Source organism: Ranitomeya imitator, chromosome 5 (assembly GCF_032444005.1).
Source record: "Ranitomeya imitator isolate aRanImi1 chromosome 5, aRanImi1.pri, whole genome shotgun sequence".
Taxonomy (NCBI): Eukaryota; Metazoa; Chordata; class Amphibia; order Anura; family Dendrobatidae; genus Ranitomeya; species Ranitomeya imitator.
This window is the reverse complement of record NC_091286.1, coordinates 250,829,394-250,901,482: the sequence shown is the minus strand read 5'-3', so window position 1 is coordinate 250,901,482 and position 72,089 is coordinate 250,829,394.

Sequence of the window (72,089 nt, the reverse complement as noted above, 5' to 3'; positions counted from 1 at the left end):
AAACGCACTTCAGCTCATAGTTTGGCCCTATGTAGTAAAAGTTCATTTCGTCCGCCTCACACCTCACATGCGGTCGAAACCTTCGTGACGTTTGGACAAAATTCCTTCCACACGTTGCGACATGACATTGAACGAGGGGCCCTGTTTTACCCATCCAATCTTACATTGGAGGAATGGCATGCTCTGACAGCCTTACAGGAGGACAACTGTATAATTAAAAAACCAGCGGACAAAGGGGGTGCTTTGGTAGTAATGGACAAATCTCTCTAACTGACGGAAATCGCACAACAACTAAGTGACTGGTTGGTTTACTGTCCTCTCAATAAGGACCCCTCTTGTAACATTAGACATGAAATTGAAGTAATACTCCACAGATACCTCGGCCTCTGGGTCTTAGATCAAAAAACCTGTGACTTCCTTACTAACAATAACCCCATCACTCCGGTGTTTTACACTCTCCCCAAAATCCACAAAACCTTACAAAATCCCCCGGGGAGACCGATTGTGGCATCGACCGACTCTATTATGTCACCTCTAGCAATTTACTTAGAGAAAATTCTCACCCCTCTGATTAAACAGACACCATCCTTTCTATTGGATACCAACGCTTTCCTGGATACCATCTACAAAATCGGCTCCATTCTTACCGATGCACTACTTGTCACTCTGGATGTAAAGGACCTCTACACCTCTATCCCCCACTTAGAGGGTGTAGCCTCTACACAGAGACTCTTGTCCTCGAACAACATGGACTCGGACCAGATCCAGATGTGCATTGACCTCCTAACAGTGGTACTCACCTCCAATTACTTCCGCTTCCAAGATGACTTTTTCTTCCAGATATGCGGGACCACAATGGGCTCTAATGTAGCGCCCCCTATGCTAATGCCTATATGGCGGATTTCGAAGCTACTTCTATATATGTCAATTATCTAGTTCGCAACCACGCAATTGTGTGGAAACGCTATATAGATGATGTATTCTGCATTTGAGGGGCCCATTAGAGTCCCTCTTGCTCTTTCTTGACTTTCTCAATCATTCCTGGCCTGGGATTTCCTTTACCATGGGGCATGACCAACAACAGGTCAACTTCCTGGACACCATGGTCATTAAGGATTCTGATGGTACTCTTACCACGGAACTCTACGTCAGACTGACCGTAACAGTCTCCTACACTTCCATAGTTTACATCCTCCCTCTACAAAAAAATCCATCCCCAAGTCACAATTTCATCGAGTACAGCGCATTGTATCTGACCCTGCCACCCGCGACCTACGCCTCACGGAAATGATGGACAAATTTCTTACAAGGGGCTATCACGCTACACTGTTCAATGAAGCTAAGGCCCCCTCAAATAGGACCCAATGCAATAACTCCAAGAGAATACCATTCGTACATACATTCCATCCATTTGTGTATGTCATCCACAAGGCCATCCGTAGAAATTGGTCCCTTTTATCCACCGCTTTCCCGGACGTCCCTGAGTTCAGACAACCTTTTCTCCCATGTTTCGAGTGAGCACGCAATATTAAAGACAACCTTGTAAAGGCTGACATTGGCCCTAAACTTCTCTATGAGAAACAGATTTTTATTCACAGACCTAAAGTAGGGACCTTCCGATGTTTAAACTGCGCACAGTGTAATAATGTCCTCAAAGGAGAAAAATGTATACATCCCCAATCGGGTAAAGAATTCAAAGTACAAGGTATTTTCACTTGCAACTCGTCCTTCGTGATCTATCTTATCAAGTGCCTATGTGGCCTACTATATGTGGGGGAGACATCCCAACCTATTAGGGACAGAATTTCTAAACATAAAAGTACCATCAGGTGTAAGAATCTCCTTCTCCCTATCCCGCACCACTTTATTACTAAGGGACATAATATCTCCCAGTTGAGATACCAAATCATTGAACACGTACCACTCCCACGCAGGGGAGGTAACAGGATTCTTTCCTTGCAAAAACGCGAGGCCTTATGGATTCACACACTTGACACCATGAATCCAAAGGGCCTAAACATGGAATACGAAATATCAGCATTTATTTAATGTGCTTTTTTCTGTATTGCTAATTTGGTTTCCATGTGATGCTGTTTACATATTTATGCTTGTTGCATCCACATACTAATATATTGTTCTGTTCCCTACTAGAACCGCTTATATTAATTTGATTGGAAGTCACCAACACGAGGCCTCTCCTGCACATCTACAACATGGGGCACATCTATTTCTACTGCATCCACATATTACTTTGCACCTTATTTCACCTTTTGCAGACGATGGGCACTTCCCCTGCTATATATGGTGCACATTTTTCCATAGAACAATATGTTCCGTTCATCAACACGCCCACTGCTGCTCCCTGCATTTCCCCTCTCACTTTACCTTCATTCAACATCCTGTGTCCCCTCTCTCCCTACCTTCTCCCATTACACCCACCGCCTTTCTATTCACGGGTACCAGTGTTTCACCAGGCTCTACTCTGGTTCGCTACCTAATTATAGCACTGCTACATCCAGCAGTGTAATAGCAATTTTTTTTTCTCTTCTGCAGTGATATGTCACTTCCGGCCGGGGCCTTCCATTCATTGGCTGCCGGCCTTTTTTAGTCCCGCCTCTTCCCTTTTTAGACTCCGCATGGAGTCGACATCCCCAGACCAGCGGTGGACTCCGCATCTGGCGATATACACGCCTTTACTCGTTTCCTCTAAAGGTAAATTAACCCATTCTTGCGCGGTTTAGTGCACCAACCTTTTTCTCACCAGCTTACTATGACTATTTTCATACTTTTTAAGTACCTCTCTCCGTATATCACGACTACATCGTAAGTAATATACCCACTTATGTGTCTCTCTCCCTGGTTTTCTGCCTTACCATCTGGTAACCACATTGTTCCCTACAGTCTTATTCATAGATTTCTTCTGGCCCGCTGAATTCCGGGCACGTTCATCATATGTATTCCATATACGGTATGTTCCCTAGATACCTCCGTCACACTGACACATATCCACCACTGGTCCTGCACTTTACCTCCTCCCTACACCCACATTTAACTGCTGCTCAGATTTTGGCCTGTATTCTCAGTCAGATTTATTTCTGCTACATATGATGTATGATTACATCGTATTTGACCGACCTCTTCTCCTTTTTGTATATACTTTTGTTTTTTTGATTCTTGCGTTTATTTGCACTTTTTGAATTTTGTAGTAACTGAAGAATGTTCATGTTGAACCGCAGCGTTTTGAGTATACTGCAAAATAAAATTCTTCTGTTCAAGCATCCCAAGTTGAGTGCTACGTTCTATGTTGATTTAATATACAGTACAGACCAAAAGTTTGGACACACCTTCTCATTTAAAGATTTTTCTGCATTTTCGTGACTATGAAAATTACACAATCACACTAAAGGCATCAAAACTATGAATTAACCCATGTGGAATTATATACTTAACAAAAAAGTGTGAAACAAGTGAAATTATGTCTTCTATTCTAGGTTCTTCAAAGTAGCCACCTTTTGCTTTGATGACTGCTTTGCACACTCTTGGCATTCTCTTGATGAGCTTCAAGAGGTAGTAACCGGGAATGGTCTTCCAACAATCTTAATGGAGTTCTCATAGATGCTTAGCACTTGTTGGACCTTTTGCCTTCACTCTGCGGTCCAGCTCACACCAAACCATCTCGATTGAGTTCATTTCTGGTGACTGTGGAGGCCAGGTCATCTGGCGTAACACCCCATCACTCTCCTTCTTGGTCAAATAGCCCTTACACAGCCTGGAGGTGTGTTTGGGGTCATTGTCCTGTTGAAAAAGAAATGATGGTCCAAATAAACGCAAACCGGATGGAATATCATGCTGCTGCAAGATGCTGTGGTAGCCATGCTGGTTCAGTATGCCTTCAATTTTGAATAAATCCCCAACAGTGTCACTAGCAAAGCACCCCACACCATCACACCTCCTCCTCCATGCTTCACGGTGGGAACCAGGCATGTAGAGTCCATCCGTTTACCTTTTCTGCATTGCACAAACACACGGTGGTTGGAACCAAAGATCTCAAATTTGGACTCATCAGACCAAAGCACAGATTTCCATTGGTCTAATGTCCATTCCTTGTGTTCTTTAGCCCAAACAAGTCTCTTCTGCTTGTTGCTTGTCCTTAGCAGTGGTTTCCCAGCAGCTAATTTACCATGAAGTCTGCTCTCAACAGTTGTTGTAGAGATGTGTCTGCTGCTAGAACTCTGTGTGGCATTGACCTGGTCTCTAATCTGAGCTGCTGTTAACCTGCGATTTCGGAGGCTGGTGACTCAGATAAACTTATCCTCAGAAGCAGTGGTGACTCTTGGTTTTCCTTTCCTGGGGTGGTCCTCATGTGAGCCAGTTTCTTTGTAGCGCTTGATGGTTTTTGCCACTGCACTTGGGGACACTTTCAAAGTTTTCCCAATTTTTCGGACTGACTGACCTTCATTTCTTAAAGTAATGATGGCCACTCATTTTTCTTTACTTAGAATTTGTATTATGGCAAGAAAAAAGCAGCTAACAGTTCATTCAGTAGGATTATCAGCTGTGTATCCACCAGACTTCTGCACAACACAACTGATGGTCCCAACCCCATTTATAAGGCAAGAAATTCCACTTATTAAACCTGACAGGGCACACCAGAGAAGTGAAAACCATTCCCTGTGACTGCCTCTTGAAGCTCATCAAGAGAATACCAAGAGTGTGCAAAGCAGTCATCAAAGCAAAGGTGGCTACTTTGAAGAACCTAGAATATAAGACATAATTTCAGTTGTTTCACACTTTTTTGTTAAGTATATAATTCCACATGTGTTAATTCATAATTTTGATGCCTTCAGTGTGAATGTACAGTTTTCATAGTCATGAAAATACAGAAAAATCTTTAAATGAGAAGATGTGTCCAAACTTTTGGTCTGTACTGTACAAAGGCAGAAAACACATAGTAGTAAATTCCCCTTAATTAAGTGACTATAATGTACAGATGACCATGCTGGTCGGTGCTTACTCTGCTGGTAGTGCACGTGTAGTCTTGGTATGCCGATGCCTCTGGGAGGTGTGTCCAGTCGGCATGGGTATGCGGGCAGGGAAAGAAAAAAACTGGAGTTCGCTACTTGCTGCTGTCAGTATGAAGGGGAGGAAGCTAGGAGGCATATGGCAGCTGACGTGACACCCAGTGAGCCCCAGCCGAAGACGTCCCTGGTTACCACTGAAGGGAGATGGCTGCCGGTGCCTACTCGCGTGTGCCTGAACTGTGACGTCACAAATGTACGGAGCGGCATTGGAGCCAAGAAAGAGAGAATGATATAACCAACACGTTTGGAAGGCGGACAGCCTTCTTCATCAGGGTTAATGCTTGTCATACCATCTTTTGACAGCGCCACTAACCCGCCCATACCCCACCCCTACAACTAAATAATAGGGATATGCCAAATGGACTATGCATTACCACAGCTGCTCTCATACTCCGGACTTAGCCCTTGTGTTTATCTTATCAGGAGCAGTACTAGATTGCATGTATCCTATTACCCTCAGCTGTCCAATATTGTATATGGGTGTGTTTGTGTACTTAAAATTACAATGTCTTTATTGAAGATAATAAAATAGAACTTATGTGTTTGTCACTGTATACCCCTCATATTGAGCGGATTCCTACGCTAATAAACACCCCAGTTAATTAAAACCGCAAGTGGCCAGCTTGCACATGCATAAAATCCCAAATAGTACCCTATCTATATCTATATCCGGAGCCCTAAGACTACCCTGATACCGCTTATATAACTGTAAAGGGTAAAAAATTTATTAATACATGAAAAAGAACTAAAAATAAACTAAAGGATATGTGTGTTAGGGCTAGCGGAACGCACCGAGTAAATAGAGATGTTTATTATAAATGGTGCGTTCGCAGCCCAAGGTCCATCGTGCAGGAGGAACCTGCTGCTAGCGAATGGCGGCACTATTTGGCGGTATAGACTAGCTCTGTTACTCTACAGAGTAGCCGTGAAAGGGAAGCACTGCGCCCTGTTAGCCTCACAGGAGCACAAGCTTACTGCCACCTCCTGTATATAAAAAAAACCCACTACATACTTACATTCCCGGTGTCTGGTCATGTCCCTCGCCGTCATCTTCCCGCACTGACTGAGCGCCGGCCGTAAAGTACAGCGGTGACGTTACCGCTGTGCTGTACTTTACAGCTGGCCGGCGCTCACCAGTCAGTGCGGGAAGCTGAAGGCGAGGGACATGACCAGACACCGGGAATGTATGTATGTAGTGTTTTTTTTTTACATTTACAATGGTAACCAGGGTAAACTTCGGGTTACTAAGCGCGGCCCTGCGCTTAGTAACCCAATATTTACCCTGGTTACCAGTGAAGACATCGCTGAATCGGCATCACACACGCCGATTCAGCGATGTCAGCGGGAGATCCAGCGACAAAATAAAGTGCTGGACTTTCCCCAGCGACCAACGATCTCCCAGCAGGGGCCTGATCGTTGGTCGCTGTCACACATAACGATTTTGTTAACGATATCGTTGCTACGTCACAAAAAGCAACGATATCGTTAACGATATCGTTATGTGTGACGGTACCTTAAGTCCGGAGTATGAGGGCAGCTGCGGTAATGCATAGCCCATTTGGCATATCCCAATTGTTTAGTTGTAGGGGTATGGGTGGGTTAGTGGCGTTGTCAAAACATTTATATGGAGGAAATGGTATGACAAGCATTAACCCTGATGAAGAAGGCCGTCTGCCTTCGAAACGCCTTGGTTAGGTCATTCTCTCTTTTTTGGCTCCAATGCCGCTCCGTACCTTTGTGACGTCACAGTTCAGGCACGTGCGAGCAGGCACCGGCAGCCATCTCCCTTCAGCGGTAACCAGGGATGCCTTCGGCCGGGGCTCCCTGGGTGTCGCATCAGCTGCCATACGTCTTCCTGCTTCCTCCCCCCTCATACCGACAGCAGCAAGTAGCGGACTCCAGTTTTTTTCTTTCCCCGCCTGCATACCCACGCCGACTGGACACACCTCCCAGAGGCATTGGGGTACCAAGGCGTGCACTACCAGCGGGGTAAGCACCGACCCGCATGGTCATCTGTACATTATAGTCACTTAATTAAGGGGAACTTACTACTGCGTGTTTTCTGCCTTTGTTTCTATATTTGCGGTGCTCAGTTGCTGGTCACACGCCATCCAGCACCACCTAGCACCTAACTTCTAAGAGCGGCATCACATTCCTTGTTGTATAGCATTACTTATTTCCAGGATAGGCACAGATCCTGTTAGTGATTCCAGCAGCTAGGGGTATATTTTTTGTCCCTTATCCTCCCCTGTATCAGGCACTTGCCCACATTGAGGTGAGCGCCAGTGTGTTTTATCTTTTTTACTACATTTCTGTTTTTTTCAGTCAAGATGAGGTACAGAGTGTACATAAATGTGAAAAAATGAACTTTTTTGAATTTACCAAATGGCTGCAATGAATCAAAGAGTAAAAAAGTTAATGGGGTCTAAATACTTTCTTTATCTACTGTAACTTCTTAAAAGAATGCTAAGAGTATGTAAAACTGTAACTAGAGAAAAAGTGGAATGCTTTTAGGAATCTTAGGTTTAACACATCTTCTGTTTGTTTCACATCCTACATCAGGGGTCCCCAACTCCAGGCCTCGAGGGCCGCCAACAGTGCAGGTTTTCAGGATTTCTTTAGTATTGCATCGGTGGTAATGTGATCATCTGCACAGGTGATGATTCCAACCCCTGTGCAATACTAAGGAAATCCTGAAAACCTCGAGGCCTGGAGTTGGGGACCACTGTCCTACATAGTGGATTTGACTGAAAAATTGCTACAACCAGATCTATAACTTTAATGCATGACAAAGGAAATCACATAAAAAAGACAAAATAACTTTTAGCCAACCAGTCTTCAAAACTAAGCATTAGTAGGTTTCTGCATCTATATAGCAAAACAAAACAATATTAATGTAATGTTTCAGATACCTTTCCAGCAAATCCTTAAGACTTTGTCTTTCACAAAAAAGAACAAAACAAATAGAAAAAAAGGAATCAAAATGTACTGAGAAAAGCTTTGTTTGATTATAGCTTAAAAAATAAAAAAGTATTTTTCTGCTCTGCTAGATTTCCATCTTTAGTTAGAAAACGAAACTTCATGATTTACCGACACAGGAGATCATATGATTTTATTGATAAATATTCTAACAGACCTATTGTGGTCAAAAACAATAATTAAAATACAGGGTTGGAAAAGAAAATTGTTATGAAATAATCCATTTTAACCCCTTTACGACCATTGACATACCTACAAGGAAGGGGTTGGCAATCGTACGTGGCACAGTAGCTGTGCCAGTGTGATTATCGCTGGGAGTTTATGTGATAGCCGAGCACCGTGGTGCCCGCAAGTCATAGCAGCAACATCATCGCAGGCTTAGACCATGCCCTATCACTTTTATAATGCATTCCAGTACTGTTGCATTGCAATGCATTATTCCAGTGATCAGGGTAATAAAAGTTAATGTTCCGAAGAGAGACTAAGTAATATAGTAAAAAAAAGAAGAAAAAAAGTTAAAATATTTAAAAAAATATTACAAAATAAAAAAATGTATAGTTGTGGATCAAAAGCATAAAGTCAGACCTGGCGTATTAGCAATAGTATCGCTATATTGTTCATGCAGGGTGGGAAGTGCATCTGAGGTGGGTAAATGTTCCTGCGATAGTATTCCTGCAAAGTTTTTTCATCAGGGAAATATTAGATACCATTTATAGTACACCAGTGGCGCATCAAAAGCATACAGCCAGACTTTCTGTGCATCAAAATTAAAAAGACTTTACTAGTTAGAAAGAGCATCTCTATATTGCTCCTGCACTGTACAAAGTCCATTAAAGGTGGGCACATTTTCCTGTGATACTAATCTTGCATAGTTTTTTCAACAGGGATATGTAATAATTTAAAAAGGGCAAGGTGCGTGATGAAGGATAGGGAAGTGGACATGATGCTGAAGGGGAGCACAAAGGCCAAGACTATGGGCAAGGTCAAAATGTGCCTTCTAAGGGAGCATAACAAACACACACATCATGTAGACCTAGCTTCCTGTCCCACTGTGTAGGGGGGTGCAGAACTCTACTCTTGAAGCTAAACCAGTGTGAAAAGGTTGTTAGATGGATAGCAGATAATGCTTCCAGTCACTTTACATAGTTACATAGTTATTAAGGTTGAAGGAAGACTATAAGACCATCTAGTTCAACCCATATCCTAACCTAACATGCCCTAACATGTTGATCCAGAGGAAGGCAAAAAAACCCATGTGGCAAAGAGTTAGCTCCACATTGGGGAAAAAATTCCTTCCCGACTCCACATACGGCAATCAGACTAGTTCCCTGGATCAACGCCCTATCAAGGAATCTAGTGTATATATCCTGTAACATTATACTTTTACAGAAAGGTATCCAGTCCCCTCTTAAATTTAAGTAATGAATCACTCATTACAACATCATACGGAAGAGAGTTCCATAGTCTCACTGCTCTTACAGTTAAGAATCCACTTCTGTTATTATGCTTAAACCTTTTTTCCTCCAAACGCAGAGGATGCCCCCTTGTCCCTGTTTCAGGTCTATGATTAAAAAGATCATCAGAAAGGTCTTTGTACTGTCCCCTCATATATTTATACATTAAAATAAGATCACCCCTTAGTCTTCGTTTTTCCAAACTTTGCCAGCACCAAAATGTGTCCCATATGGTCTAGTCTCAGTAGCTGTGATTCTGGACCACATAATCCTCACCCCGATCCTCCTTCTTTCCACCATGCTGAGTGCCTGGAGACAAGTGATCACACTCTTGGACACTTTGAAGGGCTGTTCCTATTTCCTTTTATAGACTCTGGCCTCTTGCCCTTCCTTTTTCAAGCTGGAGGTGAGGGAATTGCATGTAGAGATGCCCAAATATTTGAGCAGCCACACATACAAGAATGCAATAGTGGAAAAAATAAAATTTCTTTCGCAAGAGGTGAATGCCGATAAGACACAATTGCCACCAACTGATTTTGCTAAGTCAGCAAGTCAGGAGGAGGACCAGAATGCCAAAGTAGAAGAAGAGGTGATGGCCGATGAAGTCACTGACCCAACCTGGGAAGATGATGTGCAGAGCGAGGAGAGTAGCGCACAGGTGGATGGATCCACAGCACCACAACAGGCAGGAAGAGGCAGTGGGCTGGCCAGAGACACAAGGCATGCAACTGTTCCCAGGGGCACCAACATGGGTGAAGTTGCAATGGGATAGGTATTCTTGAGTCTGGCTCTTTTTTAAAGACAGTCCTGTTAACCCCCAAAAAGTCATTTGCAACATCTGCCATACCCGCATTAGCAGGGGCAGCACACCTTTCAGCCTGACCGCCACCAGCATGCTCATGTAAATGAGAGAAAAGCACCCAAATAGATGGGCTAAACTCTAGAGTCCAGAGACAGAGTCTGCGGATGACAACTCTGACTCTTCCCCTGTTGTACGTGCATGCCAACCCCCTGACCATGTTGCAGAGGAAAATGCCTCCCACACTGCACCTGTTGTTGCACACTTGCAACCACAGTCAACAACCACGTCCACGTCATTGTCCCCAGTTGCCAAAATATTTCCTGGTATGCCGTCCTCACCTTACACAAGCACTTGTCCAATAACATCAGCTGTGCCCTGACAAATGCTGTAACTGGGAAGGTCCACTTTACCACGGACATATGGACAAGTGCTGGTGGTCTGGGACACTACATTTCCCTGATGGCATACTGGGTGAACTTTGTGGAAGCTGGGACCCAACTTTCTGACACTGAACACTACATTCGACCTTAAATCCTTTGGAAATCTTCACATTTCATGATGCCTTGCACACAGTTAAGGCACCCAGTGCCACAGGCAGCAAAACAACCCCACAATATCTTTGAACCTCCAGCAAATTTGCTTGTATCTACTGTGTTATTTAATTTGTAGGCCTTATTCCATTTACAATAAACAGTAAAATGATGTGCTTTACCAAAAAGCTCTGTCTTGGTCTCATCTGTCCACAAGACACCTGCTGGCCCTCTAAAAATAGTGGGGTGGCTCTGTTGCAACAGTAAGGGCTGCCTGATGGCCCTCTTCAAATAGTGAGGCCTGAAAAAAATTGCCTTTCAGAGTCCCTCCTTCATAAATTAAACAGGATGTGTCTGATCATGTCTACGCACCACATGGCCAGATAAGGTGGTAAAATGTTAAAATTACATATCCTGGTTAGTGATGAGCGAGTGTACTCGTTGCTCGGGTTTTCCCGAGCATGCTCGGGTGGTCTCCGAGTATTTATGACTGCTCGTAGATTAAGTTTTCATCGCCTCAGCAGCATGATTTACAGCTATTAGCCAACTTGATTACATGTGGGTATTACCTAGCAGCCAGGTAACCCCCACATGTACTCAGCCTGGCTAATAGCTGTAAATCATTCAGCTGTCGTGATGAAAACTAAATCTTCGAACACTAACAAATACTCGTTTCTGATTGGCTCATCCTGATTGCACACCCTATTTAAACCTGACCTTGCTTTCCATTCCTTGCATGATTATTGAGCTACCTGCCTCTAGTCAAGCTTCCTTCCACCTCCTATTCCTTCAAATGACACTGCTGCTCCTCATAGCGACCTCTGGCTTCCTTGACTACGAATCCTGCTTATTCCTTCAAACGACACTGCTGCTTCTGGTTCCAACCTCTGGCTTCCTTAACTATGATGCTTTCCTAATCCTTCAAACTACATTGATGTTCCTGTGTTCTGACTCCTTGGCTATCCCAGACTATGCTACCTGCCCGTTCTGCTCTTAGTGGTTGCAACATCACTACTCCAAGCAAGGTCAGTTCATAATACACAGCCACCGATGAGAGGGGGCACCATGATCGCTGATATTAGGGTTTCAACTAGATGAGCGACTGTTACAATGTTCGGTTTGAATTACGATCGCAGATTTTGCAATATTCACCGATTTAATCATTGAATATTTGTCAAACATAGCTGAATGCCCTTGGAGTCAATGGGAAGCAAAAACAAATGCATACAAAACACCATCAAATGGGCCCAAAAGCTGGCAAAATGCATCAAATTAGGGGAAGAATCCAGGAAAGTGGCATCAATTGACCAATAGTACAATTTTTAGAATGGCAGGGTAGCAGTCAATCATACATGAGGTATCAGGTTCTGGGTCAGTATTTACAGCTTTGAGTTGTATTTCAAATGAAAACGAGGTGGGTGAGGCATCAGTGTAGTCCTGCTATGTTGGAAGCCCTGATACCACATTCAACAGCTCAATCTGCTTTAATGTTCAGTCACACTCTGTCAGGGCTAGCGGAACGCACCTAATAATAAGACAGATAGAGTATGGTGCGTTCGCAGCCCGGGGTCCACCGTGCAGAGATGGAACCTGCTGCCAAGTGATGACGGACTATATGGCGGTACTCATAAGTATACACACGTGGGTTAAACTTCACCCAGCGTGAAGGAAGCGATCCTGTTGTGTCACAGGATCGCGATACCGCACATAGAGCTCGAGCAAGTAGTCAGCGAACTCAACCCCAACTAGGATTGAAGTCCGATTAGACCCTTGCTGGCACAACACCGCCACTGGGTGTGTAAGGAAGCCAAATAACAATATTAGGGCACAAGAGTGCATGCGGTGCCACACTGACGAACGCCACTAACCACCCAGGCTTGGGTAAGGAAAGCACAGAGGAAGTGCACGGCGCCGTACTGGCGGTCACAGCAACTAGACGCTGTAATGTGTGATTAGTGCTGTAGGATAAGTCGGGCGCTAAATAGCAACCATACACCTTCCGCGAACAGACATTCAATAGGGAAGGGGTATCCAAGGGCGACTTGCACTCACAACAAACACACGTAAGCAAATGTACACTAGCGCATGGCCGTGCGGTCATGCGCAGTTTATATAGTTGCAGCACAGGAAGTGGCCACAGAAACTTTGCCCTTCCAAGACCTGCCAAGAGGACCAATGGAATGTGCTGCAGAGCCTGAGCACATGACCCTCGATCTCCAACGGGAGATCTTGCCCTGGGCATGCTCAGTGTGTGCAGACAAGGACTTAGTCCCAGAGAAGTCCGCTCGCTGCTGACCAGCACTGACTTTAATGGCAGAAGCTGAAGAAGCAGCAGTAACTCTCTGTACAGAGTGAGACTGAGCAAGACGCTGGGACCGACGTCCCTGCTGAGCAGACTCCACTGTGGCTGGATAAGAATGGGAGACCGCAGCGGAGATGGCTCGAGATTCCCCCTGTGCAGAAGCGGGAACTCGAGACCTAACACACTCAGGTGGCAGAAATATCAGTTTTGTATACTACTATTGTCAGAAAAATGTTGTTATTCCTTCACGGTAACTTTATGGTAACAAGGATAGTTGACTCAAAGGGGGTGGAGGTGTACTTGTCTTGGATGCCTTATGCTACGGTCAACAGACATGAAAGAGACGCATCCAGGAGTATACACATTTCCAAAAATTAGTGGCAAACACCTCTTTCACTACAGCTAACCCAGCAGATGTATTGGAGACCCAATCAGGAGTCATAAAATTTAAAAAAAACTAGGGCATGACACCACAGAATTGACGTCAATTTCACAAGAGTAGAAATAGTATAATGGGCACCGACATCTCTTCCACTACTGGCAACCCAGCAGATGGAAAGACCCAATTAGGAGTTTCCACATTTCCAAAAATTATTGGCAGATACCAACAATGTGGCATCAATTTCACCAGAGTAGAAATAGTATAATAGGGACCAACACCCCTTCCACTACAGTCAACCCAGCAGATAAACAGATAGAGATCCAACCAGGAGTGTTCACATTTCCATAAAATGGCAGACACCAACAAAGTGGCATCAATTTTACCAGAGTAGAACTAGTATAATAGGGACTGACACCGCTTCCACTACAGCCAACCTAGCAGATGAAGACCCAACCAAGAGTGCTCACATTTCCACAAATTAGTGTTAACATCTGCAGCAGGAGCATCAGCAACAGCAGGCACAGAAGCCCCACTAAAGATATCACAGACTGCAATTATGCGAGATCAATACAGCACACTAAATCTACATAGCCTAGTCTGTAAAATCTGCAATTAGGATGCAAAAGTCCTTGGAGATCTAATACTTGTTCATCTTGATGAAAGTAAGGTGGTCTACACTTTCAGGGGACAGCCGGCTGTGATGATCTATCAGGACACCACCAACAGTGCTGAAGACACGTTCCGAGAGAACGCTGACTGCCAGGCATGATAAAACCTCCAAGGCATGACAGGCAAGCTCTGGACACTTATCCATTTTTTAAGACCAAAATGTGAAGGGGTGCAAACCCTTCCTGATGGTATTGATATTGAGTTCTAGATACTACTGAACCATCGTCTCCAGTTACAGTGACAGTCCAGTGACAGTAAGTCCAGTGACAGAGTTGGACTTTGTTGTGCTGGCGCAAGAGCTGGTTTAAAAAATGTATCAAAAGACTCACAGAAATTGCTTCTGCCACTTACACTACTGCTGCTGCAACTAATGTTTTAGCATTGACAAATTGGCGTGCCGGAGGTTGGAAATCTATTGCTGCGAGGCACACTGTGTGCCTTACTGCTGTCTTGGGGAAAATCACTCTTAAGGTTGTGAAAAAGCATGCTTCGATACTCCAGCATTTGCAGGTCCTTTTCCAGAGTGGGAATAATCTTGCAAATTTATTTTTATAACGTGGATGTAACAGAGAGGCAACCCAGTAGTGAGCACTATTTTGAATCATAACTATACGGGGATCATGTTGCAGATAGTGCAGCAAGAAGGCGCTCATATGTCGAGCTCTTCCATGTCCATGCTGTGATGGCATTTAGGTAACATTGATGCTTTTTTCCTCCGTCCCCTCACCAACCACGAACGACAGAAAGGGGATGATTTTCCCCTTCAAAGTCTGCTCCAGCATGTATATGACCGAAATACTGATGATGGCATCATCAGCGCTAACTATCTAAGTAGCCATTTTGAAACTGTGCAGAAGGGTTTAGAGTTCCTTAATCTGTGCCCACTCCATAAATGTGATATGCGCCTCGTCTATTCTGTGTTGGGACAGGCTACACAACATGAAATATTGTATTAGGGCATGTTGTTGCTGCCACAGTCGCTGTAACATGTGCAGAGTGGAAATCCACTCTGTGGGCAAATCACATATCAATCTGTTAACTGGCATGGAAAAAAAACTCTGTATCAATGCAAGTTGATGACCTGAGGGGTGCAAATGGTGAAAATGAGCACACAGCTTACGTGCTTTATTGTGCAGCTCACCCAGGCCAGGATAGTGGTGGAGAAAACACTGTACCACCAGGTTGAAGATGTGAGCCATGCAAGGCACGTGTGTAAGCTTGCATCGCCAACCCCAGGTTTGCACTGTTCATGGACACGGCCTTCCCTGGATACAAGTTCAGCGGATTCAGCCATTGATCAAACTCAGGCTGGAGAGCTGTCCACAACTCATCAGCTGTATGACTGTGATCTGCAAGGCATATCAATGTTAACCCCTTAACCCCCAAGGGTGGTTTGCACGTTAATGACTGGGCCATATTTTACAATTCTGCCCACTGTCCTTTTATGAGGTTATAACTCTGGAACGCTTCAACGGATCCCAGTGATTCTGACAATCTTTTCTCATGACAAATCGTGACATATTGTACTTTTATGATAGCGATAAAATTTCTTTGATATTACCTGGGTTTATTGGTGAAAAAATGGAAATTTGGCAAAAATTTTGAAAATTTTGCTATTTTCCAAATTTGAATTTTTATGCCCTTAAATAAAAGAGATATGTCATACAAAATACTTAATAAGTAACATTTCTCACATGTCTACTTTATATCAGCACAAATTTGGATGCAAATTTTATTTTTGTTAGGGAGTTATAAGGGTTAAAAGTTGACCAGCAATTTCTCATTTTTACAACACCATTTTTTTTAGGGACCATATCACATTTGAAGTCACTTTGAGAGTCTATATGATAGAAAATACCCAAGTGTTACACCATTCTAAAAACTGCACCCCTCAAGGTGCTCAAAACCATATTAAAGATGTTTATTAACCCTTCAGGTATTTCACAGGAATTTTGGAATGTTTATAAAAAATGAACATTTAACTTTTTTTCACAAAACATTTAATTCACCTCCATTTTGTTTTATTTTACCTAGAGTAACAGGAGAAATTTGACCACAAATGTTGTTGTACAATTTGTCCTGAGTATGCTGATACCCTATATGTGGGGGTAAACTACTGTTTGGGCGCATGGCAGAACTCGGAAGGGAAGGTGTTGTGAATTCTGTGGCAGAGCTCCCTCCTGTGGTCACAAGTGGTACTTCAGCTGATTCTCTCTGTGAGCTTCAGTTGGTGGAGGAGAGTGGTACTGCGGCTTCTGAGTTTCCTTCCTCAGGTGATGTAGTGATGTCGTTAGGTGCTGCTCTATTTAACTCCACCTAGTGCTTTGATCCTGGCCTCCAGTCAATGTTCTAGTATTGGACCTGTTTCCTCCTGGATCGTTCCTGTGGCCTGCTGCTCTGCATAGCTAAGTTCCGCTTTTGCTATTTTGTTTGCTATTTTTTCTGTCCAGCTTGCTTAATATTGTTTTCTTGCTTGCTGGAAGCTCTGGGACGCTGAGGGTGTACCTCCGTGCCGTTAGTTCGGTACGGAGGGTCTTTTTGCCCCCTTTGCGTGGTTTTTGTAGGGTTTTGTGTTGACCGCAAAGTTACCTTTCCTATCCTCGCTCTGTTCAGAAAGTCGGGCCTCACTTTGCTAAATCTATTTCATCTCTACGTTTGTCTTTTTCATCTTAACTCACCGTCATTATATGTGGGGGCTGCCTTTTCCTTTGGGGTATTTCTCGGAGGCAAGGTAGGCTTATTTTCTATCTTCAGGCTAGCTAGTTTCTCAGGCTGTGCCGAGTTGCATAGGGAGCGTTAGGCGCAATCCACGGCTGCCTCTAGTGTGGTTGGAGAGGATTAGGGATTGCGGTCAGCAGAGTTCCCACGTCTCAGAGCTCGTTCTATGTTTTTGGGTTATTGTCAGATCACTGTATGTGCTCTGACTTCTATGTCCATTGTGGTACTGAATTACCTTATCATAACAGTACTGGAGGCCCAAAGTACTAATGATTCTCAATAGAGGGAAAAAAGAAGTTCTGAGACCATTTTTTTTTCTCTGCACTGTGTTTTGCCTTTTTTTTCCCCTAGACATTTGGGTGGTTCAGGACACAGGTGTAGCGATGGACATTAAAGGTCTGTCTTCATGTGTGGTTCAGCTCACGGCAAGAGTACAAAATATTCAAGACTTTGTGGTTCAGAATTCTATGTTAGAACCAAGAATTCCTATTCCTGATTTGTTTTTTCGAGATAGAACTACATTTCTGAGTTTCAAAAATAATTGTAAACTATTTCTGGCTTTGAAACCTCTCTCCTCTGGTGACCCAGTTCAACAAGTTAGGATCATTATTTCTTTTTTACGTGGCGACCCTCAGGACTGGGCATTTTCTCTTGCGTCAGGAGATCCTGCATTAAGTAATATCGATGCGTTTTTCCTGGCGCTCGGATTGCTGTACGATGAGCCTAATTCAGTGGATCAGGCAGAGAAAAATTTGCTGGCTCTGTGTCAGGGTCAGGATGAGATAGAGGTATATTGTCAGAAATTTAGAAAGTGGTCAGTACTCACTCAATGGAATGAAGGTGCGCTTGCAGCTATTTTCAGAAAGGGTCTCTCTGAAGCCCTTAAGGATGTCATGATGGGATTTCCTATGCCTGCTGGTCTGAATGAGTCTAAGTCTTTGGCCATTCAGATCGGTCGACGCTTGCGTGAGCGTAAATCTATGCACCATTTGGCGGTATTATCAGAGCATAAACCTGAGCCTATGCAGTGCGATAGGACTTTGACCAGAGTTGAACGGCAAGAACACAGACGTCTGAATGGGCTGTGTTTCTACTGTGGTGATTCCACTCATGCTATCTCTGATTGTCCTAAGCGCACTAAGCGGTTCGCTAGGTCTGCCACCATTGGTATGGTACAGTCAAAATTTCTTTTGTCCGTTACCTTGATCTGCTCTTTGTCATCTTATTCTGTCATGGCATTTGTGGATTCAGGCACTGCCCTGAATTTGATGGACTTGGAGTATGCTAGGCGTTGTGGGTTTTTCTTGGAGCCCTTGCAGTGTCCTATTCCATTGAGAGGAATTGATGCTACGCCTTTGGCCAAGAATAAGCCTCAGTACTGGACCCAGCTGACCATGTGCATGGCTCCTGCACATCAGGAGGTTATTCGCTTTCTGGTGTTGCATAATCTGCATGATGTGGTCGTGTTGGGGTTGCCATGGCTACAAGTCCATAATCCAGTATTAGATTGGAAATCCATGTCTGTGTCCAGCTGGGGTTGTCAGGGGGTACATGGTGATTTCCCACTTCTGTCTATTTCGTCATCCACCCCTTCTGAGGTTCCAGAGTTCTTGTCTGATTACCGGATGTATTTGATGAGCCCAAGTCTGATACCCTACCTCCGCATAGGGATTGTGATTGTGCTATCGATTTGATTCCTGGTAGTAAATTCCCAAAAGGTCGACTGTTTAATTTATCTGTGCCTGAGCACGCCGCTATGCGGAGTTATGTGAAGGAGTCCTTGGAGAAGGGGCATATTCGCCCGTCATCATCGCCATTAGGAGCAGGGTTCTTTTCTGTGGCCAAGAAGGATAGTTCGCTGAGACCTTGTATAGATTACCGCCTTCTAAATAAGATCACAGTTAAATTTCAGTACCCCTTGCCGTTGTTATCTGATTTGTTTGCTCGGATTAAGGGGGCTAGTTGGTTCACCAAGATAGATCTTCGTGGTGCGTATAATCTTGTGCGTATTAAGCGAGGCGATGAATGGAAAACTGCATTTAATACGCCCGAAGGCCATTTTGAGTATCTAGTAATGCCATTCGGACTTGCCAAAGCTCCATCAGTGTTTCAGTCCTTTATGCATGACATCTTTCGAGAGTACCTGGATAAATTCCTGATTGTGTACTTGGATGACATTTTGATCTTCTCGGATGATTGGGAGTCTCATGTGAAGCAGGTCAGAACGGTGTTTCAGGTCCTGCGTGCTAATTCTTTGTTTGTGAAGGAATCAAAGTGTCTCTTTGGTGTTCAGAAGGTTTCATTTTTGGGGTTCATCTTTTCCCCTTCTACTATCGAGATGGACCCTGTTAAGGTCCAAGCCATCCATGATTGGACTCAGCCGACATCTCTGAAAAGTTTGCAAAAGTTCCTGGGCTTTGCTAATTTTTATCGTCGCTTCATCTGCAATTTTTCTAGTATTGCTAAACCATTGACCGATTTGACCAAGAAGGGTGCTGATGTGGTCAATTGGTCTTCTGCTGCTGTGGAAGCTTTTCAAGAGTTGAAGCGTCGTTTTTCTTCTGCCCCTGTGTTGTGTCAGCCAGATGTTTCGCTTCCACTGCAGGTCGAGGTTGATGCTTCTGAGATTGGAGCAGGGGCTGTTTTGTCGCAGAGAGGTTCTGATTGCTCGGTGATGAAACCATGCGCCTTCTTTTCCAGGAAGTTTTCGCCTGCTGAGCAAAATTATGATGTTGGCAATCGAGAGTTACTGGCCATGAAGTGGGCATTCGAGGAGTGGCGTCATTGGCTTGAAGGAGCTAAGCATCGCATGTTGGTCTTGACTGATCATAAGAACTTGACTTATCTCAAGTCTGCCAAGCGGTTGAATTCTAGACAGGCTCGTTGGTCGCTGTTTTTTGCCCAATTTGACTTTGTGATTTCGTACCTTCCGGGCTCTAAAAATGTGAAGGCGGATGCTCTGTCTAGGAGTTTTGTGCCCGACTCTCCGGGTTTATCTGAGCCGGCGGGTATTCTCAAGGAGGGAGTAATTGTGTCTGCCATCTCCCCTGATTTGCGGCGGGTGCTGCAAAAATTTCAGGCTAATAAACCTGATCGTTGCCCAGCGGAGAGACTGTTTGTCCCAGATAGGTGGACGAATAAAGTTATCTCTGAGGTTCATTGTTCGGTGTTGGCTGGTCATCCTGGAATCTTTGGTACCAGAGAGTTAGTGGCTAGATCCTTTTGGTGGCCATCTCTGTCGCGGGATGTGCGTTCTTTTGTGCAGTCCTGTGGGATTTGTGCTCGGGCTAAGCCCTGCTGTTCTCATGCCAGTGGGTTGCTTTTGCCCTTGCCGGTCCCGAAGAGACCTTGGACACATATCTCTATGGATTTTATTTCAGATCTTCCCGTCTCTCAAAAGATGTCAGTCATTTGGGTGGTCTGTGATCGCTTCTCTAAGATGGTCCATTTGGTACCCTTGTCTAAATTACCTTCCTCCTCTGATTTGGTGCCATTGTTCTTCCAGCATGTGGTTCGTTTACATGGCATTCCAGAGAATATCGTTTCTGACAGAGGTTCCCAGTTTGTTTCGAGGTTTTGGCGAGCCTTTTGTGCTAGGATGGGCATTGACTTGTCTTTTTCCTCGGCTTTCCATCCTCAAACTAATGGCCAGACCGAACGAACCAATCAGACCTTGGAAACATATCTGAGATGCTTTGTTTCTGCTGATCAGGATGACTGGGTGTCCTTTTTGCCTTTGGCTGAGTTCGCCCTTAATAATCGGGCCAGCTCGGCTACCTTGGTTTCGCCGTTTTTCTGCAACTCTGGGTTCCATCCTCGTTTCTCTTCAGGGCAGGTTGAGTCTTCGGACTGTCCTGGTGTGGATACTGTGGTGGACAGGTTGCAGCAGATTTGGACTCATGTAGTGGACAATTTGACCTTGTCCCAGGAGAAGGCTCAACGTTTCGCTAATCGCAGACGCTGTGTGGGTCCTCGACTTCGTGTTGGGGATTTGGTTTGGTTATCTTCTCGTCATATTCCTATGAAGGTTTCCTCTCCTAAGTTTAAACCTCGTTTCATTGGTCCGTATAGGATTTCTGAGGTTCTTAATCCTGTGTCTTTTCGTCTGACCCTTCCAGATTCTTTTTCCATACATAACGTATTCCATAGGTCATTGTTGCGGAGGTACGTGGCACCTATGGTTCCATCTGTTGATCCTCCTGCCCCGATTTTGGTGGAGGGGGAGTTGAAGTATATTGTGGAGAAGATTTTGGATTCTCGTGTTTCAAGACGGAAACTTCAGTATCTGGTTAAGTGGAAGGGTTATGCTCAGGAAGATAATTCCTGGGTCTTTGCCTCTGATGTCCATGCTCCCGATCTTGTTAGTGCCTTTCATATGGCTCATCCTGGTCGTCCTGGGGGCTCTGGTGAGGGTTCGGTGGCCCCTCCTCAAGGGGGGGTACTGTTGTGAATTCTGTGGCAGAGCTCCCTCCTGTGGTCACAAGTGGTACTTCGGCTGATTCTCTCTGTGAGCTTCCGTTGGTGGAGGAGAGTGGTACTGCGGCTTCTGAGTTTCCTTCCTCAGGTGATGTAGTGATGTCGTTAGGTGCTGCTCTATTTAACTCCACCTAGTGCTTTGATCCTGGCCTCCAGTCAATGTTCTAGTATTGGACCTGTTTCCTCCTGGATCGTTCCTGTGGCCTGCTGCTCTGCATAGCTAAGTTCCGCTTTTGCTATTTTGTTTGCTATTTTTTCTGTCCAGCTTGCTTAATATTGTTTTCTTGCTTGCTGGAAGCTCTGGGACGCTGAGGGTGTACCTCCGTGCCGTTAGTTCGGTACGGAGGGTCTTTTTGCCCCCTTTGCGTGGTTTTTGTAGGGTTTTGTGTTGACCGCAAAGTTACCTTTCCTATCCTCGCTCTGTTCAGAAAGTCGGGCCTCACTTTGCTAAATCTATTTCATCTCTACGTTTGTCTTTTTCATCTTAACTCACCGTCATTATATGTGGGGGCTGCCTTTTCCTTTGGGGTATTTCTCGGAGGCAAGGTAGGCTTATTTTCTATCTTCAGGCTAGCTAGTTTCTCAGGCTGTGCCGAGTTGCATAGGGAGCGTTAGGCGCAATCCACGGCTGCCTCTAGTGTGGTTGGAGAGGATTAGGGATTGCGGTCAGCAGAGTTCCCACGTCTCAGAGCTCGTTCTATGTTTTTGGGTTATTGTCAGGTCACTGTATGTGCTCTGACTTCTATGTCCATTGTGGTACTGAATTACCTTATCATAACAGGAAGGAACGCCGTTTGACTTTTCAATGCAAAATTGACTGGAATTGAGAGAGGTCGCCATGTCGCGTTTGGAGAGCCTCTGATGTGCCTAAACATTGAAACCCCCCACAATTGACACCATTTTGGAAAGAAGACCCCCTAAGTAATTTATCTAGATGTGTGGGGGGCACTTTGACCCACCAAGTGCTTCACGGAAGTTTATAAAGTAGAGCTACAAAGATAAAAAATCATATTTTTTCACAAAAATTATCTTTTCGCCCCCAATTTTTTATTTTCCTAAGGGTAACAGAAGAAATTAGACCCCAAAAGCTTTTGTGCAGTTTGTCTTGATTATGCTGAAACCCCATATGTGGGGGTAAACCACTGTTTGGGCGCATGGCAGAGCTCGGAAGGGAAGGAGCGCTGTTTTACTTTTCAATGCAAAATTGACTGAGATAGGACACCATGTCGCGTTTGGAGAGCCCCTGATTTGCCTAAACATTGAAACCCCCACAAGTGACAGGATTTTGGAAAGAAGACCCCCTAAGGAACTTATCTAGATGTGTTGTGAGATCTTTGAACCTCCAAGTGTTTCACTAGTTTATAACGCAGAGCCATGAAAATAAAAATTATTTTTTTCCACAAAAATTATTTTTTAGCCCCCAGATTTGTATTTTCCCAAGTGTAACAGGAGAAATTGGACCCCAAAAATCTGTTGTCCAATTTCTCCAGAGTACGCTAATACCCCATATGTGGGGACAACCACCGTTTGGGCGCATGGCAGAGCTTGGAAGGGATGGAGCGCCATTTGGAATGCAGACTTAGATGGAATGGTCTGCAGGTGTCATATCGCGTTTGCAGAGGCCCTGATGTACCTAAACAGTAGTAACGCCTCAGAAGAGACCACATATTCGAAACTAGACCCCCCAAGGAATTATCTAGATGTGTTGTGAGAACTTCAAACCCCCAAGTGTTTCACTACAGTTTATAACACAGAGCCGTGAAAATAAAAAATCTTTTTTTTTCCACAAAAATTATGTTTTATCCCCCGGTTTTGAATTTTTGTCAAGGGTAACAGAAGAAATTGGACCCCAAAAGTTGTTGTCCAATTTGTCCTGAGTACGCTAATACCCCATATATTGGGGCAAACCCCTGTTTGGGCGCACGGGAGAGCTCGGAAGGGAAGGAGCACTGTTTTACTTTTTCAACGCAGAATTGGCTAGAATTGAGATCAGACGCCATGTCACGTTTGGAGAGTCCCTGATGTGCCTAAACAGTGGAAACCCTCCAATTCTAAATGAAACCCTAACCCAAACACACCCTTAACTCTAATCCCAACCCTAACCATAACCCTAACCACACCCCTAACCCAAACATGCCCCTAACCCTAATCACAGCGACAAACCTAACCCCAACACACCCCTAACCCCAACACATCCCTAACCCTAATCCTAACCCTAACTTCACCCCTAACTCCAACACACCCCTAACCTTAATCCCAACCATAACACTAACCACACCCCTAACCCTAATCCCAACCGTAAATATAATCCAAATCCTAACTTTAGCCCAAACCCTAACTGTAGCCCTAACCTTAAGTTTAACCCCAACCATAACCCTAACTTTAGCCCCAACCCTAACCCTTACTTTAGCCTCAACCCTAACTTTAGCCCCAACCCTAACCCTAACTTTAGCCCCAACCCTAACTTTAGCCTCAAGCCTAACCCTACCTGTAGCCCCAACCCTAGCTGTAGCCCCAACACTAACTGTAGCTCTAACCCTTACTTTAGCCAAAACCCTAACCCTAACTTTAGCCACAACCCTAACCCTAACTTTAGCTCCAACCTTAACCCTAACCCTAATGGGAAAATGGAAATAAATACATTTATTATTTTTCCCAAACTAAGGGGGTGATGAAGGGGGGTTTGATTTACTTTTATAGCATTTTTTTAGCGGATTTGTATGATTGGCAGCTGTCACACACTAAAAGATGCTTTTTTATGCATCTATATGCTATAATTTTTACATATTTTGTTCCACAGAATTCTTGTTTTTTGCGGGACGAGTTGAAGTTTTTATTGGTACAATTTTCGGGCATGTGACATTTTTTGAGCGCTTTTTATTCCGATTTTTGTGAGGCAGAATGACCAAAAACCAGCTATTCATGAATTTCTTTTTGGGGAGGTTTATATCGTTGCACATTTCATAAAATTGATAAAGCAGTTTTATTCTTCGGGTCAGTACGATTACAGCGATACCTCATTTACATTTTTTTATGTTTTGGCACTTTTATACGATAAAAACTATTTTATATAAAAAATAATTATTTTTGCATCGCTTTATTTTGAGGACTATAACTTTTTTATTTTTTCGCTGATCATGCTGTATAGCAGCTAATTTTAAGTGGGACAAGATGACATTTTCAGGTGTACCATCGTTATTTATATCGTCGTTTTGATCGCGTGTTATTCCACTTTTTGTTTGGCGGTATGATAACAAAGCGTTGGTTTTTGACTCGTTTTTTTACGCTGTTCACTGAAGGGGTTAATTAGTGGGACAGTTTTATAGGTTGGGTCATTACGGACGTGGTGATACTAAATATGTGTACTTTTAATGTTTTTTTTATTTAGATAAAGAAATGTATTTATTGGAATTTTTTTTTCTTTTATTTAGGATTTTTTTTTTACACATGTAAATATTTTTTTTTTTACTTTATAACATTGCCCCTGGGGGGAAATCACTATATATTATCAGATCGCTGATCTGACACCTTGCAGTGCACTGTGTCAAATCAGCGATCTGACAGGCAATGCAGGGAGGCTTGCTGGCGCCTGCTCTGAGCAGGCGCTTGCAAGCCACCTCCTTGCAGGACCCGGAAGGAGCCCGTGGCCATTTTGGATCTTTGGCCTGCAGGGCGCAGGGCATAGGAGACCCTCTGTACAACGCGATCACATCGCGCTGTTCCGAGGGTCTCAGGTTAGCACGCAAGGAGCCCCTCCCTGCGCGCTGCTTCCCCATGCCACCTTAATGCTACAATCATGTTTGATCACAGTCTTCCAGGAGTTAATGTGCCAGGAGCGGTCTGTGACCACTCCTGGCACATAGTGCCGGATGTCAGCTGTAATAATCAGCTGACACCCGGCGGCGATCAGCCGTGATCCACCCGTGAATGCGGAGATCGAGTATGACGTACAGTTAGGGCCAGAAATATTTGGACAGTGACACAAGTTTTGTTATTTTAGCTGTTTACAAAAACATGTTCAGAAATACAATTATATATATAATATGGGCTGAAAGTGCACACTCCCAGCTGCAATATGATAGTTTCCACATCCAAATCGGAGAAAGTGTTTAGGAATCATAGCTCTGTAATGCATAGCGTCCTCTTTTTCAAGGGACCAAAAGTAATTGGACAATGGACTCAAAGGGCTGCAATTAACTCTGAAGGCGTCTCCCTCATTAACCTGTAATCAATGAAGTAGTTAAAAGGTCAGGGGTGGATTCCAGGTGTGTGGTTTTGCATTTGGAAGCTGTTGCTGTGAGCAGACAACATGCGGTCAAAGGAACTCTCAATTGAGGTGAAGCAGAACATCCTGAGGCTGAAAAAAAAGAAAAAATCCATCAGAGAGATAGCTGACATGCTTGGAGTAGCAAAATCAACAGTTGGGTACATTCTGAGAAAAAAGGAATTGACTGGTGAGCTTGGGAACTCAAAAAGGCCTGGGCGTCCACGGATGACAACAGTGGTGGATGATCGCCGCATACTTAATTTGGTGAAGCCACAAAAGAGAATAGTAAAACCAAAAACACTCAGTTTGAAAAAAATTTTTTTGCAGTAATCCGCAAGTGCTAGTAAAAGATGTAAATAACAGGGTATTTGGTTGATACGTTTTTTGCAAAAAATGTATACTAAGCTGCTCTACCAATCTTCACGGTATACCCATATCAGAGCAGTCCTAACTAATGTATGCAATCCCTATCTGATGTATTTAAAAACCTGATCATCTGTATATTACCTGTGTGAACAGGGTTCAGAGAGGAAAAATCCATGTGTGCATACAGGGTAGAACAGCTTTTGTGCAGATAGCCCAAGAGGAGTGGTGGAAGTCCCCAGTCTTGTAGACACAAGAGAACAATTATGGAAACAGGAACACATGGGCTACTTGCACAGTGAACAAGTCTGTAAGAACATGTTCACACACCACCAAGAAACCTGAAGACACAAAAGAGAATAGTAAAACCAAAAACACTCAGTTTGAAAAAAAATTTTTTGCAGTAATCCGCAAGTGCTAGTAAAAGATGTAAATAACAGGGTATTTGGTTGATACGTTTTTTGCAAAAAATGTATACTAAGCTGCTCTACCAATCTTCACGGTATACCCATATCAGAGCAGTCCTAACTAATGTATGCAATCCCTATCTGATGTATTTAAAAACCTGATCATCTGTATATTACCTGTGTGAACAGGGTTCAGAGAGGAAAAATCCATGTGTGCATACAGGGTAGAACAGCTTTTGTGCAGATAGCCCAAGAGGAGTGGTGGAACTCCCCAGTCTTGTAGACACAAGAGAACAATTATGGAAACAGGAACACATGGGCTACTTGCACAGTGAACAAGTCTGTAAGAACATGTTCACACACCACCAAGAAACCTGAAGACACAAAAGAGAATAGTAAAACCAAAAACACTCAGTTTGAAAAAAAAGTTTTTGCAGTAATCCGCAAGTGCTAGTAAAAGATGTAAATAACAGGGTATTTGGTTGATACGTTTTTTGCAAAAAATGTATACTAAGCTGCTCTACCAATCTTCACGGTATACCCATATCAGAGCAGTCCTAACTAATGTATGCAATCCCTATCTGATGTATTTAAAAACCTGATCATCTGTATATTACCTGTGTGAACAGGGTTCAGAGAGGAAAAATCCATGTGTGCATACAGGGTAGAACAGCTTTTGTGCAGATAGCCCAAGAGGAGTGGTGGAACTCCCCAGTCTTGTAGACACAAGAGAACAATTATGGAAACAGGAACACATGGGCTACTTGCACAGTGAACAAGTCTGTAAGAACATGTTCACACACCACCAAGAAACCTGAAGACACAAAAGAGAATAGTAATATACTTAATTTGGTGAAGAAGAACCCGTTCACAACATCAACTGAAGTCCAGAACACTCTCAGTGAAGTAGGTGTATCTGTCTCTAAGTCAACAGTAAAGAGAAGACTCCATGACAGTAAATACAAAGGGTTCACATCTAGATGCAAACCATTCATCAATACCAAAAATAGACAGGCCAGAGTTAAATTTGCAGAAAAACACCTCAAGAAGCCAGCTCAGTTCTGGAAAAGTATTCTATGGACAGATGAGACAAAGATCAACCTGTACCAGAATGATGGGAAGAAAAAAGTTTGGAGAAGAAAGGGAACGGCACATGATCCAAGGCACACCACATCCTCTGTAAAACATGGTGAAGGCAACGTGATGGCATGGGCATGCATGGCTTTCAATGGCACTGGGTCACTTGTGTTTATTGATGACATAAGAGCAGACAAGAGTAGCCGGATGAATTCTGAAGTGTACCGGGATATACTTTCAGCCCAGATTCAGCCAAATGCTGCAAAGTTGATTGGACGGCGCTTCATAGTACAGATGGACAATGACCCCAAGCATACAGCCAAAGCTACCCAGGAGTTCATGAGTGCCAAAAAGTGGAACATTCTGCAATGGCCAAGTCAATCTCCAGATCTAAACCCAATTGAGCATGCATTTCACTTGCTCAAATCCAGACTTAAGACGGAAAGACCCACAAACAAGCAAGACCTGAAGGCTGCGGCTGTAAAGGCCTGGCAAAGCATTAAGAAGGAGGAAACCCAGCGTTTGGTGATGTCCATGGGTTCCAGACTTAAGGCAGTGATTGCCTCCAAAGGATTTGCAACAAAATATTGAAAATAAAAATATTTTGTTTGGGTTATGTTTATTTGTCCAATTACTTTTGACCTCCTAAAATGTGGAGTGTTTGTAAAGAAATGTGTACAATTCCTACATTTTCTATCAGATATTTTTGTTCAACCCTTCAAATTAAACGTTACAATCTGCACTTGAATTCTGTTGTAGAGGTTTCATTTCAAATCCAATGTGGTGGCATGCAGAGCCCAACTCGCGAAAATTGTGTCACTGTCCAAATATTTCTGGCCCTAACTGTACTATTCCATCACTGGGAATTAAGTCCCAGGTCACCTTGACGGGATAGTATGTCATATGGGATTAAGGGGTTAATACTCCCTGATTGCGGTGAGCCTTGGCTGCACAATATTGAGGTGGTGGGGATTCGCTTTGCACTATTGGAACGCATGTCTCATTAAGGCAGAGGTTGATGACACAGGTGGAGGCCCTAGAGGAAATAGAGGAGGAGGCAGAAGCAGTGGAGGAAATGTTAACTGTAGAGCTTTGTCATGCATAGGAGGAAACAATCTTTTACGTGACCACAACAGCAGAACCGTTGGCTGGCTGCAGTGCTGAGAGATTGCGGATTACAGTGAACTGGACAAACTGCTGGACTGTGAGAGAGATACAGGCGGAGATGTTACGGTGGATTGAGAAAGTTGTGGTGTCCTTGTTTTCTGAGATTGGTCAAAAACAGCAGGCTTGTCTTCTTCCTTTACAGCTGACGGCTGGCTATCAGTCAGCGTGACTGGAGCGGGTAGAGAACCCGAGGTACTGTGGTCGAAGACCTGCTTCTCAATAGTGGTACGATAACAGAGGAGGAGGAAGAAGCAGCAGATGCGATTGATGGGGAGGCTGATGGTTGCTGAGGTCCGCTGGTCTGCATTTTTGCACATTGGGATTCACACAATAACGCATATTGATTGCCCATGTGAAGGTTCATACATGTAATAGTCAAATTATTGCACTTTTTACCTTGACTCAGTGTTTTTTTGCAAAATTGTCAAATTAGTTGGCTCATCCTTTGCAATGTCAAAAAAGGCCAAGGCTAGGCAATGCTTGCCACTAGGGTTGAGCGACCTTGACCTTTTTAGAGTCGAGCCGTGTTTCGCGAAACCCGACTATCTTAGAAGTCGAGTCGAGTGGAATCGGCCGATTATCGCGAAAAGTCGGGTATCGCCCGAAACACGAAACCCAATGCAAGTCAATGGGGGAGCATAGTCGGCAGTGAGTGGAGGCCAGGAAAACACCTACACTGCCCATTTTAATGGCAAAAACATCCATTCTTGTTACAGAAGCTTGTCAATCATAATTTACCTTATAATAATTGGAAGGCATTTGAAATTGGGGGTCATTTGGCTAAAGTTGTTGGGGGTAGGGCTGGTTCAAGTAATTAGTGGGCCCAGGAAATCTGGAACACGTCACGGTAGTGGAGCAGGGAGAGGTAAGTATTGAAACTTTGCAAGTGCTGTGATCCTGAGCAAGCAGGGGGGGCCCACTAGTTGGCATTGGCATTGGCACAGGGCCCCTCAAAGTACAGCGGTGTGTTTGCACGGCGGGGGCGCCTCCCACCGGCAGCAACACTTTTGCGTACTATGAGAGGCCCTGTGCCAGTGACGTTTCCAACTAGTATTCCTCCCCCCACCTGATGAAGGAACCTGCTCTTTCATCTGCACCTTCCTCTTTGTCCCCGTGTAAGGTGGTATGGTATGCGGGAAGGGGGACCTGACTTTCAGCAGGGTCACAATCTTGCTGTGTAGCGTGCACGGGGAATTTTGCGTTATGGGTCAATGTACCAGCAGACTCATCTATCACTGGCTGGGCAATGGGCAGGATGAGGAGGAAACACAGATATAGGCCCAAAGAATAAAGTTGGCTAAATGCAGTTCAAAATTGGTAACACAGGACTAACCAGGGGGCATTGCAGTGGAGGACAACTGGAATGAGAGGCTGACACAGAGAGTAGGCCCAAATCAGTAAGTAGTCGAAATGCAGTTCAAAATTGGCAGCCGTAGTAAACAGGCGGCACAGCTTTGTTCAGTGGAGGAGAACAGCAAGGAATGGCAGACACCGATAGTAGGCCCCAACCCAACTAGTAGGCCAAATGCAGTCTAACATTAACAACTACTTAATGAGAGCCTGAAAATGGAATTTCAGGACAGGAAACCAGGAGAACAGCAAGGAGCGGCAGACAGTGTTAGTAGGCCCCAAACCAACTAGTACGCCAAATGCAGTTGTTCCATTTAACCACTATTTAACAAGAGCCTGAAGATGGAAGCTCAGGAAAGGCAACCTGGAGAACACCTTGGAGTGGAACACACCGTCTCTACACCCCATACCCAATTTGTAGGCCTAATGCAGTGTAGTTTCCAACAACTACTAAACGAGAGCATTAAGATTGAAGCAATGGAGAGGAAACCTGGGGAACACCTTGGAGTGGAACACACCATCTCTCTACACCCCATACCCAATTTGTAGGCCTAATGCAGTGTAGTTTTCTACAACTACTAAACGAGAGTCGGAAGACCGAAGCAATGTGGACGAAACCTGGGGAACACCTTGGAGTGTAACACACCATCTCTCTACACCCCATACCCAATTTGTACGCCTAATGCAGTGTAGTTTCCAACAACTACTAAACGAGAGCCTGAAGATAGAAGCTCAAGAAAGGCAACCTGGAGAACACCTTGGAGTGGAACACACCGTCTCTACACCCCATACCCAATTTGTAGGCCTAATGCAGTGTAGTTTCCAACAACTACTAAACGAGAGCCTGAAGATAGAAGCTCAGGAAAGGCAACCTGGAGAACACCTTGGAGTGGAACACACCGTCTCTACACCCCATACCCAATTTGTAGGCCTAATGCAGTGTAGTTTCCAACAACTACTAAACGAGAGCCTGAAGATAGAAGCTCAGGAAAGGCAACCTGGAGAACAACTTGGAGTGGAACACACCGTCTCTACACCCCATACCCAATTTGTAGGCCTAATGCAGTGTAGTTTCCAACAACTACTAAACGAGAGCATTAAGATCGAAGCAATGGCGAGGAAACCTGGGGAACACCTTTTAGTGGAACACACCGTCTCTACACCCCATACCCAATTTGTAGGCCTAATGCAGTGTAGTTTCCAACAACTACTAAACGAGAGCATTAAGATTGAAGCAATGGAGAGGAAACCTGGGGAACACCTTGGAGTGGAACACACCATCTCTCTACACCCCATACCAATTTGTAGGCCTAATGCAGTGTAGTTTCCAACAACTACTAAACGAGAGCCAGAAGATCGAAGCAATGGTGAGGAAACCTGGGGAACACCCTGGAGTGGAACACACCGTCTCTACACTCCATCTCCAATTTGTAGGCCTAATGCAGTGTAGTTTTCTACAGCTACTAAACGAGAGTCAGAAGACCGAAGCAATGTGGACGAAACCTGGGGAACACCTTGGAGTGTAACACACCATCTCTCTACACCCCATACCCAATTTGTAGGCCTAATGCAGTGTAGTTTCCAACAACTACTAAACGAGAGCCTGAAGATAGAAGCTCAGGAAAGGCAACCTGGAGAACACCTTGGAGAGGAACACACCGTCTCTACACCCCATACCCAATTTGTAGGCCTAATGCAGTGTAGTTTCCAACAACTACTAAACGAGAGCCTGAAGATAGAAGCTCAGGAAAGGCAACCTGGGGAACACCTTGGAGTGGAACACACCGTCTCTACACCCCATACCCAATTTGTAGGCCTAATGCAGTGTAGTTTCCAACAACTACTAAACGAGAGCATTAAGATTGAAGCAATGGAGAGGAAACCTGGGGAACACCTTGGAGTGGAACACACCATCTCTCTACACCCCATACCCAATTTGTAGGCCTAATGCAGTGTAGTTTCCAACAACTACTAAATGAGAGCCAGAAGATCGAAGCAATGGCGAGGAAACCTGGGGAACACCTTGGAGTGGAACATACCGTCTCTACACCCCATACCCAATTTGTAGGCCTAATGCAGTGTAGTTTTCTACAACTACTAAACGAGAGTCGGAAGACCGAAGCAATGTGGACGAAACCTGGGGAACACCTTGGAGTGTAACACACCATCTCTCTACACCCCATACCCAATTTGTAGGCCTAAAGCAGTGTAGTTTCCAACAACTACTAAACGAGAGCCTGAAGATAGAAGCTCAGGAAAGGCAACCTGGAGAACACCTTGGAGTGGAACACACCGTCTCTACACCCCATACCCAATTTGTAGGCCTAATGCAGTGTAGTTTCCAACAACTACTAAACGAGAGCCTGAAGATAGAAGCTCAGGAAAGGCAACCTGGGGAACACCTTGGAGTGGAACACACCGTCTCTACACCCCATACCCAATTTGTAGGCCTAATGCAGTGTAGTTTCCAACAACTACTAAACGAGAGCATTAAGATTGAAGCAATGGAGAGGAAACCTGGGGAACACCTTGGAGTGGTACACACCATCTCTCTACACCCCATACCCAATTTGTAGGCCTAATGCAGTGTAGTTTCCAACAACTACTAAACGAGAGCCAGAAGATCGAAGCAATGGCGAGGAAACCTAGGGAACACCTTGGAGTGCAACACACCGTCTCTACACCCCAGACCCAATTTGTAGGCCTAATGCAGTGTAGTTTTCTACAACTACTAAACGAGAGTCGGAAGACCGAAGCAATGTGGACGAAACCTGGGGAACACCTTGGAGTGTAACACACCATCTCTCTACACCCCATACCCAATTTGTACGCCTAATGCAGTGTAGTTTCCAACAACTACTAAACGAGAGCCTGAAGATAGAAGCTCAGGAAAGGCAACCTGGAGAATACCTTGGAGTGGAACACACCGTCTCTACACCCCATACCCAATTTGTAGGCCTAATGCAGTGTAGTTTCCAACAACTACTAAATGAGAGCATTAAGATTGAAGCAATGGAGAAGAAACCTGGGGAACACCTTGGAGTGGAACACACCGTCTCTACACCCCATACCCAATTTGTAGGCCTAATGCAGTGTAGTTTCCAACAACTACATAACGAGAGCCTGAAGATAGAAGCTCAGGAAAGGAAACCTGGAGAACACCTTGGAGTGGAACACACCGTCTCTACACCCCATACCCAATTTGTAGGCCTAATGCAGTGTAGTTTCCAACAACTACTAAACGAGAGCATTAAGATTGAAGCAATGGAGAGGAAACCTGGGGAACACCATGGAGTGGAACACCCCATCTCTCTACACCCCATACCCAATTTGTAGGCCTAATGCAGTGTAGTTTCCAACAACTACTAAACGAGAACCTGAAGATAGAAGCTCAGGAAAGGCAACCTGGAGAACACCTTGGAGTGGAAGACACCGTCTCCACACCCCATACCCAATTTGTAGGCCTAATGCAGTGTAGTTTCCAACAACTACTAAACGAGAGCCAGAAGATCGAAGCAATGTGGACGAAACCTGGGGAACACCTTGGAGTGAAACACACCGTCTCTACACCCCATACCCAATTTGTAGGCCTAATGCAGTGTAGTTTTCTACAACTACTAAAAGAGAGTCGGAAGACCGAAGCAATGTGGACGAAACCTGGGGAACACCTTGGAGTGTAACACACCATCTTTCTACAACCCATACCCAATTTGTAGGCCTAATGCAGTGTAGTTTCCAACAACTACTAAACGAGAGCCTGAAGATAGAAGCTCAGGAAAGGCAACCTGGAGAACACCTTGGAGTGGAACACACCGTCTCTACACCCCATACCCAATTTGTAGGCCTAATGCAGTGTAGTTTCCAACAACTACTAAACGAGAGCATTAAGATTGAAGCAATGGAGAGGAAACCTGGGGAACACCTTGGAGTGGAACACACCATCTCTCTACACCCCATACCCAATTTGTAGGCCTAATGCAGTGTAGTTTCCAACAACTACTAAACGAGAGCCAGAAGATCGAAGCAATGGCGAGGAAACCTGGGGAACACCTTGGAGTGGAACACACCATCTCTACACCCCATACCCAATTTGTAGGCCTAATGCAGTGTAGTTTTCAACAACTACTAAACGAGAGTCGGAAGACCGAAGCAATGTGGACGAAACCTGGGGAACACCTTGGAGTGTAACACACCATCTCTCTACACCCCATACCCAATTTGTAGGCCTAATGCAGTGTAGTTTCCAACAACTACTAAACGAGAGCATTAAGATCGAAGCAATGGCGAGAAAACCTGGAGAACACCTTGGAGTGGAAGACACCGTCTCTACACCCCATACCCAATTTGTAGGCCTAATGCAGTGTAGTTTTCACCAACTACTAAACGAGAGTAGGAAGATCGAAGCAATGTGGACGAAACCTGGAGCACACCTTGGGGCGGCAGACATTGTTAGTAGGCCCTACCAAAGTTGTACCCCCAATGCAGTTTTAAAATTCCTAGAGGCTGAAAACAAGACTATTGACGCTCAGCTTTTTTAAAAGGAACACAGCTGAATTGAGTGGCGCAGACAGACACAGGTAGTAGGCCTTAAACCAAAAATGTGGCTCACTGCAGCTTAAAAAAGGTTACAGGGGTACACAGGCAGCATTGCTCTGGGCAGTGGAGGACAATTTCAATAGTGGACCGCAGAAAGACTTCGTACGCCTACTATTAAAAAAAGGATGCTCTATGCAATAAAAATTAGGTTCCAGGGGTACACGGGCAGCAATGGTCTGGTCAGTGTAGGAGTGGTAGAAAGAACGGGCCGCAGACAGGCTTCGAAGGCCTAACATAAAAAATATTGGGCTGTAGGCACTTTTAAATAGGTTCCAGGGGTACACAGGCAGCAGTAGACTGGTCAGTGTAGTAGTAGTAGAAAGAACGGGCCGCAGACAGGCTTCGAAGGCCTAACATAATAAAATTGGAAGGCTGTAGGCACTTTATAATTGGTTCCAGGGGTACACGGGCAGCAGTAGACAGGTCAGTGGAGGCCTAGTGGAAGGAGGGACCGCAGACAGGCTTCGAAGGCCTAACATAATAAAATGGGCTGGCTGTAGGCAATTTAAAATTGGTTCCAGGGGTACACGGGCAGCAGTGGTCTGGTCAGTGGAGGCCTAGTGGAAGGAGGGACCGCAGACAGGCTTCGAAGGCCTAACATAATAAAATGGGCTGGCTGTAGGCAATTTAAAATTGGTTCCAGGGGTACACGGGCAGCAGTAGACAGGTCAGTGGAGGCCTAGTGGAAGGAGGGACCGCAGACAGGCTTCGAAGGCCTAACATAATAAAATTGGAAGGCTGTAGGCACTTTATAATTGGTTCCAGGGGTACACGGGCAGCAGTAGACAGGTCAGTGGAGGCCTAGTGGAAGGAGGGACCGCAGACAGGCTTCGAAGGCCTAACATAATAAAATGGGCTGGCTGTAGACAATTTAAAATTGGTTCCAGGGGTACACGGGCAGCAGTAGACAGGTCAGTGGAGGCCTAGTGGAAGGAGGGACCGCAGACAGGCTTCGAAGGCCTAACATAATAAAATTGGAAGGCTGTAGGCACTTTATAATTGGTTCCAGGAGTACACGGGCAGCATTAGACAGGTCAGGGTAGTAGTAGTTGAAAGAACGGGCCGCAAACAGGCTTCGAAGGCCTAACATAATAAAATTGGACAGGCTGTAGGCAATTTAAAATTGGTTCCAGGGGTACACGGGCAGCAGTGGTCTGGTCAGCGGAGGCCGATTGTAATGAGTGTCTGCCAGTTAGTAGTCCAAAACAATAAATAAATGTGAATGTCTCGCATTACAACAAAACGAAAACACTAAAGGGTGCAATCATTAGGTTCAGGGGTTGGATCCTCTGCGTAGTTTCAGACCTACTAATTTAGCGCAAAGTATTTACTGTGGTAAATAGAGGACACTGCCCCTGACTATGTTAAGTACCATCATACATGTCAACACAATGGTATTGTGAGTGGCAGGAATGGAAGGATGTCAGCGCATAGACTAAACATTGGTGGAAGTGTGAGAGATAACTGTGGAAGTGGTAGAGCAATGTTTGACCTGGGGGTGAGTGAACTCTCTTGTGGCCGGCGGTACAGGCCCAGGGCCCCTCATGTTACAACAGTGTGTATGACGTTGGGTGCGCACCACCACCGCCAGAGACACTTTATTGTACTATGAGGGACCCAGTGGCAGTGCCGTCGACCAAAAGCGGGCACACCCACCTCTTCAGACAAACAGCACTCTCACGGGTGCTTGCGCCAAGTCGCGATACCACGGCCCCGTGTGGGGAGTTTGGCCATTTAGGGAGGTGTAAACATGTCGTATGCTGGACAATCAGCTGCAGCAAATTAGACATTAGAAAAGTAATTCACAGTAGTCCACAGGCAAGAGCTTTTCATAGGAAAGCTAGGTGTCTGCCGGGCAAGGTGGGGCAAAAGAATTCGAAATCCAGTTGTGGTTCATTTTAATGAATGTTAGATCATCAACATTTTGCGTAGCCAGACGAGTCCTTTTTTCGGTTAATATTGAACCTTTAGCACTGAATACTCTTTCTGATAGGACACTAGCTGCCGGGCAAGCAAGCTCCTGCAATGCATATTCTGCCAATTCTGGCCAGGTGTCTAATTTGGATGCCCAGTAATCAAATGGGAATGACGGTTGAGGTAGAACATCGATAAGGGATGAAAAATAGTTAGTAACCATACTGGACAAATGTTGTCTCCTGTCACTTTCAATTGATGCAGCAGTACCTGTCCTGTCTGCGGTCATAACAAAATCACTCCACAACCTGGTCAGAAAACCCCTCTGTCCAACGCCACTTCTGATGTGTGCACCCCTAACACTCCTGGTCTGCTGCCCCCTGGAGCTCGTGTGAGAACGATCACATGCGCTGTGTGCTGGGAATGCCTGAAGCAAACGGTCAACAAGAGTTGATTGTTTGGTTGCTAATATTAGTTCCAAGTTCTCATGTGGCATAATATTTTGCAATTTGCCTTTATAGCGTGGATCAAGGAGGCAGGCCAACCAGTAATCGTCATCGTTCATCATTTTAGTAATGCGTGTGTCCCTTTTGAGGATACGTAAGGCATAATCCGCCATGTGGGCCAAAGTTCCAGTTGTCAAATCTGCGGTTGTGATTGGTTGAGGGGCAGTTTCAGGCAAATCTACGTCACTTGTGTCCCTCAAAAAACCAGAACCCGGCCTTGCCACGCAACCAATTTCCAGTGCCCCCGGGAAAGCTTCCTCATTAAAAATATACTCATCCCCATCATCCTCCTCGTCCTCCACCTCCTCTTCGCCTGCTACCTCGTCCTGTACACTGCCCTGACCAGACAATGGCTGACTGTCATCAAGGCTTTCCTCTTCCTCTGGTGCAGACGCCTGATCCTTTATGTGCGTCAAACTTTGCATCAGCAGACACATTAGGGGGATGCTCATGCTTATTATGGCGTTGTCTGCACTAACCAGCCGTGTGCATTCCTCAAAACACTGAAGGACTTGACACATGTCTTGTATCTTCGACCACTGCACACCTGACAACTCCATGTCTGCCATCCTACTGCCTGCCCGTGTATGTGTATCCTCCCACAAAAACATAACAGCCCGCCTCTGTTGGCACAGTCTCTGAAGCATGTGCAGTGTTGAGTTCCACCTTGTTGCAACGTCTATGATTAGGCGATGCTGGGGAAGGTTCAAAGACCGCTGATAGGTCTGCATACGGCTGGAGTGTACAGGCGAACGTCGGATATGTGAGCAAAGTCCACGCACTTTGAGGAGCAGGTCGGAGAACCCAGGATAAGTTTTCAATAAGCACTGCACCACCAGGTTTAAGGTGTGAGCCAGGCAAGGAATGTGTTTCAGTTGGGAACGGGAGATGGCAGCCATGAAATTCCTTCCGTTATCACTCACTACCTTGCCTGCCTCAAGATCTACTGTGCCCAGCCACGACTGCGTTTCTTGTTGCAAGAACTCGGACAGAACTTCTGCGGTGTGTCTGTTGTCGCCCAAACACTTCATAGCAAATACAGCCTGCTGACGCTTGCCAGTAGCTGGCCCATAATGGGACAACTGGTGTGCAACAGTGTCAGCTGCCGATGGAGTGGTTGGCCGACTGCGGTCTGTGGAAGAGCTGTCGCATCTGCAGGAGGACGAGGAGGAGGAGGGGGTGCGAACGCCTACAGCCAACTGTTTCCTAGACCGTGGGCTAGGCACAACTGTCCCGAAATTGATGTCCCCTGTGGACCCTGCATCCACCACATTCACCCAGTGCGCCGTGATGGACACGTAACGTCCCTGGCCATGCCTACTGGTCCATGCATCTGTAGTCAGGTGCACCTTTGTACTCACAGATTGCCTGAGTGCATGGACGATGCGCTGTTTAACATGCTGGTGCAGGGCTGGGATGGCTTTTCTGGAAAAAAAGTGTTGACTGGGTAGCTCGTAGCGTGGTTCAGCGTACTCCATCAGGGCTTTGAAAGCTTCGCTTTCAACTAACCGGTAGGGCATCATCTCTAACGAGATTAGTCTAGCTATGTGGGCGTTAAAACCCTGTGTACGCGGATGCGAGGATAAGTACTTCCTTTTTCTAACCAGAGTCTCATGTAGGGTGAGCTGGACTGGAGAGCTGGAGATCGTGGAACTAGCGGGTGTGCCGGTGGACATGGCAGACTGAGTGACGGTTGGAGACGGTATTGTTTCCACCGGTGCCCTAGATGCAATATTTCCTCCTACAAAACTGGTGATTCCCTGACCCTGACTGCTTTTGGCTGGCAAAGAAACCTGCACAGATACTGCCGGTGGAGCGGAAAATGGTGGCCTTACAGTGACGGAAGGGATGTTGCGTTGCTGACTAGCTTCATTGGCCGAGGGTGCTACAACCTTAAGGGACGTTTGGTAGTTAGTCCAGCCTTGAAAATGCATGGTGGTTAAATGTCTATGCATGCAACTTGTATTGAGACTTTTCAGATTCTGACCTCTGCTTAAGCTAGTTGAACATTTTTGACAGATGACTTTGCGCTGATCAATTGGATGTTGTTTAAAAAAATGCCAGACTGCACTCTTCCTAGCATCGGATCCCTTTTCAGGGATTGCAGACTGAGCTTTAACCGGATGGCCACGCTGTCCTCCAACAGGTTTTGGCTTTGCCACGCGTTTTGGGCCAGATACGGGCCCGGCAGATGGAACCTGTTGCGATGTTGATGCCTGCTGCGGCCCCTCCTTCACCTCCGCTTCTGAACTACTGCCGCCTGCACCCTGTTCCCCCAATGGCTGCCAATCGGGGTCAACAACTGGGTCATCTATTACCTCCTCTTCTAGCTCGTGTGCAACTTCGTCTGTGTCACCGTGTCGGTCGGTGGTATAGCGTTCGTGACGGGGCAACATAGTCTCATCAGGGTCTGATTGTGGATCAGTACCCTGAGAGGGCAATGTTGTGGTCTGAGTCAAAGGACCAGCATAGTAGTCTGGCTGTGGCTGTGCATCAGTGCACTCCATGTCAGAATCTACTTGTAATGGGCATGGCACTTTCTAAGCCAGGGACGGTATGTGTAAAGAGCTCCATGGAGTAACCCGTTGTGTCGCCTGTTGCATCCTTCTCTCTTGTTGTTGTTTTTGCTGAAGAGGACAAGGAAGCGACTTGTCCCTGACCGTGAACATCCACAAGCGACGCGCTGCTTTTACATTTACCAGTTTCAGAAGAGGAGGCAAAAGAGCTAGAGGCTGAGTCTGCAAGGTAAGCCAAAACTTGCTGTTGCTGCTCCGGCTTTAAAAGCGGTTTTCCTACTCCCAGAAAAGAGAGCGTTCGAGGCCTTGTGTAGCCAGACGACGAACCTGGCTCCACAGCTCCAGACTTAGGTGGAATATTTTTTTTCCCACGAGCACCTGATGCTCCACTACCACTACCATCATTACCAGCTGACAATGAACGCCCACGGCCACGACCTCTTGCACCAGACTTCCTCATTGTTTTAAAAACTTAACCAAAGTAACTTTATTTGTTGCTGTCAAACAACTTACACGGTGAGCTATAACTTCAGTATGATTTCAATATCCCTTTACAGGTTGGTGAGACCACAGGGAAAATCAGGCACAATGTTACACACTCTGTTTTCTGTGGCACCAAATCACAGAGATGCCACACACGCAGGACTGTCACTCAAGCACAAATGTCAATATTAATCTCCCACTGTTTTTTTTTTTTTTTTTTTTTCAGGGAGACTTTAGAAACAAAATAAAATAAAATGATTTTTTCAGGAAGAATTTAGAAACCAAATAAAATAAAATGATTTTTTCAGGGACAATTTAGAAACCAAAAAAAAAAGGCTTTCTATGGCCCACTGAGTGAGAGATAGCACACACAGGAGTCAGGAGTGGCACACAAGCCCAGAGGCCAATATTTTTCTCCCACTGATTGATGTAGTGATTTTTTCAGGTAGATTTTGGAACCCAAATCAAGCAAAAAAATAAATAGGCTTTCTGTGGCCCACAATTTGAGAGAGAGAGAGAGATGGCACACCCAAGAGTCAAGACTGGCACACAAGCAGAAACGGCAATATTAATCTCCCCCCTTTTTTTTTTTTTTTTTTTCAGGGAGACTTTAGAAACAAAATAAAATAAAATGATTTTTTCAGGAATAATTTGGAAACCAAATAAAATAAAATGATTTTTTCAGGGACTATTTAGAAACCAAAAAAAAAAGGCTTTCTATGGCCCACTGAGTGAGAGATGGCACACACAGGAGTCAGGAGTGGCACACAAGCCCAGAGGCCAATATTTATCTCCCACTGATTGATTTATTGATTTTTTCAGGTAGAATTTAGAACCCAAATCAAGCAAAAAAATAAATAGGCTTTCTATGGCCCACAATTTGAGAGAGAGAGAGAGATGGCACACCCAGGAGTCAAGAGTGGCACACAAGCAGAAAGGGCAATATTAACCCCTTTACCCCCAAGGGTGGTTTGCACGTTAATGACCGGGCCAATTTTTACAATTCTGACCTCTGTCCCTTTATGAGGTTATAACTCTGGAACGCTTCAATGGATTCCAGTGATTCTGACATTGTTTTCTCGTGACATATTGTACTTCATGACAACGGTAAAAATTCTTTGATAGTACTTGCGTTTATTTGTGAAAAAAATGGAAATTTGGCGAAAATTATGAAAATTTCGCAATTTTCCAACTTTGAATTTTTATGCAATTAAATCACAGATATATGTCCCACAAAATACTTAATAAGTAACATTTCCCACATGTTTACTTTACATCAGCACAATTTTGGAACCAAAATTTTTTTTTGTTAGGGAGTTATAAGGGTTAAAAGTTGACCAGCAATTTCTCATTTTTACAACACCATTTTTTTTTAGGGACCACATCTCATTTGAAGTCATTTTGAGGGGTCTATATGATAGAAAATACCCAAGTGTGACACCATTTTAAAAGCTGCACCCCTCATGGTGCTCAAAACCATATTCAAGAAGTTTATTAACCCTTCTGGTGCTTCACAGGAATTTTTGGAATGTTTAAATAAAAATGAACATTTAACTTTTTTTCACAAAAAATTTAATTCAGCTCCAATTTGTTTTATTTTACCAAGGGTAACAGGAGAAAATGGACAACAAAAGTTGTTGTACAATTTGTCCTGAGTACACCGATACCCCATATGTGGGGATAAACCACTGTTTGGGCGCATGACAGAGCTCGGAAGCGAAGGAGCGCCATTTGACTTTTCAATGCAAAATTGACTGGAATCGAGATGGGACACCATGTTGCGTTTGGAGAGCCCCTGATGTGCCTAAACATTGAAACCCCCCACAAGTGACAACATTTTGGAAAGTAAACCCCCTAAGGAACTTATCTAGAGGTGTGGTGAGCACTTTGACCCACCAAGTGCTTCACAGAACTTTATAATGCAGAACCGTAAAAATAAAAAATCATATTTTTTCACAAAAATTATCTTTTCGCCCCCAATTTTTTATTTTCCCAAGGGTAAGAGAAGAAATTGGACCCCAAAAGTTGTTGTACAATTTGTCCTGAGTATGCTGATACCCCATATGTGGGGGTAAACCACTGTTTGGGCGCATGGGAGAGCTCGGAAGGGAAGGAGCGCCGTTTGACTTTTCAATGCAAAATTGACAGGAATTGAGATGGGACGCCATGTTGCGTTTGGAGAGCCACTGATGTGCCTAAACATTGAAACCCCCCACAAGTGACACCATTTTGGAAAGTAGACCCCCTAAGGAACTTATCTAGAGGTGTGGTGAGCACTTTGACCCACCAAGTGCTTCACAGAAGTTTATAATGGAGAACCGTAAAAATAAAAAATCATATTTTTTCACAAAAATTATCTTTTCGCCCCCAATTTTTTATTTTCCCAAGGGTAAGAGAAGAAATTGGACCCCAAAAGTTGTTGTACAATTTGTCCTGAGTACGCTGATACCCCATATGTGGGGGTAAACCACTGTTTGGGCGCATGGGAGAGCTCGGAAGGGAAGGAGCGCCGTTTGACTTTTCAATGCAAAATTGACAGGAATTGAGGTGGGACGCCATGTTGCGTTTGGAGAGCCACTGATGTGCCTAAACATTGAAACCCCCCACAAGTGACACCATTTTGGAAAGTAGACCCCCTAAGGAACTTATCTAGAGGTGTGGTGAGCACTTTGACCCACCAAGTGCTTCACAGAAGTTTATAATGGAGAACCGTAAAAATAAAAAATCATATTTTTTCACAAAAATTATCTTTTCGCCCCCAGTTTTGTATTTTCCCGAGGGCAACAGGAGAAATTGGACCCCAAAATTTGTTGTCCAATTTGTCGTGAGTGCGCTGATACCCCATAAGTGGGGGGAACCACTGTTTGGGCGCATGGGAGGGCTCGGAAGGGAAGGAGCTCCATTTGGAATGCAGACTTAGATGGAATGGTCTGCAGGTGTCACATTGCGTTTGCAGAGCCCCTAATGTACCTAAACAGTAGAAACCCCCACAATTGACACCATTTTGGAAAGTAGACCCCCTAAGGAACTTATCTAGATGTGTGGTGAGCGCTTTGACCCACCAAGGGCTTCACAGAAGTTTATAATGCAGAGCCGTAAAAATAAAACAAACATTTTTTCCCACAAAAATTATTTTTTAGCCTCCAGTTTTGTATTTTCCCGAGGGTAACAGGAGAAATTGGACCCCAAAATTTGTTGTCCAATTTGTCGTGAGTGCGCTGATACCCCATAAGTGGGGGGGAACCACTGTTTGGGCGCATGGGAGGGCACGGAAGGGAAGGAGCTCCATTTGGAATGCAGACTTAGATGGAATGGTCTGCAGGTGTCACATTGCGTTTGCAGAGCCCCTAATGTACCTAAACAGTAGAAACCCCCCACAAGTGACACCATTTTGGAAAGTAGACCCCCTAAGGAACTTATCTAGATGTGTGGTGAGCGCTTTGACCCACCAAGGGCTTCACAGAAGTTTATAATGCAGAGCCGTAAAAATAAAACAAACATTTTTTCCCACAAAAATGATTTTTTAGCCCCCAGTTTTGTATTTTCCCGAGGGTAACAGGAGAAATTGGACCCCAAAATTTGTTGTCCAATTTGTCGTGAGTGCGCTGATACCCCATAAGTGGGGGGGAACCACTGTTTGGGCGCATGGGAGGGCTCGGAAGGGAAGGAGTGCCATTTGGAATGCAGACTTAGATGGAATAGTCTGCAGGCGTCACATTGCGTTTGCAGAGCCCCTAATGTACCTAAACAGTAGAAACCCCCCACAAGTGACCCCATATTGGAAACTAGACCCCCCAGGGAACTCATCTAGATGTGTTGGGAGAACTTTGAACCCCCAAGTGTTTCACTACAGTTTATAACGCAGAGCCGTGAAAATATAAAATCTTTTTTTTTTCCCACAAAAATTATTTTTTAGCCCCTAGTTTGTTTTTTCCCAAGGGTAACAGGAGAAATAGGACCCCAAAAGTTGTTGTCCTATTTGTCCTGAGTACGCTGATACCCCATATGTTGGGGCGAACCCCTGTTTGGGCACACGGGAGAGCTCGGAAGGGAAGGAGCACTGTTTTACTTTTTCAACGCAGAATTGGCTGGAATTGAGATCGGACGCCATGTCGTGTTTGGAGAGCCCCTGATGTGCCTAAACAGTGGAAACCCTCCAATTATAACTGAAGCCCTAATCCAAACACACCCCTAACCCTAATTCCAACGGTAACCCTAACCACACCCCTAACCCTGACACACCCCTAATCCCAACCCTATTCCCAACTGTAAATGTAATCTAAACCCTAACCCTAACTTTAGCCCCAACCCTAACTGTAGCCCCAACCCTAACTGTAGCCCCAACCCTAACCCTAACCCTAACCCTAACCCTAGCCCTAACCCTAACCCTAGCCCTAACCCTAGCCCTAGCCCCAACCCTAACCCTAGCCCTAACCATAGCCCTAACTCTAGCCCTAACGGGAAAATGGATATAAATACATTTTTTTAATTTTTCCCTAACTAAGGGGGTGATGAAGGGGGGTTTGATTTACTTTTATAGCGGGTTTTTTAACGGATTTTTATGATTGGCAGCCGTCACACACTGAAAGACGCTTTTTATTGCAAAAAATATTTTTTGCGTTACCACATTTTGAGAGCTATAATTTTTCCATATTTTGGTCCACAGAGTCATGTGAGGTCTTGTTTTTTGTGGGACGAGTTGACGATTTTATTGGTAACATTTTCAGGCACGTGACATTTTTTGATCGCTTTTTATTCCGATTTTTGTGAGGAAGAATGACCAAAAAACAGCTATTCATGAATTTCTTTTGGGGGAGGCGTTTATACCGTTCCGCGTTTGGTAAAATTGATAAAGCAGTTTTATTCTTCGGGTCAGTACGATTACAGCGACACCTCATTTATATCATTTTTTTATGTTTTGGCGCTTTTATACGATAAAAACTATTTTACAGAAAAAATAATTATTTTTGTATCGCTTTATTCTCAGGACTATAACTTTTTTATGTTTTTGCTGATGATGCTGTATGGTGGCTCGTTTTTTGCGGGACAAGATGACGCTTTCAGCGGTACCATGGTTATTTATATCCATCTTTTTGATCGCGTGTTATTCCACTTTTTGTTCGGCGGTATGATAATAAAGCGTTGTTTTTTGCCTCGTTTTTTTTTTTTCTTACGGTGTTTACTGAAGGGGTTAACTAGTGGGCCAGTTTTATAGGTCGGGCCGTTACGGACGCGGCGATACTAAATATGTGTACTTTTATTGTTTTTTTTTTTTTTTATTTAGATAAAGAAATGTATTTATGGGAATAATATTATTATTTTTTTCATTATTTTGGAATATTTTTTTTAATTTTTTTTTACACATTTGAAAAATTTTTTTTTTACTTTTTTACTTTGTCCCAGGGGAAGACATCACAGATCGGTGATCTGACAGTTTGCACAGCACTCTGTCAGATCACCGATCTGATAGGAGTGCAGGCTGCTTCACAGTGCCTGCTCTGAGCAGGCTCTGTGAAGCCACCTCCCTCCCTGCAGGACCCGGATCCGCGGCCATCTTGGATCCGGGCCTGGAGCAGGGAGGGAGGGAGGTAAGACCCTCGCAGCAACGCGATCACATCGCGTTGCTGCGGGGGGCTCAGGGAAGCCCGCAGGGAGCCCCCTCCCTGCGCGGTGCTTCCCTGCACCGCCGGCACATCGCGATCATCTTTGATCGCGGTGTGCCGGGGGTTAATGTGCCGGGGGCGGTCTTTGACCGCTCCTGGCACATAGTGCCGGATGTCAGCTGCGATAGGCAGCTGACAACCGGCCGCGATTGGCGGTTCTCCCCCCGTGAGCGCTGCCGATCGCATATGACGTACTATTGCGTCCTTGGGAAGTAAAGCCCACCCCACATGGACGCAATAGTACATCTAATGGCAGAAAGGGGTTAATCTCCCACTGTTTTTTTTTTTTTTTTTTTTTTTTCAGGGAGACTTTAGAAACAAAATAAAATAAAATGATTTTTTCAGGAAGAATTTAGAAACCAAATAAAATAAAATGATTTTTTCAGGGACAATTTAGAAACCAAAAAAAAAAAAAAAAAAGGCTTTCTATGGCCCACTGAGTGAGAGATGGCACACACAGGAGTCAGGAGTGGCACACAAGCCCAGAGGCCAATATTTTTCTCCCACTGATTGATTTATTGATTTTTTCAGGTAGGATTTAGAACCCAAATCAAGCAAAAAAATAAATAGGCTTTCTATGGCCACTGAGTGAGAGATGGCACACACAGGAGTCAGGAGTGGCACACAAGCCCAGAGGCCAATATTTTTCTCCCACTGATTGATGTAGTGATTTTTTCAGGTAGATTTTGGAACCCAAATCAAGCAAAAAAAATAAATAGGCTTTCTATGGCCCACTGAGTGAGAGATTGCACACACAGGAGTCAGGAGTGGCACACAAGCCCAGAGGCCAATATTTTTCTCCCACTGATTGATTTATTGATTTTTTCAGGTAGGATTTAGAACCCAAATCAAGCAAAAAATAAATAGGCTTTCTATGGCCCACTGAGTGAGAGATGGCACACACAGGAGTCAGGAGTGGCACACAAGCCCAGAGGCCAATATTTTTCTCCCACTGATTGATTTATTGATTTTTTCAGGTAGGATTTAGAACCCAAATCAAGCAAAAAAATAAATAGGCTTTCTATGGCCCACTGAGTGAGAGATGGCACACACAGGAGTCAGGAGTGGCACACAAGCCCAGAGGCCAATATTTTTCTCCCACTGATTGATGTAGTGATTTTTTCAGGTAGATTTTAGAACCCAAATCAAGCAAAAAAATAAATAGGCTTTCTATGGCCCACTGAGTGAGAGATGTCACACACAGGAGTCAGGAGTGGCACACAAGCCCAGAGGCCAATATTTTTCTCCCACTGATTGATTTATTGATTTTTTCAGGTAGATTTTAGAACCCAAATCAAGCAAAAAAATAAATAGGCTTTCTATGGCCCACTGAGTGAGAGATGGCACACACAGGAGTCAGGAGTGGCACACAAGCCCAGAGGCCAATATTTTTCTCCCACTGATTGATGTAGTGATTTTTTCAGGTAGATTTTAGAACCCAAATCAAGCAAAAAAATAAATAGGCTTTCTATGGCCCACTGAGTGAGAGATGGCACACACAGGAGTCAGGAGTGGCACACAAGCCCTGAGGCCAATATTTTTCTCCCACTGATTGATGTAGTGATTTTTTCAGGTAGATTTTAGAACCCAAATCAAGCAAAAAAATAAGTAGGCTTTCTATGGCCCACTGAGTGAGAGATGGCACACACAGGAGTCAGGAGTGGCACACAAGCCCAGAGGCCAATATTTTTCTCCCACTGATTGATGTAGTGATTTTTTCAGGTAGATTTTAGAACCAAAATCAAGCAAAAAAATTAATAGGCTTTCTATGGCCCACTGAGTGAGAGATGGCACACACAGGAGTCAGGAGTGGCACACAAGCCCTGAGGCCAATATTTTTCTCCCACTGATTGATGTAGTGATTTTTTCAGGTAGATTTTAGAACCCAAATCAAGCAAAAAAATAAATAGGCTTTCTATGGCCCACTGAGTGAGAGATGGCACACACAGGAGTCAGGAGTGGCACACAAGCCCAGAGGTCAATATTTTTCTCCCACTGATTGATGTAGTGATTTTTTCAGGTAGATTTTAGAACCCAAATCAAGCAAAAAAATAAATAGGCTTTCTATGGCCCACTGAGTGAGAGATGGCACACACAGGGATGGCACTCTAGCAGAAATGCCAATCTTAATCTCCCACAAAAAAAAAATAAAAACAGGGACTGTCCTACAATTACTATCTCCCTGCAGTAATCTCAGCCAGGTATGGCAGGCAGCAATAAGGAGTGGACTGATGCACAAATTAAATAAAAAGTGTGGACAAACAAAAAAGATAGCTGTGCAGAACGGAAGGAACAACAGGATTTGTGCTTTGAAAAAAGCAGTTGGTTTGCACAGCGGCGTACACACAGCAATGCAGCTATCAGGGAGCCTTCTAGGGCAGCCCAATGAGCTACAGCGCTGAGGAAAAAAAAAAAATGTAGCTTCCACTGTCCCTGCACACCGAAGGTGGTGTTAGGCAGTGGAAATCGCTACAGCACAAGCGGTTTGGTGGTTAATGGACCCTGCCTAACGCTATCCCTGCTTCTGACGAAGCGGCAGCAACCTCTCCCTAACCTCAGATCAGCAGCAGTAAGATGTCGGTCGGCGGGAACGCCCCTTTATAGCCCCTGTGACGCCGCAGACAGCAAGCCAATCACTGCAATGCCCTTCTCTAAGATGGTGGGGACCAGGACCTATGTCATCACGCTGCCCACACTCTGCGTTCACCTTCATTGGCTAAAAAATGGCGCTTTTGCGCATCATTGAAAAGCGACTTTGGCGCGAAAGTCGCGTACCGCATGGCCGACCCCGCACAGGGGTCGGATCGGGTTTCATGAAACCCGACTTTGCCAAAAGTCGGCGACTTTTGAAAATGAACGACCCGTTTCGCTCAACCCTACTTGCCACCACTGTGAGCTGCAGACTCGCAGACACATCTGGTCGCAGCCACAGTTGTGGCTGAGGATGCATTGCTCATCGTGGCTGCATCACCTTGTGTCTGCGTTGAACGGCGCAACATAACCTCCTCGTCTTCCTCCTCAGATGACCTACTCAGCTTTGTGCCTCCATGTTCACACCAACTGGGATATAACACCTCATCATCATCATCCTCTGTATTATCACATTCCCCGCCCTTGGAATTTATGTTTGGCGATCGTTTTCTGAACATATTCGCTCTTTTCTAGTGCCAACCTCCAAGGCTATGCTGAATAAGAACATGTATGTACAGGTTTAGGGTATAATAGCACCTGTTTTATTCATTCAGCATTATCATATTATTGCATCAACTTTTTATCCACAACAAGGCATATTTCTATGTGTAGTTTTTAGAAAAAGTGTGTTTTTTTCTTTATATATTGTGAGTCAATGTTTTTAATGCATACGTGATAAATTTTCAATATTTCATAGAAGGTTTCATATATTAGCATTATAGTTTCAGAACCCTGAGTCTGTTTTTTCTATAGTTTGTTTTTGGTGAAATGCAACAACTTCCACCAAAAAATTTCAAATTTTGGAAAGATTCACTTAAAGCCATTTCACAGCAACTAATCTTTGCTCACCAGCCTCAGAGGTTCCCTGTTCCTTTTCAAAGGAATATCCAACTCACCTTCCCTTTTACAGTATAAATAATTTATTTTACTTTGTTGTAATCAGATGTTTGAGAGTTCATACTAAGTTACCGTAAGTCACCTTTAGCTGACATTGTTAATACGAGAGGGAGGAGACTTGAAGATGGACTTATCTGCTGTGAGACCAGCAGTTTGCTCACCTGATGTGGTTTCTTCTAGATTGACTGACCCTCCCCACCCTCCACTCAAAAATGGTTTTCTGTCTCATTTCGCTATAGCATAGGTTTTAGAAAAGGAGGCTTATTATATAGAAGGATTGGTGTTTTTCTATTGACAATTTTCACAAATCCTTAGATATTCCTGTCTGATAGCTCATGCTTTCCAGTCGAACTGTGATTGCACAATGTAAATCAAGTAGGGTCATAGGATCAAATCTGATATTAGTGAGATGAATGACAAATAATAAGAAAATAATTCCTACATTTTGAAATGCAGAAGGACAACTTCACCAGACAAAAAGGCAATGCTGTAAACGCTTTTTAGTAGATTGTGTTTTGTTTGTGTTTTTTTTGGCATAACTTCTTTAAGTTAATTACACAATAGTAATGTCCTTTTTATTATTGTGAAATGTTATGATTAGTACTTAATATAATGAAACTTTGACAAACTAGAATATAATGTTTAGCTCTCCAACAGCAGGGGTCATGAGATGACTAAGTTCTCTCATTTGTCATAATATTTTCTTATGACATAAACAGAAGGCAGACTCTGAAAGAACACAATTTCTGTACACAGTGAATCACCTGTGCAACGGCCAAAAAATGACTTTCTCAGAATATCGATTGAAAGGCATATTTTTCATCCTACACAGTAATACAAAGTAAACATAATCCAAAGAGAAATAAAGCAACAAAATGAAACTTTATGATTAAGAAACTGAGGTCTATCAGTCACTGCTGGAACAACGGAAAATTTGTCATTTGTAGTCAGTGTAAATTTGGTCCCACTGTGATAGTCATACTAATCATTGTTCTCAATGGCTCAAAAAAAAGATGTTCTGCAGCACTAAAGGAAAGTAGTTAAATCATAGCCTTTAATCATATAGGGTAAAAAAAATTGGCAGAATGTGCACATATTAAAAAGCTTACATGTTTCAGGTAGAGAAACCCATAAAGGGTTTTTTTCTATCTGCCTGCATCATGTGCTTATAAAAGGTGTGGCCTGCCTTTCTTTTGCACTGGGCACTATATTGATGTGGTCTCCCTTGGCTGTGTGTCCACTACTTGGGCTCAGTCCCTCTCAGCCCTTACCTACAAGCATGACAAACAGTAAGGTTTTTAACCCCTTAATCCCATATGATGTACTCTCCCGTCAAGGTGACCTGGGACTTAATTCCCAGTGACGGGATAGTACGTCTTATGCAATCGGCCGCGCTCATGGGGGAAGGGCGGCCGATCGCCCACCCCCCGTGAGTGCTGACTATCGCAGCTGACATCTGGCATTATGTGCCAGGAGCAGTCACGGACCGCTCCTGGCACATTAACCCCCAGAACACTGCGATCAAACATGATCGCAGCATTCCGGGGGCATAGGAAAGAATCGCACAGGGAGGGGGCTCCCTGCAGGCTTCCCTGAGAACCTCGATAAAAGGCGATGTGCTCACCTTGTACCGAGCGTCTCCTCCCTGCAGGCCTCAGATCCAAAATAGCCACGGGGCTACTTCTGGGTCCTAAACCACTGAAAGAATAGTGCCATAGTCCAATGGAAAAGAAATCCATAGAAAAAGTTTATTAAATGAATATACGACCAAGAACATGGTCAGAACAGTAGGGAATGTGAAACAACAAACCACATGGAAACTAGGAAGCAGGCAATGATCCCCAAATAAGGACCAATAAATAGTACCATAAAGGCATATCATATGTAATGCATAGTGAGTTCACATAAAAAGTCATATAGCAATGTCTTATAGGGGTAATCCCAGACATGCATAGATGCATAGAATAGATATATGAACCTACCACTATTGAATAGGGGATCTCGCCAGCTCCTGCCCACCCCGATGTGCATTTCGCTACAGTCCTTCCTTCCGGGTCCTGCAGGGAGGTGGCTTACAAGCGCCTGCTCAGAGCAGGAGCATGTAAGCCTGGAGCAGTGCACGTCAGATCGCTGATCTTACACAGTGCTCTGTAAAGTGTCAGATCAGCGATCTGTCACTATATAGTGATGTCCCTCCCTGGGACAATGTGATAATGTTAAAAAAAAAAATATTTAGATGTGCAAAAATAAAAAAAATAAAAATAATTCCTAAATAAAGAAGAAAAAATATTGTTCCCATAAATACATTTCTTTATCTAAATTAAAAAAAAAGACAATAAAAGTACACATATTTAGTATCGCCGCGTCCATAACGACCTGACTTATAAAACTGTCCCACTAGTCAACCCTTTCAATGAACACCGTAAGAAAAAAAGAACGAGGCAAAAAACGCTTTATTATAATACCACCGAACAAAAAGTGAAATAACATGCGATCAAAAAGACGGATATAAATAACCATGGTACCGCTGAAAACGTCATCTTGTCCCGCAAAAAACAATCCACGATACAGCATGATCAGCAAAAAAATAAAAAAGTTATAGTCTTCAGAATAAAGCGATGCAAAAATAATTTTTTTTTTGTAAAATTGTTTTTATCGTATAAAAGCACAAAAACATTAAAAAAATGATATAAATGAGGTATCGCTGTAATCGCACTGACCCGAAGAATAAAACTGCTTTATCAATTTTACCAAACATGGAACGGTATAAATGCCCCCAACAAAAGAAATTCATGAATAGCTGGTTTTCGGTCATTCTGCCTCACAAAAATCGGAATAAAAAGCGAACAAATAATGTCACGTGCCCAAAAATGATACCAATGAAAACATCAACTCGTCCCGCAAAAAACAAGACCTCATATGACTCTGTGGACCAAAATATGGAAAAATTATAGCTCTCAAAATGTGGAGACGCAAAAAATATTTTTTGCAATAAAAAGCGTCTTTTAGTGTGTGACAGCTGCCAATCATAAAAATCCGCTAAAAACCCACTGTAAATGTAAATCAAACTTCCCTTCATGACCCCCTCAGTTAGGGAAAAATAGTAAAATAAAAAAGTGTATTTATTTCCATTTTCCCATTAGGGTTCGGGCTAGAGTTAGGGTTAGGGCTAGGATTAGGGTTAGGGTTAGGGTAAGGGTTAGGGATAGGGTTAGGGCTAGGGTTAGGGCAAGGGTTAGGGCTAAGGTTAAGGCTAGGATTAGGGCTAGGGTTAGGGTTAGGGCTAGGGTTAGGGTTGGGGCTAGGGTTAGGGTTGGGGCTAGGGTTAGGGTTGGGGCTAGGGTTAGGGCTAGGGTTAGGGCTAGGGCTAGGGTAAGGGTTAGGGTTAGATCTAGGATTAGGGCTAGGGTTAGGACTAGGGTTAGGGTTGGGGCTAGGGTTAAGGTTCAGGCTAGGGTTAGGGTTGGGGCTAGGGTTAGGGTTGGGGCTAGGGTTGGGACTGGGGCTAGGGTTAGGGTTAAGTTTGGAGCTAAAGTTAGGGTTAGGGCTACAGTTAGGGGTGGGGCTAAGGTTAGGGTTGGGGCTAAAGTTAGGATTAGGGTTGGGTAAAGTTAGGGTTAGGGTTGGGGCTAAAGTTAGGGTTGGGGCTAAAGTTAGGGTTAGGGCTACAGTTAGGGTTAGAGTTTGGATTACATTTATGGTTGGGATTAGGGTTAGGGGTGTGTCAGGGTTAGGGGTGTGGTTAGGGTTATGGTTTGGATTAGGGTTAGAGGTGTGTTGGAGTTAGAAATGTGGTTAGGGTTGAGATTAGGTTTAGGGGTGTGTTGGGGTTAGGGGTGTATTTAAGGTTAGGGGTGTTATTGGGGTTAGGGGTGTGGTTCGGATTAGGGTTAGGGGTGTGTTTGGGTTAGGTTTCAGTTACAATTGGGGATTTCCACTGTTTAGGCACATCAGGGCTCTCCAAATGCAACATGGCGTCCGATCTCAATTCCAGCCAATTCTGCGTTGAAAAAGTTAAACAGTGCTCCTTCTCTTCCGCTTGCCTGTGCGCCCAAACGGGTTTACTCCAACATATAGGGTATCAGCGTACTCAGGACAAATTGGACAACAACTTTCGGGGTCCAATTTCTCTTGTTACCCTTGGGAAAATAAAAATTTGGGGGCCTAAAAAACTATTTTTGTGGGAAAAAATTATTTTTTATTTTCATGGCTCTGCGTTATAAACTGTAGTGAAACACTTGGGGGTTCAAAGTTCTCAAAACACATCTAGATAAGTTCCTTGGGGGGTCTAGTTTCCAATATCTTGTCACTTGCGGGGGGTTTCCACTGTTTAGGTACATCAGGGGCTCTGCAAATTCAATGTGACGCCTGCAGACCAATCTATCTAAGTCTGCATTCCAAATAGCACTCTGTTGTGAATTCTGCTCTTGGGCTCCCTCCGGTGGTTATGAGTGGTAGTGCTGCTGTCTTTGGATCGCAGAATTTATCAGGTGTATCCACTTTTTGCAATTTGGGCTGGGCTATTTATTCCTGCTTTATCCTTTAGTCAGTGCCAGTTGTCCATTGTTTTTGGAGGATTCACAGCCATACCTGGTCTCTCCTGTTTGTGGTTCTTTTCTACAAAGATAAGTTCTGGCTTTGTTTTTGCTGTCTACAGGCTTTGGACCTTATGGTTCAGTGTTTTTTCATGTTTTGTCTTGTCCAGCTTTGTCTGTGAAGGATTTTTGCAGCCAAGCTGTGTCTCTGGAGATGCAGATTTACCCTCCATGTCTTTAGTCAGATGTGGAGATTTTTGTATTTTCTGTGGTGGATATTTTCTAGTATTTTAATACTGACCGCATAGTATTCTGTCCTATCCTTTCTATCTAGCTAGTATGGCCACCTTTGCTAAATTCTGACTTCAGTCTGCGTATGTTATTTCCCTCTTCTCTCACAGTCAATATTTGTGGGGGGCTGTCTATTCTTTGGGGATTTTCTCTGAGGCAAGATAGGTTTTCCTTTTCTGTCTTTAGGGTTAATTAGTCCCCCTGCTGTGTCGAGATGTCTAGGGAGCGTTAGGTACATTCCACGGCTACTGCTAGTTGTGGCGTTAAGTTCAGGTCTGCGGTCAGTACAGGTTCCACCTTCTCCAGAGAACGTCTCATGTTGCTCCTAGGCCACCAGTTCATAACAGTACAACTAGCCAACAATGAGTTAAACGCATCTCAGAAGAAGGGAAGGAAAGTGCTGAGCCATTTTTTTTTCTGTAGTCTGTTTTGTCTTTCATTCCCTCTTTACCTCTGGGTGGCTCAGGAGTTAGGCGCTGGCATGGAGGTTCAGGAATTGGTTTCTCGTGTGGACCAACTTGCTGCTAGAGTACAGGGTATTTCCGATTATATCGTTCAGACTCCAGCTTTAGAGCCTAGAATTCCTACTCCTGATTTGTTTTTTGGGGACAGGTCCAAATTTTTGAGCTTTAAAAATAACTGTAAACTGTTTTTTGCTCTGAAACCCCGTTCTTCTGGTGATTCCATTCAGCAGGTTAAAATTGTTATTTCCCTGCTGCGTGGTGATCCTCAGGATAGGGCATTTTCCCTGGAATCTGGCAATCCTGCTTTGCTTAATGTTGATTCTTTCTTTCAAGCATTGGGGTTATTGTATGATGAACCTAATTCAGTGGATCATGCGGAGAAGACCTTGTTGGCCCTGTGTCAGGGTCAAGAAGCGGCAGAAACGTATTGCCAGAAATTTAGAAAATGGTCGGTGTTGACAAAATGGAATGAGGATGCCTTGGCGGCAATTTTCAGAAAGGGTCTTTCTGAATCCGTTAAAGATGTTATGGTGGGGTTCCCCACGCCTGCTGGCCTGAGTGATTCTATGTCTCTGGCCATTCAGATTGATCGGCGCTTGCGCGAGCGCAGAGTTGTGCACACTGTGGCGTTGTCCTCCGAGCGGAGCTCTGAGCCTATGCAGTGTGATAGGCTTTTGTCTAGAGCTGAACGACAAAGATTCAGGCGTCAGAATAGGTTGTGTTTTTACTGCGGCGATTCTGCTCATGTTATTTCTGATTGCCCTAACCGTACAAAGAGAATCGCTAGTTCTGTTACCATCAGTACTGTACAACCTAAATTTCTGTTATCTGTGACCTTGATCTGCTCATTATCGTCATTTTCTGTCATGGCGTTTGTGGATTTGGGCGCCGCTCTGAACTTAATGGACTTGGAATTTGCCAGACGTTGTGGTTTCCCCTTGCAGCCTTTGCGGAACCCTATTCCTTTAAGGGGGATTGATGCTACACCGTTGGCTATAAATAAACCTCAGTTTTGGACACAGCTGACAATGCGCATGGCGCCAGCCCATCAGGAAGATTGTCGTTTTCTGGCGTTGCATAATTTGCATGATGATATTGTGCTGGGTTTTCCATGGTTACAGGTACATAATCCGGTGTTAGATTGGAAATCTATGTCTGTGACTAGTTGGGGTTGTCAGGGGGTTCATGGTCACGTTCCTTTGATGTCAATTTCCTCTTCCCCCTCTTCTGAAATTCCTGAGTTTTTGTCAGATTTCCAGGATGTATTCGATGAGCCCAAATCCAGTTCCCTTCCACCGCATAGGGACTGTGATTGTGCTATTGACTTGATTCCAGGTTGTAAGTTCCCTAAGGACTGACTTTTCAACCTGTCTGTGCCAGAACATGCCGCCATGCGGAGCTATATTAAGGAGTCTTTGGAGAAAGGGCAAATTCGGCCATCTTCTTCGCCATTGGGAGCAGGTTTTTTTTTGTTGCCAAGAAGGATGGTTCCTTGAGACCCTGTATTGATTATCGCCTCTTGAATAAGATCAGGGTCAAATTTCAATACCCTTTGCCTCTGCTTACTGATTTGTTTGCTAGGATTAAGGGGGCTAGTTGGTTTACTAAGATTGACCTTCGAGGGGCATATAATCTTATTCGTATTAAGCAGGGTGACGAATGGAAAACTGCATTTAATACGCCCGAAGGCCATTTTGAATACCTTTTGATGCCATTCGGACTCTCTAATGCCCCATCTGTGTTCCAGTCCTTCATGCATGATATCTTTCGGAGTTATCTTGATAAATTCATGGTTGTATATTTGGATGATATTTTGATTTTTTCCGATGATTGGGAGTCTCATGTGAAGCAGGTCAGGATGGTATTTCAGATCCTCCGTAATAATGCTTTATTTGTGAAGGGGTCGAAGTGCCTCTTTGGAGTGCAGAAGGTTTCTTTTTTGGACTTCATTTTTTCTCCCTCATCTATAGAAATGGATCCGGTTAAGGCTCAGGCCATTCATGATTGGATTGAGCCCACATCTGTGAAGAGCCTTCAGAAATTCTTGGGCTTTGCTAATTTTTATCGTCGTTTCATTGCCAACTTCTCCAGTGTGGTTAAACCTCTGACCGATTTGATGAAGAAAGGCGCTGATGTGACTAATTGGTCCTCCGCGGCTGTTTCTGCCTTTCAGGAGCTTAAACGCCGATTTACTTCTGCCCCTGTATTGCGTCAGCCGGATGTTTCTCTTCCATTTCAGGTTGAGGTTGACGCGTCTGAGATTGGGACAGGGGCCGTTTTGTCTCAGAGGAATTCTGATGGTTCCTTGATGAAACCGTGTGCCTTCTTTTTTCGGAAGTTTTCGCCTGCAGAACGCAATTATGATGTCGGCAATCGGGAGTTGTTGGCTATGAAGGTAGCATTTGAGGAGTGGCGACATTGGCTTGAGGGGGCCAAGCACCGTATTGTGGTCCTGACCGATCATAAGAATCTGATTTACCTCGAGTCTGCCAAACGACTGAATGAAGAAAGGCTCGATGGTCCCTGTTTTTCTCCCATTTTGATTTTGTGGTCTCGTATCTTCTGGGTTCTAAGAATGTTAAGGCTGATGCCCTCTCTTTTTTTCCTGATTCCCCTGGGGTTCTTGAGCCGGTCGGCATTCTAAAGGAAGGGGTGATTCTCTCTGCCATTTCCCCTGATTTACGACGGGTTCTTCAGGAATTTCAGGCTAATAAACCTGACCGCTGCCCAGTGGGGAAACTGTTTGTTCCTGATAGATGGACTAGTAAAGTGATTTCTGAGGTTCATTGTTCTGTGTTGGCTGGCCATCCTGGGATTTTTGGTACCAGAGATTTGGTTGGTAGGTCCTTTTGGTGCCTTCTTTGTCACGGGATGTGCGTTCTTTTGTGCAGTCCTATGGGATTTGTGCGCAGGCTAAGCCTTGCTGTTCCCACGCTAGTGGGTTGCTTCTGCCTTTGCCGGTCCCTGAGAGACCTTGGACCCATATTTCTATGGATTTCATTTCAGATCTTCCGATTTCCCAGAGGATGTCGGTTATCTGGGTGGTTTGTGACCGGTTTTCTAAGATGGTTCATTTGGTACCTTTGCCTAAATTGCCTTCCTCTTCTAATTTGGTTCCGTTGTTTTTTCAGCATGTGGTTTGTTTGCATGGCATTCCGGAGAATATTGTGTCCGATAGAGGTTCCCAGTTTGTTTATAGGTTTTGGCGGGCCTTTTGTGCTAGGCTGGGCATTGATTTGTCTTTTTCTTCCGCATTTCATCCTCAGACAAATGGCCAAACCGAGCGAACTAATCAGACCTTGGAAACTTATTTGAGATGCTTTGTGTCTGCTGATCAGGATGATTGGGTGGCTTTCTTGCCATTGGCCGAGTTTGCCCTTAATAATCGGGCTAGTTCTGCTACATTGGTTTCGCCTTTTTTTGTAATTTTGGTTTTCATCCTCGTTTTTCTTCAGGGCAGGTTGAGCCTTCTGATTGTCCTGGTGTGGATTCTGTGGTTGACAGGCTGCAGCAAATTTGGGCTCATGTGGTGGACAATTTGGTGTTGTCTCAGGAGGAGGCTCAGCGTTTTGCTAACCGTCGTCGGTGTGTTGGTTCCCGGCTTCAGGTTGGGGATTTGGTCTGGTTGTCTTCCCGTCATGTTCCTATGAAGGTTTCGTCCCCTAAGTTCAAGCCTCGGTTTATTGGTCCTTATAGGATTTCTGAGATTATCAATCCAGTGTCTTTTCGTTTGGCTCTTCCAGCCTCTTTTTCCATCCATAATGTTTTCCATAGATCTTTGTTGCGGAAGTATGTGGTGCCCGTTGTTAAAAAACAAGATCCAGCTCACCATGCCGACATTCCCAAGAGCTCGGAGCACGGAACCGCTGTGTCAGGGCGTGGATGAACAGGAAAGAGAAGGAGATCCAGCTCAACGATATAGTGAAAAATCCATAGTTTTATTTCACTTTGAAAATATAGTGTGAGGATAAAACATCAGCATACAGATAAATTAAAACCAAGGTCAACGCGTTTCCGGTGACTAAGCACCCTTAATCATGATACCTGGTACAAGACATGTCTATACTTTTATACTAGTCTCTGGTCATCACACCGGTGTTGCAATTAATAGAATTGATTAATCAAGCAAAGTATACACACATGATAACAGGAGCAAGACAAGCTTGATGGAAAGACAAAAACAAATGTTTTAACTGGACAGAAATACAGAGAAAACAAAAACAAAAAAAAATAGCATAAAATACAAAAATCACATGTATATGAGGGAACTACATGCAAGATGAAAAAATAATAGAATAAACGAAATAGCATTGTAATAATAATTGAATAAATCTAGGAATATAGTAGTGATATAGTATATGCAATAACATATATCATAAACCCTCATGGCAGTATGAAAAAAGACTATATTAATTCTAAATGAGAATTAAATTAGTAAAGAAAAACCTAGATGAAAAAGCATAATTAGAAAGAAAACTATTTCTGAGGGAAATCTGTCCGAAGTTGGACACGAACTCATATGAGTTCTGGTTCAAGGATATAACAAACATGTGAATCTCGTAATAAACAGAGCTACAAGCCTCTTAAGTACCATAGAAAGTTGCGAGCTCACAGACAGCCATGGATGGAGGAGCAGAACAACCAATGATAGAAATCTCTCAAACTGAGAGCTATATGGTAAGAACAGATAACAGCTGCAGACGCCGTGACAGTGTCAAAGCGGCCGGCAAGCAAGGGGAAGCAGAAGGGTATATCAATAACTATTTGCCTTGAAAGAAAGTTATTAATCATACGGAATATATAAACTACACAATTGGTTGTTAAATGTCGATAAAGCAACTCTGCTATCCATAAACCATCGAAATACTAATAAAAAAGCATTATATCTTTCCTTTTGTTTAAACCATGTGGAATTCTTGTTCCAAGTTTGAAGATCCACCAAGATTCCCTGTTTCTCAGGGTTACCTCAATGTCTCCTCCTCTGAATGGTTTATGAATTTTTTCAATCGCATAAATTTTAAGTGACTCAAGATTAGATTGATGATGATTAATAAAGTGTTGTGAAACTTGTGATGTATTTCTATTGGCACTAATATTTTGAACATCATAAATATGTTCACGAACACATGTTTTTAAAGACCGTATGGTACTCCCAACGTATTTAAGATGGCATGCCGTACATTCCATGATGTATACCACATTTTTTGGTGTTACAATTCATAAATGTCTTGATGGAATAAACATTCTGGTCACTGGCATCAGTAAAATTACAACATTTCCCCGAAAATTTGCAGGTCTTACATGCCACCGCACCACATTTGTAAAAGCCTTTTGTGCTAAGCTTTGTTTTTCTTGATTTGGTTTGACCACGTTTTCGTAGCAAACCAAATCAAAGTTTATCTCCTAAAAATCCAATCACTGTGGTCTTCCAGTATAGTAATCAATTTAATGCAATTAGGAAAATACTAACTAATATTTTGACTATTCTCAAAGAAGATGCTGATATAGCCCAAATTTTGAGTAACGGATACAGAATTGTGTCTAGAAGAGCCCCTTCTTTAGGCACTAGCTTATCACCGAGCTCTCTTCATGTCCATTCCGAACAGCCTTCTCATTGGCTTAGCACAAAAGGCTTTTACAAAATTTTCGCCAAATTTCCGTTTTTTTCACAAATAAACGCAGGTAATATCAAAGAAATTTTACCACTATCATGAAGTACAATATGTCACGAGAAAACAATGTCAGAATCACTGGAATCCATTGAAGCGTTCCAGAGTTATAACCTCATAAAGGGACAGTGGTCAGAATTGTAAAAATGTGCCCGGTCATTAACGTGCAAACCACCCTTGGGGATTAAGGGGTTAATATTAGTGTTAGGCCTGTCCCAATTATGGTCACCGTGATGAGGCGGGATGGCTTTAGCATTTTTTGGATTAAAAAACATGTCAACTAAGTGCCGTATATTATTTTCATGCACTATGCTATTTATTTATTTACTGCATGTTAATTAATCATGATGTCTGTTTAGTGGCCAGTGTGAACATGCGCCATTCAGGAGCATGGTCTGATCATACTATATCTCCTGGGCAGGGGAAGGAAGTTTACAGACATTACAGCACAGGATCACACATAATTATTTGCTTGAATGAAAACATGGTTTAAAAACAGGCATGTAAAATGTATTTACAGCAGAAATAAGTCCTGAAATCCCAAATTTAGTTTTTTTTTCTCAATGGACAATATTAACGGACATATGTTAGAATGATCAACCCTCCTAAGCCGCCTATATGAACATGTAAGTCATAGGAAGCTTAATTAAATGATACCTTGATATCTGCGATCTGGTGTCTTATTCTAGAGTAATCGATTTTTTTATATGTAAATGAGCTGTTCGAGACTATGAGCTGGACATAGATCTCTTGTAGAATCTGTCTCTAGAACTTATTTTAAGCAAAATGTGACACAGATATGAAGGTATTCATGCCCATATAGACAGCTTAGGAGGGTTGATCCTTCTGACGGATTCCCTTTAAAGTATAACATTGCTTTCTATTTTATCATATGAAATTATATTACGTACATTGTACAGTGTATAGCAAAGCAATCAATTCCCATTAAGTAAGAATAATCTTTTTTCCTCTTGGTAAGTTATTATTAGCAATAACAACATGTTTTTTATTATAGTCTTGAAAGCAGAAGTTAATTTAATTCACATAATTATTCTTTAGATTTATTATTAGCTATCACTTTATTCAACTGCTTCATCTACTTAACTGTTGATACGTCATTTAGATTCTTAATCAGTTCCTTACTAATCCTCCGACATTTTTTTACTATTACTGTAACGTGAGAAATATTTCAAACCTCCAATAATGAGGATAGTGTTGATATGAAATATAGTTACAGCATGTCGACATCTGTACTTGCAATCTATAGGGAATTAGTGATGTGCTGTGAGTTGACATGTTATATACCATGTGTGTTCAAGATTTTACAATTTTACGGTTTTTGAGGCATCCTGTGTATTATAAAGCAATCTATAAGCAAAATATGTCTTTAATGTAATTCATTCAATTTATTAGATGACAAAAAGAAATTCTGCAAAAGGACATTTTTTCCCATCAAGGAGGGCAAAGAAAATAATCACATTTTATAGGCTATGTTCATATTTTTTCGTGATGCCAGATGTAGCTATTATCTCTGACTCCCAGAAGAAAAATGTATTCTTTCCACTAGGATGTTCCATTTCATGGCCGTAAATATATCCTGCAAAGGGGCTGAAAATACAAATCCTCAAAGTGCCAACATGTGTAATCCAAACTCATGCCATTAAAGCAATTCTATTTATGTTTTTGTAGTCAAAGTTAACAATGAGTCACCACTTGAATATTGTGGTAAATAGCACTTTAGATTTTATACTCCAGGGCAGAGAATGTAATAAAATCACAAATAAAAAAAAGCCCAAAGCTTTGTATAAACATTAACAACAGGGAAGACTTTTAAAAATTGTCTTGGCATAATACATTGGACTTAATCCTAACTGCTCTCATGTGCTTTGGAACAAAAATAAACAAAATGATAGGAAATGCAGAGGCCCTCAACTATATTTTTTATTTCTTTTCAACTCTTAAGAAGTCAGCCAACCATTTTGAAAGCTTAATTGTTCAATCATTTACGCAAGATAAATCCACTAATTTCGGTTGTTGCTTTTATGAAAATAAATAAGGATTACGCCTTTATTTGGTGCAATGAACAAATAAATAGTAGCTCGTATTGTATATACACTTCTTCCATACTAGGACAAATAGCTTGTTAATATAGTTTCTATTCAGCCATCTGCTGCTCTGCAAGGCATGTCTGTAATACTGCTGAATGCACTCTTTTTAATGATACATATTACTAGAATTCATATTAACACATATTTTAAAGCTTTTTGAGGACTGTTTTTATGATGCAGTCAAAATCAGCATTGCTTATTGTTAACATACAGCCAGCAAAGCTACAAAGTACACGGAGCACCACAAAGCCAAATTACAGACTGATAGGCACATTGTGTGCTAAAGTTTGGATCTTAAATGCTACATAAATCATAGTTTTCCCCAGAGAAGAAAATTGGGGGCAGATTGAGAGAAATAACACAGAACTGCATTATTACCGTAGTTGCATAGTTTAAATAAAAAACATGTTACTATCAACCTATCTCGCTCAATTATACATTATCTGTCGCTCGATTTATAACCCATAATACCAATTATTATGAGAGAGCTATGCATGTTTTTTTTGTACTCTTTTTATTCTCTTTTTAAATGCCGTTACTTCCGCTTGTGGTTGGGCATTCTACAGTGTGATGCTCAAATCACCTTTCCTCTACATGTAGAGACTGTCCCAGGGTCCTTTGTAAGGAAGGTATATGTCATGTGAGAGTCCTTTGTGTTGACCACATACGTATTTCTACATATATTAATGAGATCCACTTTGAACCTCTTTTTTCAAGACTAAACAAGCCGAATTTTACTAACCTCTATTCATCAGAGAGACCTTCACATTGCTTAAGCTAGTTGACTGTCTTTCAACAGACTCTAACTTTTCAATTTCTTTTCTCGAATGTGATGCCCAACACTGGATCCCATGTTCTAGATATAACCTTACAGCTGATTAATAGAGGGGTAATAATACATTGGGAGTTAAAAGATTTTACCTCATTTTTTATACACCCTAAAATCTTATTTTGCTGTTGCAGCTGCTGCTTGACATTGAGAACTACTGTTATGCTTACTTGTAACCAGAATACTCAGATCCTTCTTCTCTGCTGTCCTATATATTTACATTTAATGTATGTGCGTCAATACGATTAATGAAGCTTAGTCAAAATTTGTTGTAAAATATCCTTTTCTGTTATGGATGCAATAAAAGTGTTTGCAAAAAATGTATTTCACAAATTACATTGATAGCTTACCATTGCAACAGCTGACCATTTAGGATTTAAAGAGGTTGTCCACTCCCTAGACAACTCCTTCTTTAATCAAGTAGTCACCTTTGTAAAATATGAATAACAGATACCCAACTTCCACACTGGTACTATTCCAGTGATATTAGAATTGGCAAGTCCTGAAGACACTATTGGGTAGCTGCTCTCTCACTTCCTTTGGACAGAACTTTGAAAAGTAGTGGAATTGAGAGTGCAAAACCCAATAGTGGCCTCTTATTGGCTGAAGGACTCACATGCCATAAAATTGTCATGCGAACCCCAGCAGACCCATCACCAACTGTGCTGGAACAGTACTGGTACAGGAGGTGAATATATATTTTTTTTATTTCACAAGGGGAGCTGCTTAATTAAAAAAGCTTTTGTCCAGGTAGTAGATGAAAGATTCAATGAGGTTCCAGATATAGCAGGACTTCCATAGATGATGAGAGTCTTTTCTGGCTGCCCAGTCTCATATTAATGAATATGGATGGGCTTAGGATGATTTGCAGTACAGTGGATAGCCTCATTGTATATATATATACAGTACAGACCAAAAGTTTGGACTCACCTTCTCATTTAAAGATTTTTCTGTATTTTCATGACTATGAAAATTGTACATTTACACTGAAGGTATCAAAACTATGAATTAGCACATGTGGAATTATATACTTAAAAAAGTGTAAAACAACTGAAATTATGTCTTATATTCCAGGTTCTTCAATGTAGCCACCTTTTGCTTTGATGACTGCTTTGCACACTCTTGGCATTCTCTTCATGAGCTTCAAGAGGTAGTCACCGGGAATGGTTTGCACTTCACAGATGTGCCTTGTCAGGTTTAATAAGTGGGATTTCTTGCCTTACAAATGGTGTTGGGACCATCAGTTGTGTTGTCCAGAAGTCTGGTGGATACACAGCTGATACTGATAGTCCTACTGAATAGACTATTAGAATTTGTATTATGGCAAGAAAAAAGCAGCTAAGTAAAGAAAAATGAGTGGCCATCATTTCTTTAAGAAATGAAGGTCAGTCAGTCCGAAAAATTGGAAAATTTTGAAAGTGTCCCTAAGTGCAGTGGCAAAAACCATCAAGCACTACAAAGAAACTGGCTTACGTGTGGACCGCCCCAGGAAAGGAAGACCAAGAGTCACCTCTGCTTCTGAGGATAAGTTTATCCGAGTCACCAGTTTCAGAAATCGCACGTTAGCAGCAGCTCAGATTAGAGACCAGATCAATGCCACACAGAGTTCTAGCAGCAGACACATCTCTACAACAACTGTTAAGAGGCGACTTTGTGCAGCAGGTTTTCATGGTAAAATAGCTCCTAGGAAACCACTGCTAAGGATAGGCAACAAGCAGAAGAGACTTGTTTGGGCTAAAGAACACAAGGAATGGACATTAGACCAGTGGAAATTTGTGCTTTGGTCTGATGAGTCCAAATTTGAGATCTTTGGTTCCAACCACCGTGTCTTTGTGCGACACAGAAAAGGTGAACGGATGGACTCTACATGCCTGGTTCCAACCGTGAAGCATGGAGGTGTGATGGTGTGGGGGTGCTTTGCTTGTGACACTCTTGGGGATTTATTCAAAATTGAACGCATACTGAATCAGCATGGCTACCACAGCATCTTGCAGCGGCATGCTATTCCATCCGGTTTGCATTTATTTGGACCATCATTTATTTTTTTAACAGGACAATGACCCCAAACACACCTCCAGGCTGTGTAAGGGCTATTTGACAAAGAAGGAAAGTGATGGGGTGCTACGCCAGATGACCTGACCTCCCAGACCTGAACCCAATCGAGATGGTTTGGGGTGAGCTGGACCACAGAGTGAAGGCAAAAGGGCCAACAAGTGCTCAGCATCTCTGGGAACTCCTTCAAGATTGTTGGAAGACCATTCCCATTGACTACCTCTTGAAGCTCATGAAGAGAATGCCAAGAGTGTGCAAAGCAGTCATCAAAGCAAAAGGTGGCTACTTTGAAGAACTTAGACTATAAGACATAATTTCAGCTGTTTCACACTTTTTTGTTAATTATATAATTCCACATGTGTTAATTCATAGCTTTGATGCCTTCAGTGTGAATGTGCAATTTTCATAGTCATGAAAATACAGAAAAATCTTTAAATGAGAAGGTGTGTCGAAACTTTGGTCTGTACTGTATATATATATATATATATATACAGTATATATATATATATATGTGTATATATATATATATATATATATATATATATATATATATATTGTGGTGTCTGAAACAATTGACAATGTACTTCAGAAACTGTTTCAGCCCCTCATTTTCCATCACATATTAAAATGAGCCATCAATGAGAATTCTTGGAAGACCTCTTTAAGTGTAATTCTAGTTATTTATATAGTTGTCATATTTGTTCGGTGTTTTATAGTTTTGTTTTGTTAAAAATCATTCTCAAAATGGTTTTGGAATTATGTAGAGAAGGCAAAAAAAGAAAGGAAAGAGTCTAAATGGAGAGAGTTCTATGAATAAGACAAAAATAATTTTCTAAGAAATATAACCTCATTAATGAGGTTAAAAATTTTCTCTTCAACAAAAATATTTTAAAAGCATCAGAAAGGTTTAAATTAGAATAAAAGAAACAGTACTCATCTCACCAAATCCTCTTCCAGTCTTGTTCTAAGGCTACGTAGATAGACAATTTCTATGTTCTTCTGAACCTTACAAAAATGTCAAAAATGACAACCTCTTTAAGAATGGGTGTAACTGACAATACAATGTTAGAATGAATTTAAAGTAAACAAAATGATCTGCAGGTAACATCGGGACTGTCATTTACATGAAATTAATTTGTCTCAGGGATTTTTTGTTTTAGTTTAAACAATGTATGTAATGAAATTATCTAAATATACACCTTTGCACTTACCTTTATGATGATTAGATATCAGTCAAACTGAACCCTTAGATGTCAACTTTCTTTAAAAGTTCACCTTTGTCATTTCTAATTAGGGCGTTATTAATAGGCTATGATCCAGATGCTTTGCATTCTCTGTGTGAGCACGGCTGCAGATTATTTGTTTGCACTGGTGTGCCAAACGGCCAGTCTCTGATTGTAGGCTGGCTGTCTCAATGGTATTATCATACCTGTAGTTGCCAACTTTACTTGGGCCCACTGCACCTTGATAGTGCATTTGATCTAAGGCCTGGACAGGTAAGCACCTTTTTTGGTGTTTTTCCTAGAATAGTGGAGTTTTTTTCCTCTTTTTCCTCCTTTTGTGGTTTCTCATTTCTAATTATGTCTGAAGCTAGCTCTATATGTTTCACTGTGCAATATTGGAGTGTGTGCTAACACCTTTACTATTATGAGTAAATTTTCCAATTTAAGCAAATATAGAGAAAGATATAAATGTCTGTGTCCAAGTGCAATCTAAATTTCTCAACAGTATTATCAGAGCTCCAACTTTCATTTCAAAGCAATGTGGTGGCATTTCAGTTGATATCAAGGAATTAAAGAACTCAGCAGGGTATTCTATGGTATCCTCAACATTTATAGTGGAGTCAACAAAAATATATGTGAATAGATGTTTTGGTACTGTAACACTCTCAAAATGATCACATTAAATGCATTGTTCCTGGGAGACAAAATTGCTAGTTTGCAAGACCAAGGATATGAGATATCTCTTCCTCATGCAAATATCTAAGTAATGGCAGGATATACTGTATGTTGTTCTGAAAAGTTAGCACATGATGGAATGATACCACAAAATTTTACATGAAAAGACACATTTCCACTGGTAACATTGATATGGCCAGTTCCGAACTGTAGCAGCATGTGCGAAAATTACTGTGCAGTGTCATCGGCGGAATTCAGTGCCCGCATATTTATGCTGAGTGTAGCTTCTTATCCAAACACCAAAGTGGTACCATCCCTCTTTGCACAATCGGCAAAGTTTGCTTAAATCCTCCAGCCAGAAAGAGCAATAATCCTCCCATCGTTCGTAGATTGTGTCTGCAGTCTTGAATTATTTTGTTGACCAGATGACCACCTCTAAGCCATGCGTGTGGGTCATGTTGCATTAATCCCAGACAATAAGAAAATAAATTTGCATCATCTGAAAATATCGCTCATGGAGGACTCTGCACTCAAATTGCAAACAACTGCTTTTATCCTTGGTCAGATCAAGCGACAAATTGAAAGTCAGACAGATTTGCCACCATTCAGTAGAGCAGCAAGTATGCCAGATGAAGCAGCTGCAGGAGCAATATCACCACCACTTTGCACTTTGGCAAGAAGCAGATTGATCAGAAATGTCTTCCCTGTTGCTATAGAAGCATTAAGGAAGTGAATATGTCTCTGGTATTGCTTTAAATATCTTAACCCCTTTACCCCCAAGGGTGGTTTGCACGTTATGGACCGGGCCAATTTTTACAATTCTGACCACTGTCCCTTTATGAGGTTATAACTCTGGAACGCTTCAACGGATCCCAGTGATTCTGACATTGTTTTCTCGTGACATATTGTACTTCATGATAGTGGTAAAATTTATTTGATATTACCTGCGTTTATTTGTGAAAAAAACGGAAATTTGGTGAAAATTTTGAAAATTTCGCAATTTTCCAACTTTGAATTTTTATGCAATTAAATCACAGAGATATGTCACACAAAATACTTAATAAGTAACATTTCCCACATGTCTACTTTACATCAGCACAATTTTGGAACCAAAATTTTTTTTTTGTTAGGGAGTTATAAGGGTTAAAAGTTGACCAGGTTCCTTTCCCCGAGAGATGCTAGAGGCCACAATAATACTGATCCCGAAGGGCAAGGGGGACATGTCCAATGTTGCAAATTATAGGCCGATCTCACTGGTCAACTCAGACATAAAAATATACGCCAAATTACTAGCAAACAGAATAAACGGTTTTTTGCCAAAAATTGTTGACAAGGACCAGATTGGATTTGTCAGGAATAGGCAGTCGGTGGATGGCACCAGAAGGATTATCGATATTATAAAACTAATAAACTCAAAAAATGTTCCTTCTGTGGTCATCTCACTGGACGCCGAAAAGGCCTTTGATAGGCTTAATTGGGACTATTTGAGGTCCACTTTGCAACATTTTGGCTTTAACGCACAAAGCATGTCAGCTATTATGGCCCTTTATTCAAAACCCTCAGCAAGAATTTTCTCAAATAACCACCTATCAACCCCTTTCGGCATATCAAATGGTACCCGTCAGGGGTGTCCCCTCTCCCCCTTGCTCTTCGCATTAGCGATGGAACCACTGGCCCAAAGCATCAGAGAGGATTCGAACATTTCAGGTTTTCAAACGTCCTCTAAAAATTATAAAATCGGTCTGTTTGCAGACGACGTAATCCTAACACTGACCAATCCTATGACCTCCATCCCCAGAGTACGAGGTGTAATTGAGACATTCTCTGGCATCTCCTACTTTAAAGTTAATGAGGCTAAATCTCAAATCCTTCAGTTTAACCTCAATCCCAAACAAATTGAAGAGATTAAAAAACAAACGCCATGGAGCTGGGCAGAGGAGAATATCACCTATTTAGGCATTAAAATCACCAGAAACCTCAACACACTAATTTCAACAAATTTAGATTTGCTGACTAAAAACATTTCACTTGACCTGGGGTTCTTTTCCGGCAAAGACCTAACATGGTGGGGTAGGAATCTGGCTGTCAAATGTTTTACTATACCAAAAATCTTATATATATTCAGATCTATCCCTGTCCCCATCCCCATCCCATACTTGAATAATATACAAAGCCTAATAAACACATACATTTGGAGGAATAAGAGAGCTAGGGTGGCCAAGGGAGTATTATATAAAAACAAACACTCAGGAGGCATGGGCTTGCCAAATATAATTGCGCACTACAATGCTAATATAATAAAACAGAGTTACTCCTGGTGGTCCACAGATGAATCCCCTGCATGGGTAGATTTAGAAACCTCTATAAACTTAAATCAAGCGCCAAAAGACCTAATTTTTAAGCAACTTTTAAAATAAAAAAACTGGAGCCATAGATCACACCCAGTATTCGTGGCGGCATGTGATGCATGGCGCGAATTTGCCAACCTGAATATTGAGCCAAATAATAAATTTAAATCACTTGGAAACCTGCCCCTATCCTTTGTCTTCAGTACATATAATGAAATAATTAATCCCATTTGGGCAAATCACCAAATTCTGAAACTCAGGGATATTTTCAATGGGAAAAATTTCCTTCCCTTTAAATCACTAAGGGATACATTTGCCGTTCCGTCCTCAGCCTTCTGGGACTACCAGATAGTAAAAGACCAAGTAAAAAGATTTATCGCAAATAAACCATCATTCTCGGAACCCTCTATCAACCTGCTGTGTAACCCAGGCCATAGCATCTTTTGGAGCTATAGGTATATCTATGGGTGGTTCAACAGGAATATGATCTTTACCAAAACTGATTCAATGATTAGGTGGGAGAGAGACCTTCAAACTACATTCCAGACGGAAGAGTGGGAGGAGGCCCTTTCTTACACTTACTCGTCCACGATCTCCTTAACCCTGCAAGAGTCCTTCTTTAAGATGATATCTAGGTGGTATCTAACCCCATCAAGACTATTCTCCATAAATGATAGCATCTCTCCTGACTGCTGGAGGAATTGTGGGAAAAGGGGAAACATACTCCATATTTTCTGGCAATGCCCTAAACTGAAGCCATTGTGGCGAGGAATCTCCAACATTTTAAACAATTTAGCAAAAGGGAAGATTGATCTCTCCCCTCAACTTGCACTGCTGTCCATAGGTATTGACCGTATTAACCCCTCCCTTAGGCCCATCGTAGCACATATTCTCCTCGTAACAAAAAATTCCATTGCATTTCACTGGAAAAAACCATCCCCTCCTACAACGCAAGAGATTATTGATCTGGTTTCCCTACATAAATCTTATGAATATAAATTTTCCATTGCCAATGCAGGTTTTAAAAAATTTGCAATCAAATGGCATCGCTGGTTAGAGATTTACCCCTAATTTTTATGGTCATACATATGTGGGTTCTTACAGTTATAGTTATAGTTACAGAATGTTGATAAATATTAAATTTGCATTGTTTATTCTTATACTACATAAAATACTTGAGAGTTTTTGATTTTCCTAACTAATAAAATCAATTAGAGGCATTCAGTTTTCTAGGATGCTACAACAGCATTATTCTCCACGGCTTTGTACCAACTAATGATTGTTATATAAATACCTACAAAGGTTGCTATAATTGTGTAAATTATCTACGCTGCGTAGTGCGTACGTAGATCATATTTGTCTTCTTACCTTGTTCTTGTTCCTTCCCCTTTACCCTCATGTGGCACCCCCTTTTCCCTAGTCCCTTGACCCTCACCTCCTCCCACCCCTTCGTGTCATGTCTTGTATTATGTCCTGTTCACATGGTTGAGAAAATTTTCAATAAAAACTATTTGAATGAAAAGTTGACCAGCAATTTCTCATTTTTACAACACCATTTTATTTTAGGGACCACATCTCATTTGAAGTCATTTTGAGGGGTCTATATGACAGAAAATACCCAAGTGTGACACCATTCTAAAAACTGCACCCCTCAAGGTTCTCAAAACCACATTCAAGAAGTTTATTAACCCTTCAGGTGCTTCACAGGAATTTTTGGAATGTTTAAATAAAAATTAACATTTAACTTTTTTTCACAAAATATTTACTTCAGCTCCAATTTGTTTTATTTTACCAAGGGTAACAGGAGAAAATGAACCCCAAACGTTGTTGTACAATTTGTCCTGAGTACGCTGATACCCCACATGTGGGGGTTAACCACAGTTTGGGCGCATGGCAGAGCTCGGAAGGGAAGGAGCGCCATTTGACTTTTCAATGCAAAATTGACTGGAATTGAGATGGGACGCTATGTTGCGTTTGGAGAGCCACTGATGTGCCTAAACATTGAAACCCCCCACAAGTGACACCATTTTGGAAAGTAGACCCCCTAAGGAACTTATCTAGAGGTGTGGTGAGCACTTTGACCCACCAAGTGCTTCACAGAAGTTTATAATGCAGAACCGTAAAAATAAAAAATCATTTTTTTTTCACAAAAATTATCTTTTCGCCCCCAATTTTTTATTTTCCCAATGGTAAGAGAAGAAATTGGACCACAAAAGTTGTGGCACAATTTGTCCTGAGTACTCTGATACCCCATATGTGGGGATAAACCATTGTTTGGGCGCATGGGAGAGCTCGGAAGGGAAGGAGCGCCGTTTGACCTTTCAATGCAAAATTGACAGGAATTGAGATTGGACGCCATGTTGCGTTTGGAGAGCCACTGATGTACCTAAACATTGAAACCCCCCACAAGTGACACCATTTTGAAAAGTAGACCCCCTAAGGAACTTATCTAGATGTGTGGTGAGCACTTTGACCCAATAAGAGCTTCACAGAAGTTTATAATGCAGAGCCGTAAAAATAAAACAACATTTTTTTCCCACAAAAATAATTTTTTAGCCCCCAGTTTTGTATTTTCCTGAGGGTAACAGGAGAAATTGGAATACAA